This window comes from Archocentrus centrarchus, chromosome 2 (assembly GCF_007364275.1).
Source record: "Archocentrus centrarchus isolate MPI-CPG fArcCen1 chromosome 2, fArcCen1, whole genome shotgun sequence".
NCBI lineage: Eukaryota > Metazoa > Chordata > Actinopteri > Cichliformes > Cichlidae > Archocentrus > Archocentrus centrarchus.
Window position 1 is genome coordinate 29,154,113 of NC_044347.1, and position 60,948 is coordinate 29,215,060.

The 60,948-nt window shown below is 39.8% G+C and overlaps 2 protein-coding genes across 4 annotated transcripts; one reads left to right on the forward strand and one right to left on the reverse strand.

Moving 5' to 3' along the window:
• Positions 1-18,286: 18,286 nt before the first annotated feature.
• On the reverse strand, positions 18,287-32,292 carry LOC115793637 (uncharacterized). Its single transcript, XM_030748695.1, has 6 exons — positions 29,376-32,292; positions 22,275-22,384; positions 22,055-22,180; positions 21,752-21,858; positions 20,554-20,735; positions 18,287-20,470 (listed from the first exon to the last, which is right to left on the reverse strand). Exons 1-6 carry the CDS (start codon positions 31,827-31,829, stop codon positions 20,309-20,311), a joined length of 3,141 nt encoding a protein of 1,046 aa, XP_030604555.1. The 5' UTR covers positions 31,830-32,292; the 3' UTR covers positions 18,287-20,308.
• A 2,187-nt stretch (positions 32,293-34,479) lies between these two features.
• LOC115792585 (calcipressin-1) lies at positions 34,480-57,631 on the forward strand. 3 transcript variants are annotated; one of them, XM_030747187.1, is made up of 5 exons: positions 34,480-34,594; positions 34,955-35,113; positions 46,341-46,514; positions 47,929-48,088; positions 52,071-57,631. In XM_030747187.1, the coding sequence occupies exons 2-5, from the start codon at positions 34,988-34,990 to the stop codon at positions 52,253-52,255; spliced, it is 645 nt and encodes a 214-aa protein (XP_030603047.1). In that variant the 5' UTR covers positions 34,480-34,594; positions 34,955-34,987; the 3' UTR covers positions 52,256-57,631. The 3 variants fall into 3 exon arrangements, with proteins under 3 accessions (XP_030603047.1, XP_030603039.1, XP_030603056.1); XM_030747179.1 differs by having other exon boundaries at positions 34,490-34,605; XM_030747196.1 differs by lacking the exons at positions 34,480-34,594; positions 34,955-35,113 and adding an exon at positions 42,676-43,268.
• The last annotated feature ends 3,317 nt before the right edge of the window (positions 57,632-60,948 follow it).

A 60,948-nucleotide genomic window follows, 5' to 3' on the forward strand; every position in this document is an offset into this window, starting at 1 on the left:
ATGAGCAAGCACTTGGAAAATCTCCCTTTTAACAGGAAGAAACCTCCGGCAGTACCAGGCTCAGGGAGGAGCAGTCATCTGCTGTGACCGGTCGGGGCTGAGGGGGGAGAGACAGGACAAAAGACAAAGTGTGAGAGCCAGATCTTTAGAACTGAACCTAAAGAGAATCACTAAACAACTGTGATAAAGTGTAATAACTCAGTACTTCAACTTGCACAAAAGTTGGGCAAACTTGGCCAGAAACCAGTGAAGCAGTTGAGTCAGCTTAAAAGTTAAATTATAAAAATTTCTGCTTGCTTAAAATTTTGAACTGGCTCCATGTTGTATCAACTAAATAGCATTTTTCATTTATGTGCACGTATGTGTATTTATTTATGTATTTTTCTGTGTATGTATGCTTTACACTTCTTTTGTGTAGCTGAGAGTGATTATCAGTACTGCCCTATTAGCAGATGGATCTAGAGGCTGGAAAAGTAGTTAAGGCGTCTATGCCATAGACTCTATGGTAACCACAGTCTTCATGACCGCATTTGGAAAACCCTCACATGGCACAGATACAACAGAAAGTTCTAATTTTTAAAAGAATTATTTTGTTCAATTTCATTACAATCATCTTAAGGGAAAAAACATATAATTTATGAGTTTTAAATAATTACATCATTTACATCAGGACAAAAGGTGAGGTGGACCCTCCACATTATTGTGTTATATATCAATACATCCATAACAATTTAAAAATACTTAAAATATGTTTACTTTATCTTAAATCTGAGGATACAGAAAATATATATGTTAATATAAGAAAAAAGAAGAGATACTTATTTTGTTTTGTTTTTTTGATTCAATGTAATAATAAAAAATAAAAATCAATCATCACCAAGGTATGGGTGGAAAAATGTTTATCCCTAACAAATATAAATGAAGCAAGGTTTCTGATTACTGCTGATGTTAACTTTTTTTAAATTAAATAGAAACAAACCAGATTCACACTGTCTATACAACACATGATGGACAGGTTTGCTATGTGTGTTCATGTTTGTTTTTAGACTCGATGCTTTTATACTGTATCTTATTTTGAGTCTACACACACTGCAGCTCTTCTTTTTGTTGCTTCTGGATCTAGAACAGAATTTAGATCAGGAACCAGACACCACACAAGGGTTCATTTACAACATAATGTTTCATGGTTGTTGTGAACCTCAAAAATCACGACATAACAGTTGGAGACAATCCTGCCAAATTTAAATTAGAATGACGTAAAACCATTATTTTTACCACAGTGTTATAAGTAACCATACAAAGGGTGAGTGCCAATATCAAACTTACAATCAGTGTACAAACTAATTTCACTGTTTCACTGATACAGTGGGTAGATGTTACATAAAGCATAAAAAAAACAAACTTATCAAGTGACTTTCCTTTAATTATGTTCCAAACAAATGCATTTTTCTCTCACTCTTGTTCATTTGATGAGCAGGCAACAAAACGTCAGGCAACAAAACGTCAGGCAACAAAACGTCAGACAACAAAACGTCAGGCAACAAAACGTCAAGCAACAAAACATCAGACAACAAAACGTCAGGCAACAAAACATCAGGCAACAAAACACGTGAGGAAATTCAGCCATATTATAAGCTTTTAAAAGACATTTAAAGATATTTGAGCAGCACTAAATATTTTAATATTATTGTGTGAAGACAAAAAAGATCAAAAATGATGTTTTAAATATTAAATAATTAATATATTTTAATATTTAATTCAGGCATTAAATTATATTTTAAATTCATTTAAAATATAATTTATTTCAGGTTGTCAGCTGACTAAAGTGTGTAAATGTAACATTTTTATGCTGAAATAGTTTTTATATTTTTGGCATTACTCACCAAGCCTATTAATGTTTTTAGGGAACAGAATCTGAGAGTGTACAGATGCAAAGAAAGATCTTCACACATTGAAATCTTAGTTCAATATGTGTTCATAACATGGGCTCCACTTTTGTTGTTTTTAATTTAATCATTTTAAATGTAAATATCTCTACTGATAAAGTGTGAGAATTTAATTGAACATAATTTTATTTTATAGTAAAATTAATACATTATTATGTTAGTTTTTCCAGCAGAACATAAAGACTGTTCCTATAACTGATGGTGGAATTTGTTTCACCATAAAATCGTCAAACAGTGCCCTACATTATTTTACTGTATTTGGTTATTTTTATACAGGGGCAGTAGAGCCAAACATTGTCACACATGTGCAGCCGATGCTGTGTACTCCAGACCTCTGTCCCTGGTTATGCTTTTGAATCCAAGCAAACAAATTAATATAAGTTAATAATATAAAAAGTTAAAGACATTTAGTTTAAAACGAGTTGAAAGCACATAAAAACAAACACATACACACATAAAACCTGACCAGTCTACACCCACAGACAGCTAAGATGATGTTGTTCTTTCAGCCAGTGCTTAAGTTTTGCAGAGAAAAGTCTCATGTCTGATAGTGACTTATTATCCAGCCGTAAATTGTTCCATAACTGTGAACCTTTGACGGAGAATGATGACTGACCCAGGACCGTTCTGGATCGTTTTACTTTTTTTACAGTTCCCACTTCCTCCAGCTCTCCTCCTCACATCTTTATTATTACTTTTATCTGTTATAATTAATGCAGTAAGAGGAGGAATGAAGGTTTTGGAGGTGTAAATTAAACTGGAATCCTGTTAAAACTCCTGTTATCATACAGTACATGACATCTAAAATCATTTCACTCATCATTTCAATATCCAGAAATAAAGGATTAGTTATAAAGTTATTTTCTTACCGTTTGTGACCACGTCACCAAGAATTCATGTTCAACAATGAATGCATTGACTAAAATGCATCAATGTGCTTCATGATCAGGGGCCAACTCTGGATTCATGCAACTTTGAGCCCATATATAGAGGATGACAGCCCTCTAGAGGCGACCAATTGAATGTACTGTCTTCTCAAACATGGGACCAGAGGTAGGTATGGGATCGCATTAACAGCCACTAGAAAAGAAAACGTGGCTTCTTCCAAAGGAAACAAGTGCAACTATAGAAAACATGGAGTGGCTGATAAAATCTTGTGTTTATGAGTGAAAAGAAATGAACTGGGCAGCTACTTTCAACTCCTCTTAGAGCACAGGGAAAAAAAGGTAAGACCTTTTTTCTTTGAGAAGTGGATGGTGCTGTTAAATACTGGTTTAAGGCTAATACACCAGCACATCTGGGCTTGAACAAGTGCACTGATGAGCAAGCTATGTCATCAAAATCAACTTTAAAATTGGTGTTGATGTATAAGTCCCCTGCAGGACCATCTTTGTAATTGTCCCAGTGACAGAGAGAAAATAAATGAAAAGGGAAACACATGGTAGCCATGCTATTTATTTATTTTTTTTAATTTTTGGAGTTAATAAATAAAAGAAAAATTGTTAACAGGTATATTAAAGTTACTGCCCCATTGGTGTTATTATTTAACATCCTGTTGGTTCCCAGTTTGGTCATTATTGTTCATTCCTGTTCACCACATTTCTAAGCATCTTGAGTTTTGGTTCTTGGTTTCAGTTTCTGGTTATTTTCATGAATGTTCTGCTTTAGATTTATTTTGTATAGTTTTTTTCTAAGTTTTCTTTGTCCACACAGCTGATAGTGGTATTATTATATCATTTTCAGTTGGCTTGATATATTAAAATGTTTGCACCACATAGAGCTGTTTGGCAGTGCCCAAGCAGCATTTTCATTTGGGTACGTGGACTTAAGACATCTTATAATCCTCATCCGGGGTGGCTTTAACTCAGGAGGTAGAGCAGGTCACCTACTAATCAGAATGTTGGCGGTTTGATTCCTGGCTGCATGCCAAAGTATCCTTGAGCAACATACTGAACCCCAAGTTGTTCTGTGACATAAGCACTGGAGTGTGAATGTTAGACAATAAAAGCACTGGAAGTGCTTGTATGAATTGGTGAATGTAAATGTGTTGTATGAATGCTCAGATAGAGTAGAAAAGCGCTATATAAGAACTAGTCCAATTACCATCTGGTAATCATTGCATTCTTTTTTCTGGCAAAATCAACTTTTGTGCCTTTTTTTTGGGGGGGGGGTGGGGGTATCCATATGTATATTGGTTATGAATCAGAATCAGAATCAGAAGGTTTTTATTGCCATATGGGTGAACAGGTTCACAGCATTAGGAAATTGCTGCGGTACTTCGTGCTTACAGAAAAACAAAAAAAAACAAAAAACAAAAAAAAAACAAAAAAAACCAAAAAAACAAAAAAAACAAATAAGTATAAAAACTATAAGACAATATACAAGTATACAAATTGCAAATATACAGAGATATTAGAGCTTACAAAATATACAGTGCAGAGACTAATTAAAAGATAAAAGAATGTAAACTATATTCCACTAATATGTACATCAGTGCAATCAGACAGGTGCATAGACATAGGGTCATCAGTGTTTGTGGAGGGTGGTGGTAACAGTCTTAGGGTTATTGTTCATGAGTCCAACAGCAGAGGGGAAGAAACTGTTCTTATGGCGGGAGGTTCTGGTCCGTATGGACCGTAGCCTCCTGCCTGAGGGGAGAGGGTCAAAAAGTCTGTGCCCAGGGTGAGAGTGGTCGGCTGTGATCCGACCTGCACGCCCCAGTGTCCTGGAGGAGTACAGGTCCTGGAGAGATGGGAGGTTACAGCCAATCACCTTCTCAGCAGAGTGCACAACGCGCTGTAGTCTCTGTTTGTCCCTAGTGGTGGCTCCAGCGTACCACACAGTGATGGAGGAGGTGAGGATGGACTCAATGATGGCAGTATAGAACTGCACCATGGTCCTTACTGGCAAGTTGAATTTCTTCAACTGCCGCAGGAAGTACATCCTCTGCTGGGCCTTTTTGACGACAGAGGTGATGGTGGGCTCCCACTTGAGGTCCTGGGTGATGGTAGTTCCCAGGAAGCGAAAAGAGTCCACTGTGGTGATGGGGGTGTCAGTCAGGTCAAAAAGGAGTCAGTCAGTCAAGTCCTGAACATCAATAAGCTCCGACATGTGTGTGGTTCTGATGGAGGTTTCTTCCTGTTAAAAGGGAGTTTTTCCTTTCCACTGTCGCCAAGTGCTGCTCATAGGGGGTCGTTTTGACTGTTGGGTTTTCTCTGTATTATTGTAGGGTCTTTACCCACAATACAAAGCGCCTTGAGGCGACAGTTTGTTGTGATTTGGCGCTATATAAATAAAATTGAATTGAACTGAATTGAATACCTTTATGTTATAGCCAGCTCTTGCTGTTCAAGGTGCTTTACTGCATGTGAGATTGACTGACCACATGTTTTATTAGTCACATATTCTTTTCCCAGTTCTGAGACTGGAAGTACATTGCAAAGTTTAATCAGCCGTTCAGCAGTCAGTTGTCATAGTGTTCCTTTAATTTCCAGCTGTAGCTTCTCTAATTCAGATTCCTTGTTACAAGAGAAGATAGCCTAAGCAGTGAAATGACACTTAATCAAACTTAATTGGCTTTTTCTGTCCCCTGGTGGCCACTTTGCTCACTTCAGGATGCAAATACCAATGTCTGTCTAGTAAACCCGTTGATTTGCTGTGCTCCTTTCTGAGTCCTGGGTTGTCTAAGGGGATGATCAATGAGAGGATATCGCTTACAAGACAGGGATGGTCCTCAAGCCAAACATCCCAGAGGTGCCAAGAAATGTTGTGCCTTTTAACAGGGGAAATAGTGAGTGCAAATAGATGAAGAGGTCAACTCACAGCTCCAACCTTCACTTGTCTGTACTGAGTGAGGAAAGATGTGATTCTCCCTACTGGAGCCCTAGGGCCTCACCAAAAAGTTAACATAAAATCATCCCAGGTAAAACCTTGTATTAGGCATTTCTATTCTGTGCATATCACTTACAGCAACATAGTCAAAATAACAGTTGCAATAACAATTAAATCATGTCATGAGATATAAGCATGAGATATAAGCAAGGCTATTACAAGAAGAGAATTAAAGGAATTCAATTTCCTATCCACCACACACAGATCAGCACCTGCAAAGCAGGAGGATAAGGTGACTTTAGGCAGGCACAACAGGTAAAGTTGATCCTACAGTATAAACACTAAGCAAAAACTGCATACTTAGACTGAGTCTGCGCAACATACTACATGACTGGGTGGCTGTGGGTCGGGGGCTAGAGCGAGTTATCTACCACTCAGAAACTCTGCCACTCGATCCCTGGTTGCAACAGTCCATATCTCGAAGTATCCTCGGGCAAGATACAGAACCCCAAGTTGCCCCCAAGTGCTTCAATATAGTAAAAAAAAGCAATGTATGAATGTATATGTGATTGGGTGAAGGAGACTTCTAGCAGAAAGCACTTAGAGAGCTCAAAAGGGAATATAAAGGCACTACATAAGCACAGTCGATTTACAATGAGGTGAGACAACCAGTGGAAATCAGGACCGGATCTTTATACTGCAGGTGAGTGGTGATGAGAAACAGGTGTGCCAGCCGCAGAAATGCTTAACACTCTTATACAATCATTCATGACAGAAAGAGAGAAAGAAAGACAGACAAAATAAAAAGTTACTTCTATATCATGTTTTCACTTTCACTAAACTGAATGAAAACTGATTAGAAAATACTGCAGATCCCGATCTTCCTGTTTTTTTTCTTTTGTTGCTTTGTTTTGTTTTAAGAATTGAATGAATGAAAAAAGTGTCATGTCTAAAAACACACATGCTCTAAGTTTCTAGGAGAGCTGAAACAGCAGGTTTCTACAGGAACTGGAAGGAGGAGAAAACATTCCTTTTTTTATTTTCCTCAAACTTTCAAACTCATTCACTTTCTGTCTGTCACATGTGGACACACACACACACACACACACACACACATGCAAATACAAACACACACACAGCATGCTAATGTCAAAGCCACGCAGAAAGACTGAGACAATGATTGGATGTTCTTAAACTAAATTCTTTTCACCCAGCAACTCTCTCTCTCTCTCTCTCTGTCTCTCTCTCTCGCATACACACCACACACACACACACACACACACACACACACACACACACACACACACACCATTTGTTATCATTCTCACTCTTTGCAAAGTTCTGTTTTTCACCCATCACGTTCCTCATTCTAAATTCTTAAATTCATTTATTTTTATGTCATCCCACTACCAAGGATTGATGGCGTAGGAGGGTGTGTGTTTGAGACAGCTATTACTAAGGTATCCCACTGTCACTCTGTCAATATCCTGTCTGAAGGATTAATCATTACAATGAACAACAAACAAAAAGCCCTTTTGGGGTCTTTTGTTAGTAGGGCACGGATTCTCAGCCTTTATGTACACTTTGATGTGCATCCTACACTTGTTTTCACAGTGTGTGTGTGTGTGTGTGTGTGTGTGTGTGTGTGTGTGTGTGGTTTTCATCTTTCTTCCAGGTTCAAACTAAGCCCAGTACGAGCATAGTATGCTTATATGTACATGCATTCATATGTGTACATGAGTTTGCCGTGTGTGTGTGTGTGTGTGTGTGTGTGTGTGTGTGTGTGTGTGTGTGTGTGTGTGTGTGTGTGTGTGTGTGTGTGTGTGTGTGTGTGTGTGTGTGTGTGACGTGTGCAGTCTGTGAGGCTCCAGGCCCTCATGCGTCAGAATGCTTTTCTTTTTCTGTGGCCCCTGAGCAAACATATTAAGAACTACCTTATCACTGCTTATATAGCAATGTCTGCATACACAAGAGACACACATATTAAACACAAGCCTAAGCGTGCACATACACACACCAGATACACAAAACAATAGCACGGACACCAAACACACAAAACTTTCCAAATGTCACTGATCCACTGAGGAGGAAGGGATGGGGCTCGACAGTCTTTGCTCAGCATCAACCAATGACTGATCTGAATTGGTCTGTCACTCTGGGACAAACCCAGCATTATAAAGGCAAGATAGGTTGACTGTGTCAGACAAAGTAACACACTCTTGACAAGCCTTCTTTGAGAGGTGCATCCATGGATTATAAAGAGAAGTAGTTTGTTTTACAGATGAAAAGAAAGATTTCAAACTGTAGATTTTTTGAGAACTTACGGAGCTAAAATCAACAAATACCAATGTCTGGTTGGAGAACAAGGACAATTCAGGAACCTGATGTATCACAGCTGAAGATAACATTTATTATGTCTTTTGAGTAAATTGGAATCAACAGAATCTCGAAAAACAAGAATCTGAAAGAACTCTTTTGTTCAGAAACGTTTTTCATCTTAAGCAGCAGTTCTTCATCTGACAACCTGAAACTCTCCAGAGCTGATTTCTGCACACCAACAGAAAGCCTGAAGAATCAGATGGATAAGTTGAGCATCAGGGGAAACAACATAGGCTGAGAACTGGTGTATTTAAAAAACGCTCTAGAAAAAGAAATTCTAAATCCAAGTTTGAAACTTTAAGAAAGTCAGTTCGCTGTTACTGACTGTAGGCCTGCGCATCTTTATTTCAACTAAAGCCACAATGCTAACCAGAGTAGCAGTTTTGACAGGGATGAAGTTAATTCTGATCATTCTGATGAGTCTGTGGATGCAGGTGGAGGCAGCAGCTGATGAAAGAGGTAAAGAAAATGTTTAACTATCATCCAAGATCACACAATTCTCATACCTAGCATTTCTTAAATCTTAAAGGGTTAAGTTAAACGTTGAGTCTGTTATGTATATTTGTGTTTTAAAAAATATAAATAGTGCATTCATTCAGTAACATAGTGTATTCATTTAGCATTACAATGTCCAAAAGACATTCAGTCTTCTGGCAGGCCCGAGGAATGCCAGTTTTTAAATGGGCCATAGCCTCTGTGTAGGAAGACTTCAGTAACTTTGCTTCAATCACTTCAAAAGAAGTCCTGGATTCTGGAATGATGAAATCTGAAAACATCTCATGTTGAATTATGCTGTCCAACAATTTTGCAATTTCCTGAAGCCGGCACCCTCTAAATGCAGGGAGTGGCCACTGTGTGTACTTGTGAAAACATAAATCAACATAATCACGTTATTATTATTTGTTTTATAGGCTTTGTGAAACAACCACATTCCCTTCGTAGTCTTACTCATGTCTCAGCTGTTCCACAGAAGTCTTCAGCACTAAATCCAAGTGAACACCTGAAACACTGGCTCCTCGATAACAGAGCAGCTGGACCTGATGGGACAGCAAAAACCACTGACAAAACTGCTACAAGGACTATTGCTGGTGTCAAGTACAACCAACCACAGATCAACAGCAACACAGCCGGGCCAGGTAAAAAAGCCAAGCTGCAGAAGATGATCTCAGCCCTGGAGGAGTTTCACAGGGCATTTAACAGCACCCGGCGCTCACGGTTTACCATCATGCGAGGAAGTAATAACACTCTTCTTTTCACTTCACTTACTGTTGTATTATTACTCATTATTACTCATTAGGATAACTGAAATTGAAACCTATTCCAACATGAGGAGAAAAAAAAAACACCCAGGAAAGTTTTAAAAAAGAAAAACTCCCCCACATGAAGAGATTGTAGCTGGGGCTATTTTTCCATATATATATATATATATATATATATATATATATATATATATATTTTTTTTTTTTTTTTTTTTTTTTTTAATTTTATTTAACCTTTATTTATACAGTTAATCCCATTGAGACTCAGTGTCTCATTTGCAAGAGAGACCTGTAATTGACCATTCTTATAACATACAGCAAAAGACACTGCCACTAATGGAAATACCACATTTGGTTTAAGTGATAATATGTCTGAGTAGAGCCTGCAGGTGGCAGTACACATAATGCCCACTTGCTCACTGTGAATGGCAGTTACCTGCACTACTTTTATTCTGGTGCAGCTGAAGCCGCTACAGTTCAGTGAAATGTCTCCTAATCAGACTGTGAGTTAATCTGCTGCTCCTCTAGCCCTTTCTGTGTCCCTGGACTATATACTGAATCCCAGATTGCAGATGTTGCATCTACCAGCATGTTAGCATGTTTAAAGTGCATGGAATAAAATGATGTATGAATGTGTATGTGCGAATGTGTTTTGTAGTGTAAAAGTGTTTTGAGTGCTCAGTGAGAGTAGAGAAAAACTTTATAAATATTAGGCCGTTTACAAAGATTAGACTAGGGATACATAGGGCACATTAAAGACCATTTAGCATCACATCATAGATGTGAAGCTCCCTCAGGTAATGTCTAGAAAGATTTAAGGCTGCAGTAAATTTGCAAAAATGTCTTAGTGTAAAGCAGCCGGGAATGGCTTTTTAGGCATTTCATGTTTTGTTTTTCATTTCAGTGAGCAGCAGAAATTCAAGAAGAAAAAACAAAATGGTAAGTTCCTCTAAATATTTCTTATTAGAACTTTGAAGGAAAACCTTTCTGGCTCACTACGTAAGCTTTGCATGTCAGGGTTATTTATGTCATGTCACGTAGTATGGTGATACAGTTGCTAGCACTGTCTCCTCACAGCAAGAAAGTTCCTACTTTGAATCTACCGGTCAGTTTTATGTGCATTTCATCTAAGTAATCTGTCTTCCTCCCACAGTCTAAAGACATGTATTTGTTGGTGATCTAAGCTGGCCTTTGATCTGAGTTAGATAAAGTGCTGCATGAATGTATAGATAAATGTCTTTTGTAATCTAAAGTGGTTTAAGTGGTCAGTAAGATCTGAAAAGTGCAATATAACTGCCAGTACATTCATATTAGACATAACATAAACAGATACACAAATCTGTTGGTAAGGAATGAGATGTTTGGTACTTTTGCATTCCCAGCAGTGTTGACAGTTCATGCTTGAGTAGTCTTTGGTTGCATGCAGGTTCACAGTCTACCTGAAGAGAAAGGGGACTTTCAGCAATCTAGTGAATTGCTGATTGCATTTTGAACACGACTTCTTAAACCAAGTTCTTTGAAGAACTTTAGAATTTTAACCAAGGGATGGAATGAAAAGCTGGAGCAGAGAGAGGGTGAAGACCCAAGGAGAAGTGCTAAAATGATACTTTTAAAATCCAAGGAAGGCCACTATGTGACAATGTACTGATGTAGGAGTATAAATAAAACTAATGATCTTTCTATGTTTGCATTATTGAAATGTTTACAAGAAAAATATCTAGCTGAGAATGTGTGCTTTAATTCATGACTGCTAGTTTGTTCTTTTTTTGCTGCAATGGTGGCAGCTCACTGCTGCTGAGATAGGGGTAAATCCCACCACTTCTTGCCCAGTATTACTTGACAGCACCGCATCCAGAGCCAGTGCAGATGTCATCCCAAGCCTGACTGGTCGAAACTTCAGGAAGTCCTTCCCACCACAGGCCAAGAAGACCAACAAAAGAGGTGAAGAAGGTCCATATGTAGAGGTGGCAGGTTTGGTTGACAGCACCATAGTAATGGATAACCCAAACCTTCAACAAACATTCAACCTTGATTAATGCAGCATGTTTGCTTCTTAAGAGCATCAGTTAGTGAGAAATGAAGTGCACAATTCTGCTGTTTAAGCACGTCTTTGGTGACCATATCTGGATGGCCTCAGTGGTCCTTAAAAGAAAAAACACCCTTAACTGTGGCTCTTGGGAAGGCTGTGGTTCAAGGAGTAGAGCAGGTTGTCTACTGACTGTCAGGTTGGTGTTTTAATTCCTGACTTCTTCAGTGACATCTTAGTGTCCCTGGGCAAGACACTGAACCCCAAACTGACCTGATGCATCTATTGTATTATAGATAAAATGCACTTAATGTGTGCAGAATGAATTAATATGTATATATTACATATATTAATATGTGTGTGAATGCAAATTTTAGTGTAAAAGCACCAAATAAATGCATACAATTATCATTACTCTTTTTGGAGTTGTCACAGTAATACCGTTTTACCAACACTGATTTATAACCGTTTGTTTTTTCTTTGTTTCTTCCACAGTGTGTTTCTGGAAGTATTGCTCCCAGAACTGACAGTGTCCCAGCCATGGCTCACCTCTCCTGTCTTCCTGTCTTCCTTGTTTCCTTTTTTTTTTTTTTCCTTTTCCCTTCCATCCACCCACCCAACCATCTACTCTACATTTCCATTTTTATTCATCCTCCATCCTCTCCTCTATCTCCTCCCTGACATCTGAGTGCTAGGAAACTGTGGCTATGACAACAGAAAGACCTGCGTTTCCAACCAGGCCGGCGCCGGCCTTCACTTGGACCTTTTCATTCACGCATCAATTAACAAGACAGAACAGTCAAAGCAAACCTTGTGTGCCTGTGGTTAAGACACACGAACAAATACCCTTGTTAACCCTTTTGTTCCTGTAGAAGACAGACACATGTCAATTTGTACGTGTGCGCCATATTTTAAATAAAGTTTATCATTTGCATTGCAAATACCAACTGTGATAATAAAGGTTGACATTTTCTACAGTAACATTTGCTTGTTTATAAGTGAATTTCATCTTCAGCAAAAGAATTCAGAGACAGTACTTCCCTTAGTTTTTCTCTGATTACACATTTTGTATTTAAGGGCTAAAATGCAAATTAAGTTCTAAAGTAACTCATGTAGTCACTGTGCAGGAGCTGTGGCTCTGAGGTGTTTTAGAGTTAATAAACGGTGGCATGTTGACTGTGCTCTCATGAAAATAAATACTAAAATGTTACATTTTGCAACAACAGCATCAAAGAAGAGCGATTTTCGGAAATCACCATTGTCGCACAGAAACTTTAAAAAATTATATTTACATTTACATTAGGTATTTTGTATCTTTTTCTCTGTATATTTTGCAATAATTTTCTCTTTTGTTAAATTTGTTGCACTTTATGAGCTGTACTGTTTTTTTTCTTCTTCCTATGATTTGATTGTTGCTCTTGCAAAATGTTGCCACACAGGTTTCAAGGGTCTAATATGTGTATTTTCAGAGGATAATGAAGACTATGTTGTGTGTAGGGATGTCAGGTGACAAAATGCTTAAATGTTTAAGGCTTCTATTTGTACATAGACTGAAATTTATTCATGTATTTTCTATATTACTGATTGTTAATTTTAAATCAAATACACACTTCGGTCAAATGCAGAAACTGTAGTCTATAGCAGCAGTATGCTGCAATCCAACACTGAATAATGAACTTCAGGTAATTCATTTATCTCCCAAACTGTTGATGTAGCTCATTTCCAGCACTACAGTTCACATTATTTGATATGTGACGTTAGCTAGCCTCATTATTCTCACTGGACTATGAATAGTGGGAAATTCTTCCACTGGATGTTTCTTTGGAAACTGAGCTGTCAGTGTTTGCTGTCTGGGTGTGTAAATTCTGGCTCACTTCATTCAGAGGGTTTCTTCAGAGGTCAACATCATTGTCACCCAGGTGACAATTGTGTGTGAGTCTGTTTGTTAAATATGCTTGATCTCACAATCACAATAAGTTTGTATTCTTTGATTTACCAAAATAACTTAAATATACAGTTTTTTATAATACTGCATTCTATAGCTATATCTGTATGGTCTAAATTAATTAATTTTTAAATCTGCATAAGCTATCAAGTTTATAGAGACTCTGTTAATTATTATTTAAAATGATTCAGTGTGTAAAGATCTCTGTAATCCATAATTCAAATGAAATTGTTATTCTATCATATATATCATATATCACCTAAGTAGGTAATCTAATAATATAATCATCTAAGATATAATTGGATAGCTGAAGCGGTGATATCATCACGAGCTCATGGAGGAGTAGGACATTATCTGCAAAGTTAGAAATCAAGCACAATAGGCTAGTATATTAAATGTGAAATCACAACACAGCATTGGGTATTTACAGCACTTTTGAAGATTCCAGTGCCTAGTGATACTAACAACAAACTAAACCCAGTCATTTCCTAAAATCAAGCTCAAAATGTCACTCACCCTGGGTCCCAGTAGTACAGACTCAGTAGACTGATGAACATACACATTCCTTTATTCACTAGTAAGATTTAACAAGATGTTGGGGTTTCAGCCTGTTGAAAGCTGCCGTTAAAGTGTAAGAATTGATTATAGTAAAGTGTAGTGTACAATGAATGAGGAAATCATTGATTGACTCTGATGGCTAATCATATATATATATATATATATATATATATATATATATATATATATATATATATATATATATATATATAAAAGTTCTCTCAGAGATTTCAGCTGTCAGTTTCCACTGTGAGGAACATAGTGAGGGAATGGAAGACCACAGGAACAGTTCTAGTTTAGGCCTGAAGTGGCAGGCCAAGAAAAATCTAGTGAGAACAGTCATAGTCAACCCACAGAGCAGCTCCAAAGACCTACAACATCATCTTGCTGCAGATGGTGTCACTGTGCATTGTTTAAATATTCAGCACACTTTGCACAAGGAGAGGCTGTTTGGGAGAGTAATGCAGGAGAAGCTTTTTCTGCGCACACGCCACAAACAGAGTGGCTTGAACATTTGGACCAGCCAGCTTCATTTTGGAATAAGGTGCTGTGGACTGATGAAACTAAAACTGAGTTATTTGGACATAACAAGGGGCGGTATGCATGGAGGAAAAAGAACACAGCACTCCAAGACAAACACTTGGTGCCCACAGTAACATTTGGTGGTGGTTCCATCATGCTGTGGGCCTGTGGGGCCAGTGCAGGTACTGGGAATTTAGTTAAAGTTGAGGGTCACATGGATCCCAGTCAATATCAGCAGATTCTTGAGAACAATGTTCAAGAATCAGCGACAAAGTTGAAGTTGTGCCGGGGCTGGAAACTTCAACACTGCTCAGAATCTACTGAGGCATTCATGCAGAGGAACAAGTACAATGTTCTGGAACGGCCATCTCAGTCCCAGACCTGAATATTATTGAAAATCTGTGGTGTGATTTAAAGCAGGCTGTCCGTGCTCGGAAACCATGAAATCTGACTGAACTGGAGATGTTTTGGAAAGAAGAATGGTCCAAAATACCTTCAACCAGAATCCAGACTGTCATTGGAAGCTATAGGAAGCATTTAGAGGCTGTTATTTCTGCAAAAGGAGGATCTACTAAATATTGATGTCATTTTTCTGTTGGAGTGCCCAAACTTATGCTTTTGTTTAAATAATTATTGCACACTTTCTGTAGCCCCTTAACTGGCAAGGGCCCGGTGACGGGCCGTTTGTAGTCCCTTTTATATGGCAGGCTAGACCCTCCCATTTTTATTGACACGTCATTCGGCCAATCATGTAACTGGCTGCACCAAATCACCTGACAAAGCTACGTGACGCCCTCTGAGTATTATTGGCTCTGGGAAACCCATTTCTTAACATTATTGGCCGAATGAGGTGTCAGTCAAAATGGGCAGGTCTAGCCTGCCATATAAATGCACTTCATTCGGCACGCGGACCAGACGCAGCCGATTAATAGGCTATGAAATGGGTTTTTCAGAGCCAATAATAACCAGAAGGCGTTATGTAGTTTTTGTCAGGTGATTTTTTTGCTGCCAGTTAAGGGGTTAAATCCTATAAACTTAATTTCACTTCTCAAATATCACTGTGTTCATCTGCTATATGATATATTTAACTGAAATTGCTGATCCGAACAACCAATGATTTATAAAGCAAAATCAAGCATAGCAGAGGCAAAGGTATTATACAGAGGATTAACAGCATATAAGGGAGTGTTTGAAGTATAACCTGTCCCATATGATGCTACTGAGTGACATCAGGCAAATTTGAGACAGAAACAACATCCCAGTCTCAAGTTATGAGTAGCAATCAATTTTTGGTAGCCTGGAAAAGTCATGTTTTCAGTTGTAATGTCCCTTTAACTAATTCCAGCAGTTATAAGGGAGTATTTGAAATATAACCTGTCTCAGTTGAGCCTTATACGCTGTGATCGGTTTTTGGCAGCTGTTAAACTCTTTGTTCTCAGTTTTTGTTGTTCTCAAAAACAGTACAAAGTCATAAGTATAGTTGAGAAATAGGTCTTTATTTATTTACCTACAACAGCTACAGTCTATGAACCAAGGTAAACCTAGAAAGTAAACATACTATCATATCATAAATGATATTGTGTAATTCGTGAATTTGTGGCTGTACTATAAACTTCAAACCGTGTGATCTTTTGGTTTCAAGACACACTAAAGTTTCATACTTACATTCATACATACCTTTGCCTCATAAAAAGAGCATAAAATTGTAGTTATTTGCACTTTATGTCAGTTTAATCCCGAAATGAGCAGCTGGTTGTGTACGGTAGGTGCTTTAAGCGCTGTAGCTTTAAGGAGCTGCATGACCGCAATCAATTTCTGGCAGCCGATCACTTTTTGGTACAACACCGGCCCGATAAGAGGAAGAAAATGGATGGATGTTTGTCTTGTATTGTTTTGATGTGTGTCATGAATTGTAGAGCAATGGGCATCGTTCATAATGCGCAGCACAATGCGCCACACTTTTAAGTCGCAACTTGTTCGTTTTTCAGATGTTTCTTATTACAAAACAGAAAACATTCAAGTGGTTATCAAATGCAAACTTCAAAGAATTAAAAACATTAGACATTTATATCCCTGACACAGAGGCCAGATCAATGTGTCAGAAAACAGCCTACTGATGTCTGGGCTCCTGTACTACTTTCTGGACTGGTCCAAAGCTGTCATGAAAACCTAAACTCACTGACTGCCACAGCTCTGATTCTTATATTCCTTCAAAATCTTATTATTTTTATAACTAGGAATTGAATCCAGTATGTCTGAACATGTGTTGGAACCTCCAGAAATTTTTGTTTTCATTTTAATTTATTGATTCATTAATTTCCTGCAGTTCTACAAAATATGTGTCCCTTAGAAAGAAAGAAAGCTTTATTTGTCACATACATATACATGCAGTGAAATTCATTCTCTGCATTTAACCCATCACACACATGGAGTATGTAGTACACACAGCACAGCATGGAGCAGGGGGCAGCCAAAGGGCGCCCGGGGAGCAACCTGGGGGGGTGGGCTTGCTCAGGGACCCACAGTGATGCCAGCCCGAGGATTTGAACCAGGGTCCTCTCAGTGATGAACCCTCTTCTTTTCCCCTAGGCCACCACTCCAGACCTTTTTTTTTTTTTTTTTTTTTTTTTTTTTTTTTTTTTTTTTAGAAAGAAAGCTTTATTTGTCACATACATATACATGCAGTGAAATCAAAAGGACTGATGCAAAAGGACTGAAACACAGACAATGAAAGCACACCCAAATTTCCCCTCTGTGGGACAATAAAGGCTGTTTCTTCTTTCTTCTTCTTCTTCATTAAAGACAGTCCACACTGTGATAAAATCAGTTTAATAAAGATCGTCCTCAGAGAGGATGTAAGGCCAGAACACAGCAGGCTGGTGTCATGGCTTGTTTGAATGGTTAATCATAGTCAGGGGTTTTGTGCAAAAACAGCAAAAACACACTTCTGTTTAACAATTAAACATGTTTTATTTAAACTAGGACAAAAATGGCCTGAGCATCTCTGTTCTCTTCTTAAAGCAGTGTGAAAGGAGCTTCTTGCATACTGACATCTCCAAAATAGCCATGGGTGAGTACACGGATGAGGGAAAACATTATGAGCACTCACAGGTGAAATGAATAACACTGATTGATTGTCTCTTCATCATGGCGCCTGCTAGTGGGTAGGACATATAAGAGAGCAAGTGAGCATTTTGTCCTCAGAGTTAATGCGATAAATGATGCGATTTGTGTGAGTTTGACAAATTGCTATGGCATGTGTCCCTTACCTGGAGAACACCTGGCACCAGGATGCACTATGGGGAGAAGACAAACATGCCAAGGCAGTGTGATGCTTTGGGCAATGTTCTAATGGTAAATCTTGCCATCTATGTGGATGTTAATTTGACACATACCACCTACCTAAGCACTGCTACAGACCATGTACACTTTTAATGGAAACAGTATTCCCTGATGGCTGTGGCCTCTTTCACCAGGATAATGCAACCTGCCACAAAGCAAAAATGGTTCAGGAGTGGTTTGAGGAGCAAATTCCCCAAATTTCAATCCAGTTGGGCATCTGTGGGATGGGCTGAACAATCAAGTCCGATCCGTGGAGGCCCCACCTCATAACTTACAAGACTTAAAGGATCTGTTGCTAACATCTTGGTACCAGGTACCACAGCATACCGTCAGGGCTCTAGTGGAGTCCATGCCTCAACAGGTCAGGGCTGTTTTGGCAGCAAAAGGGGACCAATACAATATTAGGCAGGTGGTCATAATTTTATGCCTGATCAGTGTATATTGTAGATCAGTTTGCAATTAAGGATGAAGGTGAGTCTTGTATAACAAATCCACTTTATCTATGTTGAGCAGTAGATTGAAAGAGATAACACGGCATACTTTGGATATATTATACAGTATTAATTGTCTTTAAGTGAACTGTGATGTGTCCATCAAAAACTTATCTACATTACACAAATCCACCTGAATCAAGGCCTGCCCACACCCACCCAGTCAGATGCATCAAATACAAAATAAGTAGTTCAAAGATAATCACAATAAATGGTATCATTGCATCAGCACACATTAGTATAATTATTGAACTGATTTAATAAGACAGACTAACAGACAGATCCTTCATGTTTTCATTTACATTGAATTTATCGTTATCATTAAGTAATTCATGACCTCAGTAGAATCATTGTGTTTCATGTGCTTATACTTAAGGAATATTGCAGTGGAAAAATAAGTGTAAGCGCTTTGAGTGCTCAATTAGAGTAGAAAAGCACTATATAAGAACTCCATTTACCAAAAATAAGGCTCTTGCCATGTTTGGAAGCAATTTAAGAGTGTACTAAACTAGCAACATTAACAGTGTAACTTTAATTAAAATAAAGCTGAAAAGATCATTTTGATTTCTTACAAACTGTTTTTAATGATCACAGACTGCCTCTGTTTCTGTGTGTGTGTGTGTGTGTGTGTCTACAGTATATGTGACCCAAGCCCATGGTTGGGCATGCTGTTAGATATGGTCATGGAGGGTGGGGGTCTTCCGCACCACCATGGTTGTTGCTGTAGTATAATCTATATATTTACCCTAGGTGCACCTACTAAAAATCTCAGATGAGTTTGATTCTCGGTGACTTTGACCTGAAGGTCAAAGGTAAAGTTTTCTGAAAATCTTGTGAATGTGATAACTGGAGAAAGATGTCACCTAGGATGTTCAATTTAATGCCATAGATGTACCATAGAGCTGCTGAAAATCTCAGATGACTTAGCTCTTACTGTAATAATGCCAATCGCACTTATGTTTATTATAATTCTAGCGTTTCTTATTCCTGGTTCTTATTCAGCCATTTGCTTTTGAATTGATATGGTGAATAAAGTCACTGAGGTTCATATGACCTCATTAAGAGCTACTGAGACCTGGTTATTATGTGTTCTAGGACTTTGACTTTCAGGGGATTCGTGATACCTAAAGATTTTACTGCTAGGAAGGGATAGCTATGAAGGAGTATTAGGGCCACACTGAGGGAAAAATATTGAATAGTGCATTCTGACAAAGTCAAAATTTCGAAAAAAAAGTCAAAATAGTATTTTGAGATTACAGTCGTCATTTCAAGTCACTGCCTTGTGTAGATGAAACAACTTGATCAGCTGTCTCATTGTGTTTTGTGATTCAACATATCCCCTCTGTACTGCACGATGGTTCAGTTGCATCTGTCCAGTTTGTGTGTTCTTCAGCTTTCTGCACCATCTCTTTAACGTCCTCATACTTACACTACATCATGTTAATGTACTAAAAGAGAAATTATTTTCTCGTTACTAAAACTGACTCTAAAGTATAATTTCACTAACTCATGACACCGGAAATTCTGGAGAGTATAGCAGATGTGGCATGGCAGTTGTTGGACTTGAAAGGACAACTTTAATCTCCGCATTTCAAGGTTTTTCTCAAAATTTTGACTTTATTCTCAAAATGCACCATTGAATGTTTTTTTTCTTAATGTGGCCCTAAAACGCTGTAGATCTGACTGCTGACAGTCAAGATGCAGTCCAACCCATGAGTGCACAGACACGCCTACACAGAGATACAATCAGATCATAAATGTTTTGCTATCAGTTGAGTCTAGACTATTTCCTGGAACTCTCTTTAGACTTTAGTCACCACCCTTTCACTCTTCATCTGTTGTTTTTGTTCTACAGTACTTTTATATAGATTTTTTAGACAAACTGTGGTGTCTGTCCTTTTTATTAGTTTTCCTTATTGATTGTTTCTTAAATCTTTACACATTTTCTTTTGCCTATTTGTCAAACACCTGTTGGTTGATTATTTATTCACCCCTATTACTTTTTTTTTTTATTTAATTTGCTTTGCAACATTCATATAGGCAAACTCAATCTCCCTCTCAGCAGGGCAGGTCCTGGTGAACTCCTCTCTCTGGAAGGCGCAGTTCAAATACCGCCACACCCCTGTCATCTCTTCAGGAATCTCAAAGCCTCTATATTTCTTAGCTACAACCTGAGGGGAAAAGGGGGGAAAAACAGTGGGTACTTCTGATAAGGCCCATGTAAAAGTTCTAGCAATCTAATTAGGCTCCAAACCTTTAGGATGTGTAGTTTAGGCAACAGGTTGCAGTCAGCCAGGGTGAGCTCAGACCCATCTAGGAAGCTCCTAGTAGACTCTGGCACATCTCCTAAGACATCAGCATCAATCTCTTCAGACAGGGGAGTCCTTAGGAAGTCATCCAGACGCTGAAGGGACTTCAACAAAGCTTTTTGTAAGGCTTCAATGGCAAAGATACAGGGAGAAAAATCTGCTGAATGACTGACAGTCATAGGTTGAAAGAGATAACACATGAAACTTCAGATATGCTATCTCAACAGTAAAGCTGCAACAACTGATATTTCCCACCAGTAAGAGCAAGAACAACAAGTTTCTTCTTTATACATCCACCAGTATTTACTTTCTCTTTACAAGTATACTTCCAAAAGACTTTGTGTATTGTATAAAATGCAAATAATTACAGTATAAATATTTGGCAAATCCTTTAAACCCTGTATTTTAAACATATCAAATAAGTGATCATTTTTCAAAAAACCACATTGTGCACATGTTCCAAAAGCATGGATCTGTAGTCAAAGAGTTTGGGTGATAAACTAGCCTTCCTGCAGCTCAGATCCGTCACCAGTGTAAAACTTTTGGAGCATTGTGAAACCAAAAATACAACAAAGGAGGCCTTAAACTTGTGATTAGTTGAAATCTGATACCAAGCAAGAATTGAAAGCATTTGTCAAAACAATTATAGCAACTGTTTACCTCATCGATACAGGAGAAAACATTATAAAACAACTGTTTAATAACTGTTTAATAGGTCTCTCTTGAAAATGAGACCATCTGTCTCAGTGAGATAACCTGTATAAATAAAGGTTAAAAAAACTTTATTAGAACATGTTGCTGCCTCACAAAAAGAATTTATCCATTCATCCATCTGCCGCTTAAGCAGTTCAGTCGTGGTGGGGCTGGAGCCTAAGAATAAAATGCTAACACACGTCCTGCTTTCTTCACCTGCTACACTAGATTCAGTGTTAGAATGCTTTATAAAGCACTCCCACTTAGTGCTGATTAGTTTGGCATGGCAGATGCAGTGGACCCTCAATACAAACACTTTCATAGAGTCACTGTGGGCCACTGTGGGTGAGATGATATAGGGTTATTACTTCAAGCAATATTTTTCACTTGATGCACAGTTAATGAGGAATTGAACTTTGTTGTTTCCAGTGCAACTGTGTCCCTTCTTACCGTCATTTGTGTCTTTTCTTGGGTTTTTTATGTAAGATGAGAATTTGGCAAAGATGTCGATGCCGGCTGTGTTAGCTTCGGGGTGTTTGGGAGCCAGTCTGGGGTATCTGGTCAAGACAAATTAGAGAAATCAGCTGAATATCCTCAATCTAGTTTTTTTAGAAATGGTGCTCGTGTACTTTGACATTTCATACTATAGTAACAGTTTAAATAGATTGTACAGCGTGAAATAAAATGTTTCTCCACAAAGCTCAACATGGCCTGCCCTCGCAAACTTATCCCTTTCAATGTGTGTTTGCATACCGAGGTGGAGTTAGTTTCTCCTCCAAAAACTCTTCTATCTTGTTGACATCGACCTTGACTTCCCCATTAAAGGTCATGAAAGGAGGGTTGATTCCTGGAGCAAGTTTCTGGAGGTCAGCTGGTTTCCTGATAACCCAAAATTCAGTCACATGTTGTTATTCCTGTAAAGTATGCATTCGGGTCATAGTATGAATATGTGTATGTGTTTGCGCTGTGTTACCGCTTGAGGTCGACTGTGGTGACATTAAAAATGACTCCTTTTAGCCACAGGATCATAAAGAGTCTCTGAGAGAAAGGACAGTTTCCGATGCTCTCGCCGTCACTTCCTGCCTACACACACAAACACGTGTGAATGTGAGCATGCATAGTTGTGTCTCTGTTTGAGGGCTGTGATGGACTGGTGCCCTATCCAGGGTCCACACTGCCTTTTGGCCAATAATAGCTAGGACAAGCTACTGCCATGATATTCTGTTGCCTTCAACTCCCCAGAAGAACCAGCAGACATCACAACGGCAGACATTCAATAGTTAACTTCAGGCATGAAGAGCTGCACAGCATCCACACCTACTTCTGAAGAAGCTAACAGTACCGAAGGACCCTCACAAGGGTGCAGCGCCTTTGAACTACTGGGCGATTACCTGCCTCTCCACACCGTGGAAGCTCCATCCAGTGGTCAGTTTGAGTTGGCACATGAGTCAACACATGAGAATAAGGCCAAAGCACCAGCCACTAGTTGATACAGCAATACATCAAAGGACCAGATTTACTTTCTACAGGTGATCAGCTGATAACATACAAATTTATGAACGAATAAGCACTTAAGAAATTTAGATAATGATGAGCAGAACAAATTGGTTAAAAATAAGCAGACAGGTTAAAATAAAAAAATAAATAAATAAGCAGACCCATTAAGGGAATAAATAAAGTACTAAAAAACACAAAATATTATTTATTATCTGCATGATAATGAAGTTACTGTTACTGTGCCAAAGAGTAAATGAGCAGATCACTCTTGAGTTTTCTGCATGCGGTGTCAGGCTAAAGCTATATAAACTCAGACCAAAAACTAAGAACATTTGTGTTTAGTTGATTGTCGTTGTTGAAACAATCCTTCTTGGCATTAAATCTTCTGCTGCTGGAAAGCCTGCTTATTTGCTCTTAAATGGTGTAAGGAAAATGCATTTGTGGGATGAGCAGCAGTTGAATTGAGTATGTGAGCTATGCCCACATACCCTATGTCAGGCTTGTTGTCATTGGAGGCAATCACAAAGCAGAGTGCTACTGAGATGAGATTATGCAACCAGTGGCAATCCCATATCCAGGGATGAAAGTAGTTTTAAATTCTTGCAGGTACTATGACAAGCACACACACACACACACATACAGATTTTATATATATATATATATATATATATATATATATATATATATATATATGCCTTATCCTGCCTGGATAAGGCAGAAATTACAAGTTGACAATGTGGAATATATTTTTGTTGTTAAGGAACTGAGATGTTTGCACACAATGCACACTTAACACAACTGATGACCACCTCCATGCATTCTGGCTCTGTCCACCAATACAAAACTTCTGGACAGAAATAACCACCAAACTTTCTCAAAGCTCAATCCTCTTGGCAACCACTGTGTTTTGGAGCTGAATGCGCTCTCATGTAACGTAAATGAAATCTCTGGTCATAAGCAGTGTTTTTGAACTGTGCTGTGTTGTGTAAATTGAGCAGAATAACATGAAGCACAAATAGTTAATCTCTTCTTGCTTTTAATTGAGATAGTTTGTAACAAGAAGACCGACATTAAACGTAGAGGTGAACGTTTTAACCTGTTAACTAGCCGAACCAAAATCACCTGAAAAAACTACGCCCACTGGTTATTGTTGGCTCTGGAAAACCCAAGTCGTTAACCGGCCGTGTCCTGTCCTCCGGGGTGTAGTGCATTTTATATGAAAGGCTAGACACTCCCATTTTGATTGACACCTTATTCGGTCAATTACATTAAGAAATGGGTTTTCCATGGCCAATAATAACCAGGGGGTGTCACGTAGCGTTTCGATTGATTTTGGTGCAGCCAATTACATGATTGACCGAACGAGTTGTCAATCAAAATAGGAGGGTCTAGCCTGCCCTATAAAATGCACTACATCCGTCCTATAAGCGGAACGGATGCAGTGCATTTTATGTGGCTGTCCTCGAGCTCTGAGGACAGAGAAGCTAGAGATTTGAGGCGCCAGCATAGCACAAACAGTTCAGAAACAATTTGAAATGAGAAAAAAAAGAAATTTATTAACTGATTACGTCATGTTTTAGACTGCTTATTGCTAGCAGATTTATTCTGACCCAAAGTGCAGCCGTGACCGGTTCTAAATGACGGCTTTACAGCAGACAGCCGCTCCAACTTTTGCTGGTACTGCGTACCGGCGCAGAATCTTTTAGTGGTACGCAGTACTGGACCTTACTGGCTCACTTTCACCCCTGCCCATATCTCCACAGTCTGGGGCATAACGCTATCAACCAAGATGACAATGCTCGCCCCCCACAGAGTGCAGTTTATCAGATGCTACCTCCAAAATTTGGGAGTGGATGGGGTGATATGGCCCGTCTGCAGTCCTGACCTCAAGCCCACTGACCTCTTATGGGATCAGCTTGGGCCTGCTGTTTGTGTCGGCGTGACCAACACAACGGTTGGTTAAAGAATGGGATGCCATCCCACAACAGTGTGTGATGAAGCTGGTGAAGCACCAGGCTGCTGTTGTTTCTTCAGACTTCAGCGATCCAATCCAATAAACGACACCAAACAAGAGTCAACAACAGAATAAGCTGTTTGGCATTGGCAGAGATTTGGCAAGGTTTTCACGGGTGGAACCCACAAACCCAACTCTGCTGCTCAAACCACATTTTCCTTACAAACGTGGCACAATTTAAGGGCAAATAAACAGGCTTTCCAACAGTACAAGATTTACTGCCAAGAAGCATTTCTTAAAATATTGCCTAGATTCAGATATGAATCTTACACACCTCAGATCTGGCCGAGTCTTATTATCTGCTCCATTTTAATAGATAATGTGGTACATGAGAAATCTGATATTAACAAGAAGTTCTAAAAATTACTGTAATAAAAATCCAGATGGGTTGTAGAAGAATGCAAAAGTAATGCAAATGTAATGTAACTAATTAAAGTAACGCTTTATTTTTCTAAGCAATGTGCTTATTTTTTTAGTCTATGAGGGTTGTGTAATACAGTAATGAACCCATACCGGAGGTGAGTACGTGTTGTTTGCAGCAGCACTGTTCTCAAAGCTCTTAGCAACAAACAGAAGGCTAATCAGCTTACACAGTGAGAAGGTTGAGATTAACCCTGCAAGCTACTGGTGGCAGCATAGCACAGTAACACTATTCAGATATGAGTGACCTCAACCTAATTTTTACTGTTACCTTTTACTGTACCAAGGAAGAACAAAAGCACACATAGTATACTCTGTTTATAGGTTGAAAATAAATGCTTCTTTTGACATAATTGTGATCATACTGTTATAAAAGAAATACTCAAAACTGCTCACATATCTATTGACAGGTTGGCTCATTTTCTCAGTGGTGGTAAATAAAGTCAGTCTAAGCCTTTTCAACCTTTCTAGAGGCAGAGTTTCCAGTGACACAGAACTTGAACTTTTACATAATATTTTTATCTACCTCCAGCTATGCTGCCCATAGGGCCCATGACAAAGAAAGGCATTGTTTGAAAGTGAGCACAAATGAAGAACAAGCGTGTTATGTGTGTGTGAGGCAACACTCAGATATTTGTGCTTTTTTTTCTTGGCACTAATAAACCTCTCTGGTAATCCCTCTTTTATTCTCACCTCGGTAAGGAATATGCTGCTCAATCAGAGAGCAGAAGTGACCTCTCTGTTTGTGTGAGATACACAAAGGTCTGTTTGTCCACAGTATTTAAAATTGCATGCATGAAGCGATGTAGGCTACCATCCTGATGGATTAGAACATCAGTGTCTTAATGGGATAAGATAAGCAGATCAAGATTAGCTTCACAATACCGTCACAATACCAGTAGGTTTTCATTCAGAAGTCTTACTAGAAATCTACATATTACACAACATTATGCATTTATACATTAAAACTCATTTGTCCATAGGTGCATATGTGTGAGTTTGCCTAACGTGAAAGCATTTATTTGTGCAATGTTCATGTTATGGTGAAAACTGTTGGAACAACTGGATAAGTCGACTCAGTTGCAGATTGCAGTGATTTTGTCTTCCGTGCCACAGGACAGCTTGCCTGGGCTTATTTCCAGAACACAGGAGGCAAAATGGTTTTGCTAAATCCAACAAACATGTTTGCCAGAGTCATTCCTCCTTCTAATTCCACTGTGATCCATCTTTTAAATGTCTTGTGTTACACAGGCCAAGGCCCTTTGAGCCAGCTGTAATTCATCGAGCTCAGCTGGCTATATCAACAACAACAACAACAACAACAACAGCAACAACAGCAACAACAACAACAATAGTTTTAAGAGCAGGACTATAGACATACCTATATGAAGCAACCACAGCCTGCACTGAATGTTTCAGGCACACCACCAACATCTCCACACACTACTTTGACATGAGCATGCATCAGCTTGGCTACTGTTATAATATTACCTGTGCAACCTGAATTGTACCTTGTACCATCTCATGTTAACTGTAACTTAACATAATTTTTTCCTATTAATTTTACTGAATTTTCCTGTTACAACACTAAAAATATGCAAATATTTTCATAATTATTTAATTTTAATAATATAAAATTCTCAGTAAGAAGTTAAAAGGTTAATTCAGGAACAATTCTGCAGCTAATCAGAGTTTATATCATACCAGTGAACTTTGAAATCTGACTTTATGTATAAAGACCATTGTGGATTCTGGGACACTTACAAAAAAGCAGTGTGGAATTTTCAATGTTTTGGAAGAGAAGGTGAAGACTTCTAGCCAGTGTGGTTTATTGATACTGATGCCATGATGTTGTGTTTGAAGGAATTCTTGGTCAACACAGTCAGACACTACACCGGCTACAGTGGTGAGTGGACTGGTTCTTATATAGACTCTACATGAGCAGTCAAAGCGCTTTATACAGCACACACACATTCATACAAGCACTTTCTAGTCTAAGTGCTTTCTATTCATGCAATCACACTCCAATGAACGCAACAGGAACAACTCGGGGTTCAGTATCTGGCCCAAGCATACTTTGGCATTCAGACTGGAGCAGTCAGTGCTCGAACGACCGACCATCTGATTAGTAGGTGACCCGCTCTACCTCTTGACCCACGGCCACCCTTCAATGGAAACATTTATTATCTATTCAAGTGTTCCCTGCACTCATAAACTTGTTTGTTCTGTCAGCAGATTCCTTAAATGACTTGTTAGGGTCCAGAGGTACTGTGAAAAGGTGAGTTTGCACCATAAGTGTGTTAATAATGTTCAAAGATTGCACTTTTCATAGCTGTGGTGTTTCTGTGGTGGTCCCTCAGTGCTCTCTCTTGGTGATGCTTCAGTGTTATTCATTCTTTAAAGTTCCAGTCTCTGCATCTCCCTGTTTCAAAATATTGGTTCTCACTTCCTGTTTTATTTTGGTAGGCATTTTTCTCCTGTGTCTAATTTGCTTGCGTGTATTTATATTTTATTTGTTTATTTTCAGATCATCTGTTAACCTCCACTGTCGCCCTCTGAAGAAGTTTGGATTTTGCTGTTTATTTTCTCCTCGGTGGACTACTGCTTTAGTGTATCATGGACTTCTCTGTGCAGCCTAATTAAAGGTTAGTTTTCAATTTAACCTGCTGTTTTCTGCATACTGCATTTGCATTCCTCTCATTCCACACTTCATGAGAGATCACAAATGCATATCCAAATGCAAAAAGCTGTTACACAATAAAATGCACAATACTGCATTATAAATTGGGTATTAATGAGTAATAATAAAAATTGTTCTGTTCCTCCTTGCACAAAGAAGCAGACACTGGTGATGTGGCTCTATATCCCTGTCCTGCTCTGCATATGTAACAGCCTATATCCTGGTATCGTTGCCACACTTTAGAGATTGTGCTGGGAGATAAAGCAAGCCTCCTTGCAGATTCACCTGTGGATATGCCATTCTAGTGGAGCTGGACCACCTGTTTAACCTGAATTGTACCTTGTACCATCTCATGCTACATCTCATGTAGTGACGAGGATACTAGCAAAAAGCAAAACTCAAAACTCAGGAGTCAGTCAGGAGGGATAAGGAGAGAGTGATGGTCTTTGGCCACCTTCTCTTGGGGGAATTTTAACTATTGTCAACTGCACCTGGATTGAAACATAACTTCGCTGTCTAAAAGTATCCAAATATCTTCAGGTGTCTTTAAGTTTAAGGTACCCTTAGTTTAATTGTTAAATGTTTTGGATTTTTGCTCTGTTTTGTTTGTATGGCTCACTAAAGGTCATTTGGCACAGATGGCTTTCATTTTTATAACAGACTGTCAGAATTTTTGTGATCAAGAGTTTTAAAAGCAGGGCAGTTGTGGTCTATTTGTTAACAGAAGTAAAAGACAAAGAAAGTAAATGTGTCCTAACTGTAAGGGTTGTGACTGTGAAACAAAATTTTGTAATTCTGTCATTTATATAATTCAATCACAGTGTAGTTCTAAGTAACTAAATTTTATATTAGGTGATGAAGTGCTCTTACAGCAGCAGTGTTCTGACAGTTGTATATGATTGGAATATCTTTTTATCACATTGAATATGGATTAAAGGCATAAGATCTTTCACATAAAATCACACAATAAAGCCCAATTAATGTTTTTACTCTGATTTTAAGCCTAATTAAATTTATTACAGCAGTGTTTGACCATGTTATTAGTTATTTTCATGATTTTTACCCATGTCAATATCTTTTGTTTAACATAAAAACATCATAAAAATATTTTAAAATAAATTTCATGTAAATTTAAAGCTACGGAAATTTTCTGTATTTTAATTATGGAAAATTCCTGTATTTTTACAGTACATGATGGTAATTTGCTATTTTGTGGCGTTTTTCTGGGGAACTGATTTTTTTTTCTTTTTTTCATTTCATTTTTTTTTCATTTTTTCATTTTTGCACATTAAAGTTTTTTTTTTACTAAAATTTAAAAAACAAAAAGCACTGTACAGCTCTGAACTATTATCAGTCTGACATTCATGACTAAATTTTCAAAGGAACCGTCACTTTTCTCAGAGCATGTGAGGACTTATTGACATCCAGTGCTGGAAGGACTGTGTGTGCATGTGGTTCATTACCTTAACATAGAGGGAAATTTCATAGTCCTGGTTCTCAAGTGTTTTACTGTTCCTGCGCACAGGAGCCAGGGGGCTCTCTGCTCTCCTGTTGGAGGTCAATTTGACTTCCTCTCTCATCTCTCCAGTCATCACCTCACGCTGAGGGATGTATGAGTGGCCGTGTTCCAGCAGTACCACTCTCTTTTTCTTTACCTGTTCATCTCTCTTTTTGGGCTGGGATTCAACTTTGATAACTGACTTCAGCTCCTTCATCCAGTCCTCCTTCCTAGGTGGACTCATCTCTGCTGCCGGAGCTTCTTTGTTTGCCCATTCTTTCCTTCCCCTCTCATTTTCCCCAAATTCTTTTTTGACATGCCTCAGTTCTTTCCTCCAGTCCTTCACTTCTAGTTCAGTCTTCTCTTCTGGTTGATCTACTTTAATCCAGTCATTATCTTTTCTCCTGGGTGACAAGACTTTTACTTTCCCCAATCCATCCTTCCTAAGAGCTTGTGGCTCAGGACACAAGAACCCATTCTCCATGGTTTGCTTCAGTCTTTTAATGGTTCCATTTATTTCTAATTCTACATCTTTGTTGTTTGTTTTTAGCTTCACATCTTTTTTTACCTCTTCTTTTTTATCCTTCTGTTTCTCCTTGTTCTCCAGTTCAAATTTCTCTCCTTGGCGCCTTTGATATTCTTCATCTTCTGTCTTGTTGATGGCATCATCAGAACAGCTTGTAATGGTGGAAGAATTTTTTTCATCTAAGTTTGTCTCCTCTGCCATTTCAGTCTCGTCGTCGAGAACCGTCACTGGCTCTTCTCCCATCTCCACCTCTCCTTCCATTGATTCTTCCGCTGCACTTTCTCCCTTCTCATCTTCTACAAAGGTCTCTATTTGTGGGTGTTCTTTCATGTTGTTTTCCGAAATTGTTTCTGCTTTTATTAGGAGCTGCAAAGGATGATCTTGCAAATCACTTTCCCCATCTAATTCATTCTCCTCTGATTTGCCATCTCCCCCTTCCTTGTCAAGTTTAACCTCTTCCCCTTTCTCCAGTAAAGAAGCTTCTTCTGCCTGGTTCAAATCCACATAGTGCTGCGTGTCTGTGCACGTCTCTATTACAAGCTGCCCTGTTGGTTCTGGAGGAACTGCTACAGCTTGGATTTCAAGCTTATCAACTTTTTCTGCTTGCATTTCTAGATCATTTCTGCTTCTGGGCTTTTCTTGACCCATTAACTCTCCAGCAACATTAATACATATCCTCCCCTTCATTTCTAAACTATTTCCTCCCCCCTCCATCCCTGTACAGGTACCAACTTGCTCTTCTGCTTGCTCTTTCTGGTTGATTTCTTTCATCCTTGTATCTTTAATGTCATCATCTAACTGTTCTTCAGAAGTTAGGGTCACCAGCTCTGGTTCTTGTGATATTTGATTTGTTCCACCTCCTATGGGGAAGTCATCACCAGAAGAACATGTTGCATTATTTAAACTCTCCTGGACTTCCTCATTTTGCCACATAAGATTATCATTAATGGCCTCCTGTTTCATGGATTGTGAGTGCTCGTTTCCATCATTATTTTTTATTTCATTTTGACTCTCATTAACCAGCTGGCTGGTTTGACTGGCCACCTCTTCAGCTGTGGTAACTCTATCATCTGGTTTGCCATGAGTGCCAAGCGTTGAAGTTTGGCATAGATCGCCTTGGATGCTGACCTGTTCATTTATCCCAGTAGAAACAGGGGCCACATCTATGTTGAGATGAAACTCTGTTATGCTTGCAGTAGGGAGCAAATTAGCAGTTTCTGTTTTTTCTGGATGACCGGTACATGACTGTGCACCCACTCCTAACTCCCATACAGAAGTGCTTCCAAGCTGAACACAGAGTGCTTGATCGTTGGTGCTTTCATCCGTATTTTCCTGCCTTATGTCGATTTCTGCGCTTGCCGTTATTTCCTCTTGTTTGTTTTCGTCAGTTTCTCTCTCTTCTCTGTGATCTCCACTGCTGTTTAAGATCTGCTGGTTCCCTCTTTCATTCACTGCCAATACTGGAGAATGATGTAGATTCTCAGTCATCAGCTTTCTATCTTCACATTCTTCCTCTGCTGTATGATTGTCTATTTCCTGATCAACATCTCCCTCTCCCTCTCCCTCTCCCATTCCTTCATTCCCCTCGTCCTCCGGTCTTTCAACTTCAGCCTCTCCCTCTCTTATTTCTCCATTTGGTAATAGGATCTCTTGTATAACTTCTCCTTTCTCCCATTCGTTCAATTCTTTACTTTCATCTTCAGCTTGTCCTGCTTCAGCAATCATCAAAACATCTTCCGCAACCTCCTCTGCTAGTTCCACCTCATCTTCATCCTCTACCTCTGCATCCTCACTTCTTCTGTGGGTATCCAGGTCTGAACAAACACCTTCTGGGCTGTGTACAAGGGCTCCATTTGACAGATCTGGGTTTGGGTTAGAGCTCGATTGAGCCATTAGTAAAATTGGGGGTAAAAAAGAAACAACAAAATGTGTTAATAAAGAAATGGTGTCCAAGTTTCCGAGATAAATGTGTAGATTCACAATATGTTAAATTTGTGAAAATGAGCCAATGTTCTGAAAAAAAAAAGGTCAAGGATGGCTTATGAGTGTTAAGACTAATATTTAAATACAGTCTTGGTTTTCAGATGAGATCCCAGAAGAAATCACAGTGCCTTCACAGAATAAAAGCCAGTATTCCAAAAAATCAAAATTAAAATTAAAAAAACAATCTCACAGTGTTTCTGATGATGAGGGGGGATTTTCAAATGAGTCCAGGTTCCAGAGAGCAAAGATGAATGTTTACCAGAATATGACATCTGTAAAATCCTGTAGGTGTTACGGGACGTTCCAAATTTCCAAACAAAGCGGGAAGAAAAATCCAGATTCTGAGATTTCCACTCCAAAGGTGGCTATGGGGTTCTCAAATCAGTACTGTGCCTTAAGAACAGTTCAACATCAATAAGTACCTCCTGTTTCTCCCTCTCTCCTTCCTCTCTCTCTCTCTCTCTCTCCTCTCTCTAAGGGATTAAATGAAGGCTGATCCCACATGACCACAGGCTTAAACTCTGCCACCCAGAGACCAGCACCGTTTGATTTGGACTTTCTTTACACATTCAAAATCACACATTATAATTATTATAAAATCACACATTAAAATTATTATAAAATCACACATTATAATTACATATATAATTACATATATGGCACATACCTCTAACAGATTGATTTTATATATATATATATATATATATATATATATATATATAGTTTGCCTGTGACACAGAGAGTCTTGTTTTCATGTAGCTGCTTAAAGCAAAAGTGTTTCCCTGTATGGTAACACTTTGAGCTGATCTGTCCCAATAAGGTATTGCCTGTAAATAATGAATTGTGTTACTATTATAACATTCACCAGTACCATGTAAAGGGGTTTTCTCCAAAGCCAGAGAGGTTATTTCCAAAAACAAAACTGACTGAGTCTAAGCACAGTGGAAAAAATATTATACCTTAATGAAAAGGAATAAAGTCACCATCACCCCAGTGTTCATAAAGGCAATCACTGTCCCATTTTTTTGAAAACACTGCTGCTGTTTTAACAGAAACCTCTCATGTATTATTGAATATATTTAAACACTGACTGAAATCATACTGACAGGTTCTGGTCATTGATAGACCTCCATTACTATCACCCACACATTAATCAAAAAGAGACAAATGAATGAACAAATGAATGAATGAACAAATGGCACAAAATCAAATGAAGGTGTTTTTGTATCTTGGCAGTTATATTTCCCATGCTGACACTGTTGAGACCATCACAAATAGCTGAAATTACAATAAACGCCAGCAGGGGAGGGGGGGGGGGGGGGGGGGGGGGGGGGGGGGGGTTGTGTGCACATGAAGCCTCAAGAAATGAACGTTGTTTTTTTTTTTAACTAATTAGATGGAAAGCTTCAAGGCTTCATCTGCCCATCACTACAAACTAGGACAACAGCTTAGACAGATAGGAGAGCACACAGCAGGCAGGGAGTCAAAGACAATGATAGGTCAAAGACAAGGGAAAATACAGACAATATATTCTCACGAGATAACAAGAGGAGAGTGGAGACATCTGGGTAGATCAGGTAACACACACAGAACAGGAGACTGGCAACAAAAAACAAAAAAACATGAAGTGAATATACGAGGACACAGAATCACAGACTTGACGCCACACGGGGAGACAGACACACAGAGGAAAACAGACACGACAGACTCCACACAGCCAGGAAGGAAGACCAGGGGACCAAAGTATATGATATGCTCTGCAGAGAGGGATTAATGATTAAGCTACTTCAAATTGGAGTCACAGTTAATAAAATGAAGGAAGGAATTAACGCATCAGCAGACATTAAGGTCATAAGGTGTCCAGCAGAAATAGAGTGGGGAGCTGATATGACCTCACTGAACCAAGTATGTGCTGCCTTCATTCAGTCAAGATTAGATTCTGGGTTTTTTTGTGTGTGACTCAGCAGCTAAATCTGTATGGTGAGAGGTGGATATTATTCAATCAGACAGCAACGGTGTGAGCTCTCCAAGTAGAGCCTGGGCAATGTTTTGAAGGATGCACCTCACAGCAAATTATTAGCTCAGTCTCCGGGGGTACACCTCCAACAATACAGGTCTTTGAGACTGGTTGAGAGAGAGAAGGGAAGAAAAGTTGCTTTTGGATGGATAGATAAGGACATGGCGCAGCAAATAAAAGTCTGTGATACTGACTGTTGTTGTTCTGTGTTGTGGCCTGTAATTCAGTCAAGTAATTACAAAGTGTGTGTGTTGACATGGAGTTGTTACATAATACGAACTGAAATAAGACAGTAGATCTTGTACAGGAATATTTTCAGGCATGTTTACAGGTTTTTACGGGTCTAAGGACAAATAGACTCAGAGTAAACGGGGGCAGTTGCATTTATTCCCAGGCATCAGATTCATTGTACCTCCTGCATAATATGAAGCAAGAAGATTACTGTATGACAAATGACAATGTTAGCAATATGCAGTTACTGTTCCTGAAAAACATAAAACACATGCGGGACTGCTGATAAGAATATGACTGGATGATGTGACAGGGGGCAGTACTGAAACTTGAACGGATGCAAACTGCAGTTAAAGCTCCGGTGAAAAAGAAGAACCCGGAAACGTATCAGCTGTTCCGTTTACCCTTTGCGTCTGTTAATAAAATTGTGAGAGATTTGTAAGTATAGTTGGTAATAGAGAATATTATATGTTTTGGTCTGTGACCGCAGTGAGTAGCAAGCGGCCGCTCTGAGCTACACATTGACGGAATATCGTGTGTATTTTAGCATCTCACATTGCTACTACAGGCTGCTAGCCAGTTTAGTTCTGCCCTGTGCTTTTGTCGCAGACTGTACCTTTATTATTATTTTATTTTTAACCACTAAAGAATGTCCCCAGCTGGTTTTGATAGGAACTCTATTAAAGTATGCATGGGTGAAGCGTCACAGCTAGTAACTCGTGGATGTGAGCACTAGCCATGTGCTATTATTGATGAAAGTGTATCGATTTTTGTGTTCTGTTTGCAGGGGGAATAGCAGAACGTGCAAATAATTTTTGGGATGCAGCAGGCGGATAATGGCGGCGAGGAGGAGGAGGCCACGGTAGATGTTCAGTTCACTGATTTACCGAACGCCCTGATAGCCTGCAAAGTAGCGGAGGATTTGTTCAGCGAGGACAGGCTTAAGGTAAGCTCGCACACGCTGCTCCTTCCTGTGTGTAGGGCTTGTTGAGCTTATCTTGTGTGCGGTTTGTGCGCCGACTCTTTAAATTGGTAAAAAAATAATAATATTAACGTGAAAAATGAGCCTAAGCCTTTGAGCGGTGTCACGGTGTTTCAGCAGACTTCTTAAATACAGTTTGGTGCTTTTCAGTGCAGGTGCACACAGCTCTCTGGTTTAAACCACTAGAAAGAGGTATGAAAATTAATACCTGTGGCTGAACTAAAGAAAAGGCACTCATACACTGCCTTAGTCATTCTCAAATTACAGTTAAACTTGAATCATTAATTTTATCTGAATGGATGACGCACAGAAATGACCTCAAACAACATCACTGAAGTCTAAAATTAAAATTAGACAGAAAACGTCTTTATGAAGTTCTCACCAAATCAAGAAAAACTTACCACAGGATCTGCTAATGTAAGTGCTGGATACAGGCAGGTAATCCTTGAAATGTCCAGAGTTAGCTTCTCATACCTGTTAAATTGTCTCCTCCAGACATACAGTAACATCCTGGATATGCCAGGCCTCCCCGCGAGTGATTCGAACAGCACCCCCAGGATAAAAAGCTGTTCACAATGTATTTCTGTAGATTTACTGCAGATTTGTTGCTGTGTGAAACAAACAGTGGTGGATGGAGCAGTTACAAAGTTCTTGTTTCTTCACATTGACAGCTGCTGATCAGCTGGTTGATGAAGGGCTCCTCCAGCTGTTTTCCAGTAAAGGTTTTAATGGTGGTTACAGGAAAACGTTGATTTTAGCTCCACCTGAGCTCACCTCTGGATTACGGCTCTGACTCTTTGCGCGTGCCGCGTGTGTGCAGACAGATTGCACGTAAAAAACAACTGCTGCTGTTGTATTATCAGTAATTTTGTTGAAAAGCTGGAGTTTAATGCTGTAATGCTTTGTATTCACACAAGCCCTCCTAAATATGTTCCTATTGCAGGTCTATTTTTAGTCAGTCGGGGATTAGAGCACAAAAAATATTTTGATGAAGCAAATCTGTACTGTGTGTGTGTGTGGGGGGGGTCGCGGGGCTCATTACTGGACAATTGCTAGTGCTAATGGCAGGGCCTGCTAGCAAACTGTGGTAGCTAACAGCTGAAATTCTCAGCCCAACCCAGCAAACAATGAACATTCAGACAACGTTCACTGAATGTAAATTTGCAACACCGTATGTTCACAGGAGACTGTGAACATATGTCCTCCATTTTTGTTTTTTGTTTTTTTGCATGGAGTTGGTGGTCAGAGCTTGTGGACATATTATATGACCTACAGGTGTAGATGGGGCAAGGACTGGGACTGCTGGCATCATCTGAGAACTTGTTGCAGGTGGTGAAGGTAGCCATGCTTTGATGGTGCGTAGCACTGCTGGTTTAGGGGGAGGTGGTGGTTTTGGAAGATTTTTCCTGGATATACATCTTTCCTCATCCTCTGAACCTTTTTGAACCATTGTGTCAGAAATTGGTTTGCTACTCAGTGTGCCATTCAGTACTCTTGGGTGGCATCTACTGGCAGCAGAGGCTGTTGCACAGCCAAATGAAGCCCAGCAAATGTGACGCACCTTTCACGTGTATAATAAGACTTCTTAACAGATGTTATGACAATTCCTCAAATGACTTGGCAATCCAGCTGTGTTTTATGTATTTTTTTTGTATTATCATACAAATTATCTGCCTAAATAATTCCATCTATGAAATAAAAAAAAAATGGAAATGGGTTTGGTTTGTTATTGATTCTAAATTACATCCTGGACAGGGAGGAGGTGCAATAAGTCAGATTCAAATGGTCCATGGAATTTTATCCGACTTGTAAAATATCCGTCTTATGTGTAAGGTGGGTAAAATCTGATTCTTCTAAATATCAGACAGTTTGGGGTCTAATATCGAATTTTGTGGCAATGGCTTTCTGCTTCATCCCTGGATTTGCATCTGCAACTTTTATAATCTCATATTTTTGCTTGTAAGTGTGAGGTTGTAGCTTACGCTTGACTCCTGCACGTGCAATGATTTTTTTCTGGTGAAATGAACTGATTCTGAAACCAGAAGACATCATGTGACTGTCTAGAAACTCAAGCGATCTCCAGGTGTTAGTGTGTGTAGTTGTCCATGAATGAGCTGATGTATGGAAGGGGGCGTGGCGGGAGCTGAGGAGGGCTTTAGCGCTACTTATCCGACTTATGCAATCATATTTGTATTACAATGGGCCAGCGCTGCTCGATGGCAGCAAGGCCACAGACACTTATCTCTTGGATGGCTGTTTTGGAACACCATATCGTTGTATGTCTGACATATAATGACAATAAAAGATTCTGATTCTGATATTTCATCCAAGGTAGGCGAAAATCCAACTTGTAGGATCTGATTTAGGTGATGATTTTATTGGAATTAACATTAGGAAAAATCAGGATTTTTATGGAATCTTAAATAGAAAAAATAAACTGGCCAGTCACTACACAACAGTGCAACATTGGGCCTAGCAATATTAGAATGCTATAATTGTTCTCTCACATTGTAAATAGGGCTCTGGAAATATGGAAAAACAGTCTTATAACAGTTTTTTCAGTCAATATTGATATGCATCACAACAGAAATCAACTATTTGTTAGTGATATGTGAAGATGTAAGGTTAATTCAAAATATTTATTTTCTGTCAGATGTTGAACATGAGAAATGTTTTGTAGAAGATTATGCAACTCAGAAGCTCAGGATTGTGATGTCACCAACACAGTGCATTATGGGACAGTTGTTCACACAAGTCTGAGTTGTATAAGTGGGAGACAGAGGTTGCTTTGGGGTTTGAAAGTTAAATTGTGGACATTAGAAACTCCATGACCTGCTGTGTTAGAAAATGACATGCCTATATATGACCGGAATGGAAGCTCTTTATCGAGCGGACTAAGACTTTTGCACTTCAACGTTTGGAAATGGCAACAAGGAGCTGAGGTCACAGAGCTTGGGTAGCAGTTGGAAGAAGGAAAAACCTCACCATAATCAACATTTTGGGAAAAAAAACTACATATGTTCATGTGGTCACGGCTTTGTCATACTGGTAAGTTATAATGATAATATATTTGACTGTTGTAGTTACATGTTGTAGGGCTGTTTCTACATTACACACCTCAGATGGTGCAGGTATCTTGGCTGCAGTTAGATGGCAGCATAGCTAGAATTTCAGAAAATCGTCATGCTTTTGTTTTTTGAAAAAACAGCTTTGAAACGCTACAGCGTGATCCTGACTGGGTGTTACTGTTACACTTCAGGCATACATCAGTTTCATGTTTACAGGTTGCAGGGCTGCTGCAGAATAACTAACAAATAAAATGTGCCTTTTTTTTTTTTTTTTTTTGTAGGCAAACCAGTTTCTGAAAAGTCAGTGTGGTCCTAAATGGGTACAATGATTACATCTTGACACACAGAAGTCATTGTGGCTGTCTCTATGGAGAAGTAAGACTGCAAGCTCCTGAAGCTGCTGCACTAGAGCATGAAGTGTTGTAATGAAATTTTGTATTATAATAAATGAAACAAAACAAGTAGAACATGTAAATATATTACAGTGCAGTATTAAATGTCAAGTAAAGCAGCATGCTTTAATAAGTATGAAGATGTATGATTATAGTGCTTAACTTGTTTGATGTTTAAGTGCTTACACAAATGTTTTTTGAGGAAATGTCGGCAAACATCAGTAACTCCTAAAAATGAAGGGACCAGTTTTAAATGAATAATCTGTTATGCTCACTGTGAGGAAGAGACTGGGAATTATTTTGTGTAAGAGCATCAGGCTTGATGTAAACAGCCTTCCTAACATTATAAAATGTAAAAAATCAAATACATCCAATGATATAAATTTACTGAGTTGTTTGTATTTATTAATGTGCAAATATAATAAAATACAATCTCTTTTTTGGTGTTATTCATGTAATTTATTTGTACTAGTTTAGTTTTGGTTCAGACTGAATCATAGCTACAACATACTGCTGTCAGTCACTAGGTTCTCCTTTTCCCTTCACACACATTACATGCCAAACTGCCAAAGAGCTGCTGTGAAATATTATAACAAGTATAACAAAAGCTTCCCAACAAGTGTTAAACTTTTGTTTAAATTATTGTATATGAAGCCTGTTTGCCAGTACGTATGGAGAGTGAAAGTGAGCAAGCGAGAACAAGAGAAGGGTTTCTTGGATCTTTTCAGTATTTTGACCACAGTTTGCACTTACATTAAAAACTCTTTCCAAACACACAAACAGAAGCTGTTGCTGTAGCAACGCCTGATTCCAGGAAGCAGGTTTAGCTCAAAAACTCTGGGTAAAATGAGGAAACTGTTCCAGAAAGAGAGCTAACTCCAATTCTGAGTCAGTTATCATGGTAACACACTCTGTGAGCCTAACCTGCTCTCTGGCAGGTTTTATCTCTCTGACTCCTCCCCTCCTGCTTCACCTGCTGAACCACCTGTCTGACACTGATGATTCATTTCCTCAGTCATAAAGTCGCTGCAGAGCGATTAGAGGAGCGAATTCATCTGCAGACGTTTATGTTTCTACAAGCACTGAAATCCCAGTTAGACGTTTTTACAGTCGTTCACTCGTCAACAGGCTGTAAAGACAGAGACAGTGATGATACGCATTTATAATGAGGCAGCTGCAGCTGTCAGACTGTCAGTCAGTTCCTCTGAAACATTTACTGTAGTTACTGTAGCATCACTGTTACATCACACTGATCTGGATGAAGCTTTAGACACAGAACACACTGATCAGTGATCAATGATTGATCACTGGTTGTGTTGGAAAAGCTCACTGATGGAAAAATATCTGGATCCTGGAGATGATGGGAATTTTTGAGTGAAGATGAGGCTGAAATGATTCGAAGAATTCAAAACAGAACTACATGCATTTAAAGTGACTTAAATGTTGTCAGCATTTTGAAAGTTATGGTGTCTGAAATTCAGAGTATGAATCTCCACATATTTCCAATGAAAATCACCTAAATTGGTGATCATAGGCTCTATAATGGCTCAACAAACTGTCAGAGTCCACACAGTCTGCATACTCTCGCCACATGAGACCAGGCATTTTTGTGCACCAGTGCCAGGACCCACTGTACCAGCATAGGGTCTGACAATGGGTCAAAAGAACTTATCCTGATACCCAATGATAGTCAGGGTGCCATATCCTAGCCTGTCCTTGCTTCCCTCCATGGATATGGCTCCCCAGACCATCACTGAGACACCACCAAACAGGTCATGCTGAATGTTTTATCAGGCAGCATAACGTTCTCCACGGCTTCTGCAGACCCTGCAGAACCCTGGGCCTTCAGGTTACTCTCATAAAATCTGTTTGTCAGAGATGTAATCACTCCAGCGAGTCCTCAGTTTGCTGCAGGGTCTCCTGGTAGGACATACCCGACACACTTCACCTAGGAGGCGTCCTAGTCAGATGCCCAAACCACCTCAGCTGCCTTGTTTTGATGTGGAGGACCAACAGCTTTACTCTCAGTCCCTCTCAAATGACCAAGCTCCAGACCGGGATCCAGTGTAGGACCTCAGTAACCCTGTCCCAGGCAGGATACACTGGACCTTTGCTTTTTAATAATTTTTTATTTTTATTTATTTATTTTACTTGACATAGGGGTTATCTGAATTTTTTGGTCTGGCCCATCACCCAGAACCAGTTTGCCTTGGGAAACCCTACCAGGGGAAATATCCCCCAACAGCATAGCTCCTGAGGGTCACTGGAATGCACAAGCCCCTCCACTGCAATAAGGTGGCGATTCATTATAAATAGCCATATTTACATAAATAGCTGTATTTTTTGCTCTTTGCATTTTCAAAACAGGCTTGTTACTTTAGGTTTAACATTTTTAAAGGAAGTTATTTTACATCACTGCATGCCTTCAAACATCAATCTAATTTGAGCCTGAATAGAGAGAACAATAAGAAAAACCAATCCCAGTGGGACTGCATACAAAGAGCATGAACGAGCTAAAACCATATAATTTATGCATCAGTTATAGTGCTATAGCTCCAGGGTTAAACAGGGCTGGGACAATCCAGAACGGTGTTTGTGGTACAGATGTCCCTAAGCTGTGGTAGTGCTACTTCAGTATCTAGTGCTACAGAGTGATTATAAGGTGAATAATGTGTTGTGGCAGGTCATTAAAAATGGCACAGTTCTAACGGCTCAGTAAATACACTATAATGCCTAAAGTATTTGTCTGCCTTCGCGTGCATATGAAGTTGGGTGGCATCCCCAGGGTTCTAGCTAGCACCCGCATGCCCTGAGAATTTGCACCGTTTTTAATGGGTTATGACGCGACATGATTGATTGTGTATAGTACCTGTGGCAGTACTATTCGGGGGTGGGGAAAGCTCTGGCAGGCCGGATGTGGCCCACAGTGAGCAAACAACAGTGAAATGACCATACGTGTGTGTGTGTGTGTATGTGGGGGTAGTTTGTGTGTGTATGTGGGGTGGGGGCAGGATACAAAAGACTGGGAGGTAGAAGAGATCCAGTTAAACAATTGGCTCATGTCAACTTGGGTGACATCCCCAGGGTTCTAGCTTGCGCCTGCATCTGAGAATTTGCAGTTTGTCCCTGTTAGCGAGTGGCGTGGCTTCAGCATTAGCACAAAAAAAGAGCTTGATGTGATTATTGACTGTATCATACTCGTGCTCTAAATCCGACACGTGTTGTCTGTCACTGTGTGAATTTGCAGAGGCAACAAAGAAAGACTGTGTTGCTCTACACACATGTGCACACACACACAGGTGCTGCACAATCTGCTCTTATTTTTCCAACTGCTGGCTGGACACCCACATGCACATTTCCCCTCCACTTCAAGCTATGTGCTATTAATACCTCATAAAAACATTTTATCAAACTGCATACTTTCCATGAGCACCACCGCCCACCCCTTGTTTTGTATCCCTTCATGCTCCAGCCTGCATTCTTCCAACTAGTCATGTCTTTCCATTCTTTCTTTTTTTTTTTTGGTTTGGTTTGGTGTCAGTTTTCCCACCCTGTCTGCCAGTTTCATTTCTCTTTTCTTCATCCACATGTACAAAGAAAGACTTAAGTAACCCGACTGAGTGTACAAGGACAAGGAAATAAAGACATTATTGTTTTTGTTACGTGTGTGGAATCCAAAGGTGAGGCTCAGTGTCATAGTTTCTATTAACAAAGCAGCAGAAAGCAGATTCAGTGTTATTTGCTCTGCGCTGATGTCACTGTTTTCCAGTATATCTCTCTCCCACTCGTTCTCACATACAGTCATTACCCTTCATTCTGTATGATTAGTCAGCGTTGGGCTGTATCTGTCAGTAGAGGAATAAGAAGAGAGAAAAAATAGATTTCCCTCCTCCTCCCACCGATGATTGGCCTGCAGTGAATGAACAAATGAATGAGACCAGGAAGACGAGAGGGAGGGGATTGTGGGTAATGCGTCATAGGCTGGCAGGGGCTCATTTAAGTGGCTGTGGAGTTGAACAAGAGCGTGCAAGAGAGAGAGAGGGAGAGCTTAGAGTCTGAGTGACATTTTCAGCCCTCCACACCCAAATCTCTGGAAAATTCCTTGAGTTTGCAGTCTGCTTCTGAGCTGAGAACAGCTGAGCAAGACAGGAACAGGCTGAAGCAGCAGAAGGAAAGGCAAAGCAGCAAATGTAATATTTGATTTCTAAGTGTAGATTCTTATTTGATAACCTTGGAATATGGGTTGGAGGTGTGTGTAATTGGGAGGTGACTTCAGTGTAGCATAGTGCATAGTGTCTCTATCGTTGTGGACTGATCAGCTGTGAGGACTGAAGGAGAGAAACTGCTGCTTTTCTCGACAAAAAGAGATTCTCACGTGAAGCCAGTGCCGGGGAAAAAAGCTTGTCTTGTATTTCCTGCTCGTCAGTCACCCTGGGGAAAGCAACGATCCTCCGACCCCCCCGACTCCCCCCTTCCTCTTCACCATCAACTTCATTGACGGTTACAGCGTTGCATCGCACCCTGAACTCAGTTATCAGGTGGAAGAGGTTGCGGATCCCCGGGTCGCCTATCATGCACATCAAGGCGACCAAGTGGAACCGCTTCTGCCTGGTAGCATCAGTGACCAACCAGGAAGTTTTTCACCACCCTGAGGTGCAGGTAACAGTACAATCTGACTGAAGGGCTTCTTGGAATTTGACTGCTGCGGTTATAACTGACTCTGTATTAATGCTTTTGCTATGTACTTTCTAAGAGTTACAGTTTTGTATTGAAGCTGCCAATATTTACTGACTTCCAGGAAAAACAAATTCATTAGACATTATATACAGATTTAATGCACTAAAGATATTAGGATTCCACAGTCCATTGTGTATTATAAACGGTGAGATATCTGATTGGAACAGACCCCTTTTTGCAGCAATATAAGCCCAAGCATCCAGCCCCACTATCTTCTAATCCAAGAGCACCAATGTCAAACATAATGTACTTCAATAATTACTTTATCTCAGTGATCTTGTTTTCAAAACTGTTATAAGCTGAAATTGTGGTCATGTCACCAACAAAGCAGTCTACAATTAAGAACTTTACATATTTTTAATGGTGAGCTTAATCTAATGCCAATGTTCCCAGAGAATTCTGTAAAAGTAAACTGTTTAAATGTGCCAGGGTGTTGGGCTTCATTGCATTGTCTGTCATTGTTTCATGTGATAACAAGCAGTTTAAAGCCCACTTTAGGGGGGCACAGACTGATTTACACTCTGTCCTTCTTTGACTTCTACATGACCAATCCCACACTCAGTGATTGCTCTTATGCTGCAGTGCAGTCCGGTGGGTACAACACTGATTGGTGCAGTAGGTGGCAATGGCTGGTGAAATGCTTTTTTTAAAATCCAGATGTTTAAAATGTCATGAGAGCAACAGCTGATTTCCATTAATCTATAATGCCAGGTCTCCATAGCTAATCAACAACTGGTCATGCAATACATTTATATTTTAGTTTGGTTTTTCTTATTTTATTGACATTGTAATATATTTTTTTAAGAACTTAGATCCTGTACTGTCATTAATATGCACAAAGATGTATAAACTATTGACCCTCAACTGTAAATGAGGTGGATAGATGAGGAAAAAAAAGGGTTTGTATGGGTTCTGGAAATCCTTGAAAATGTTTGGATGTTAATATTGTCCATTCAAGGTTTGAAAAGAGCTTGAATTTTGAACATAGTGCTTGAAACTGCTTGAAATTGTAACCACTTTTTAAAAAATAAAAAAAATAACTATCTTATTGACTAGTTTGCTAATGAGATGGACAAAGAAAATGACTCGGAAAGTCTAAAATGAGAATTTCTCTGCCTGGGTCTGGCCTGCACATCTGCATGTGACCTGTCAGTCTTTTGTGACCCTGCCCCTCCCTCCAAAGACAGAGCGCCACCGTTTTAATGAGTGTTGGCTAGAAAACTGCAAATTCCAATTATGGATAAGACAAGTATGGAATTATACTTAGGTCAAAAGTCGTGTGTGATTAAAAAACATAATCCGTGCAAATACTGTCATTCCACGAGTGCAGGTATTCATTCCTTGTGAGTAAATTCAATAACTCGTGTGTGTAGAACTCAGCAGCCATGGGCACAAGGAAACACTGCACACACAAGTGTTTGCTGTGCCCACGCTGCTGCAGGTTCACACTCTCATGAGGAAACTTTATATGCGGAGCTAAATTCTCCCATATATATATATATATATATATATATATATATATATATATATATCAGTTATACTGTCCTGAAGAAACTGACTTTTGACTGTTTGGGCGGAGCCTATGGAGTCTAATGTGACTGGTTACTTTGATGGATAGTTCAGGTTACTGCGTTAGACCGAGTTACACCATGACAGCAACATAAGAGCTGTTTTAAACCAGATTTGCTCTCAGTCTGGAGAATAAAGTTTCCAGAATTAACTATCAGTAGTTATTGTTTTCTGTCAAGTGACTTATGGGATAATACCATGTGATTAAAAATGTAAAATCATTTTGAATATATATGTATGTATTTGTATAAATATGTATCCCAGTGTTAATGTGCTGGAAAATCTTGAAAATGGACCTTGAAAGTGCTTAAAACGTGCTGGAATTTGACCCTGGAAAAGGTGTGTGAACCCTGAAAAAAGTTATCAGTAAAAAATGTATATTCATGTATTTACCATGCATAAATGGACAGATATGAAACAACTTGAGATGGAAAAAAACCAGTAAAGGACACAGCAACAACATGTGAAAACTCAAAGAAATCTGAACACAAGGTGTGTACGGCAGACCGAGCACTTACCAAGTCTTAGATGCAGTAAAATCAATTCTATTTTCTATTATCAGGTCAACATTTCAGTTCTACTGAAATGTGAAGGCCAACGTGTGTGTAGTTGTGCCGTAGAGCTTAAATAAAGAGAGAAGAGTCTCTGGAGCTTGAAAAAAAAGGGGCGACTGGACTTATTTCAGAGGTTTCTTCAGAACTGAAGAAGCCCTTCAGTTGAGAAGTGAAACGGCTTCAAGAAACAAAAACAAGTCCAGTTGCCCTTTTTCAAGCTCCAGAGACTACTATGGCCTGGATGACTGAGAACCTACACAGACTAAAGAGTAAAGAACAGTTCAGTGAGGCGGGGAGTCATTTCTACAGTCAAGCTATGCAGACATGATCAGTATGTAGGGACCTGCCACTCCAGCATCTTTATGGCTATCTCCTGTCCTCTGCAGGAGCTCAGCCTTTTGGTTTGTTGTGTACATACACTGACCTAACAAGCTCAGACTGAGAAAACTATGTGAGCTTTTGAGTGACAGTGTCTGCACTAATGTGTGTTTGAATTGCTACTGTGCCAACATATGCTAGATCCAACATTTCATCTGAAGGGTGTCTGCGTTATGAGATTTCTGTCTGAGAGGATGTGCCCCCCCTACTGAATAAAAATCAAGTCATTTTTCATTTAGGGATCACCTGTCTGCCCGTTATGCTTTTTCAGTAATCTCTGTAATCGTGCAGGCAACACATGTTCTTTGGAACACTCTTATAAATTATATTCACAGCATCTTCAAGTAGCTTTATTTCTAGCTGGCTCAGTATGTTTAGCAAAGAAGTGAAGGAAGAGCTAAACAGACTGAACTGAGTTGAAGTCAGTGAGGCTTTTCAGAGATTTCAGTTATCACTTCAGTCTCCTTCTACTTTCTGCTTTCTTTGTTTCCAGGCTGGTTTTGAGGCTCTGTTCCGTTCATTTGACCCAGAGGTGCAGTTCCAGTACTTCAAGTCCTTCCGGCGGATCAGGATCAGTTTCAGGAATGCTTTGGCTGCAGCTGAGGCAAGACTCCAACTGCATAAGACAGACTTCAATGGCAAAGAGATAAGACTCTACTTTGCTCAGGTAATGTCTCTGATAGTCTTCCTTTTCCAAATGCTGAGCTACGTTCAGTCAGTTACATAACCTTTTCAACTTTTGCCAACTTTAATGTAAGGAGCTAAATTGACAGCTCCCTTTACAGTTGACTGGAACTTGATATATTTTCTGAATGGCATCTCTATCACATTTAGTATTGAAACTTGGAATTTTCAATAATGAATGAATATATAATGAAATGTGAACATGGAGAAAAACATTAACTTGTATGTTGTTATTGTGTTCTTTTTTCCTTTTATTGTAGACATGTTCATAATCTGATGGCATTTTCCCCAATTATAGATTATCATTTTTTTTCATATTTTCACTTATTGTGACAATGATGTCATCAATCATGGTCCCCTGTTTTCTATCACAAGCTATAAACATCTGTTTGCAAACACTACCACAGCTGCCAAATTTGGCACATTAACTTCAGTTTCCAAGTAATCCTGCTGCTATAAATGAACCTCTCCTCTTTGGTTTAACAGAGCAGTACATTCTGTCTACCTAAATATTTATTTTTTTTAGCTTGGCGCATATTAGCTAGGTGGTAAATTAATTCATTCTAATGTTATAAAGTGATCAAAACCCACCCGAACTGGATGGAACAATGGTGTAGTGGTTACCATTGTCACCTTCTTTTCTTTTCCTTGGCATTTGGCTGCAGTGTTACCTCCTTTTAGATGATTGCTTTTTATGGTATTTTTATGGTATTTGTTTTAAATGTTTTTATTTATTTTATGTTATTTATTGTCTTTTAATGTTTTTATTTATTTATTTTATTTTTATTTGAGTGTAGTCCTTGGGGTTATAGATCTTGTACAGCACTTTGGTCAATGTCGTTGTTTTAAATGTGCTATACTGTATAAATAAACTTGACTTGACCTCATAGCAAGAAGGTTCTTGGTTCAAAACTGTGCCTGTGTTGGTTTCCTCCAGGTGCACTTTGCAGTCCAAATACATGCATGTTGGGTTAATTGGCCATGGATGTGAGGTAGATAAAGTGCTTAAAGGGTATAGAATAAATCACTATGAATCTATGGTTTAATGTGGCTTGTAGTCTAACCCGCTTTCAGTGATAATAGAATCCCTTTATTGTCATTATACAGAATGTACAATGAGATTGGAGGACCACTCCTGGTCAGTGCCACGCAATAGAAAGTCAAACTTTCTAAAATATAAACTAGAACTTCTAAAAATATACAGAAAATAAAATGTATAAAAAATACAGAAAATAAGAGAATGTATAAAAATATATACGTTGTAAAAATAAAATAAGTGTATACATATAATAATGAAGACTAGAGAAGTGCTATATAAATGCTAGTGTATTAATAATAACTAAGTTTAATAATTAATACTAGCTAACAAGTACTTCCCCTGCCTTTGCATTGTGTAGTCTGTCCACATAGGAAGTCCTCGTTTGGAGCCTCCGAAACCAGATAAGCAGTTCCTGATCTCACCTCCTGCCTCTCCTCCAGTCGGCTGGGAACAGTCTCAGGACGCCACACCAGTCATCAACTATGACCTGCTGTGTGCCATCTCTAAGCTGGGACCAGGTACACAGCACAATATGATCACAAAACATGTGTGACAAGTTTGCAAAGCACACAATTCTGCTTGATGCAGCTGCTGTTACAAACTAAAGGCTTGAATGGTGCATGATCAAAAAGAGTATTCCACTTATTTTCAAATTATCGTCATTCATTTATTTCTAGGAACTATTCATCAGAACCTATTACAAGTGCAAAGTGTGCAAGATTGTCTTCACACTTACACTGACATTCAAAATCTATAACTTAGTCAAATTCAGGGGCCAGTTGGTACCGGCTATTAACAAAACTGCAGACAGGAGACAGATTAAAAAGAGAAAAAAAAAACAACGTTAAGCGTCAGAGAATCAGTGCCAAGAAGAGATAAAGCTTGTCTGACAGTGGCCCAAAACCTCACCAAGTCTCTATACTCTACTGGAGGGATGAACAGTAGAGTGTCTCCCATAGGTGTTCAGCTGGGTCTAAATGTGGTGATTGTGAAGGTTATAGCACATGATAACACATCCTTATCAAACCATTCAGTGTGCCCTGTGTCCATCATTTAGAATGAAGAGACCTCTTTCCATCCATCCATTTTCTTCAGCTTATCCGGGGCCAGGACGCGGGGACAGCAACCTAAGCAGAGAAGCCCAGACCCCTCTCTCCCCAGCCACCTCCTCCAGCTAATCTGGGGGGCCACTGAGGCATTCCCAGGCCAGCCGAGAGGTATAATCTCTCCAGCATGTCCTGGGTCTACCCCAGGGCCTTCTCCTTGTACGACATACCCAGAACACCTCATCCGAGAGTTGTCCAGGAGGTATCCTAGTCAGATGCCTGAACCACCCCAACTGGCTCCTTTCGATGTGGAGAAGTAGCAGCTCTACTCTGAGCCCCTCCCAAATGGCTGCACACCTCACCCTATCTCTAAGGGAGAGGTCAGCCACCCTTTGGAGGAAGGTCATTTCTGCCGCTTGTATCCACAGTCTCATTCTTTTGGTCAGTACCCAGAGCTCGTGAAAATGGTTGAGGGTAGTGACTTGGATTGACAGGTAAATCAACAGCTTCAGTTTCACACTCGGCTTTCTCTTTACTACAACGGGCTGGTGCAGCCTCCACATCACTGCAGACGCAGCCCCGATCCATCTGTCAGTCTCCCGCTTCCCTTTCCCCACACTCGTGAACATGACCCTGAGATACCTAAATTCTTACACTTGGGGCAGCAACCCATCCCTGAGCTGGAGTGGGCACTCCACCCTTTTCCAGTTGAGGATCGTGGCCTCAGATTTAGAGGTGCTTATTCTCATACCAGACACTTCACACTTGGCTGTGAACTGTTCCAGTGTGACCTAAGGGCCACCAACTGATGAAGCTAAAAGGAGCACATCATCTGCAAAAAGCTGAGATGAGATTCTGAGACCACTAAGGTGGAAGTCCATAAAAATTATGTCACAGAATTGGTGACAAAGGGCAGCTCTCGCAGAGTCCAACACCCACAGGAAATTTGTCCGACTTATTGCTGCCAACGATGACCAAGCTCTCTCTGCGGTTGTTCAGGGACTGAATGGCCCGCAACAGGCCAGAGACCCCATACTCTGGTAGCACACCCCACAGGATACCTCGAGAGACACAGCCGAATGCCTTCTCCAAGTCCACAAAACTCTTGTGGACTGGATGGACAAAGATCTCCACGCAGCGTTTCAGAGGCATGTCAACCAAGACGGCCCTACAACATCCAGAGCCTTCAGGAATGCAGGGTGAATCTCATTCACTATAGGGGCCCTTCCCTGTTTAACTGCCTAAGTGACCTCACCCCCAGTGATGGGCGAGTTGTCTCCCTCGTCCCCAGACTCTGCTTCTGCTACCGAAGGCGTATCAGTGGGATTAAGAAGGTCCTTGTATTCCTTTCACCATCTGACTATAGTCAGACAGTGGAAGGAATCCATCAATAGCTATTGATGGATTCCTTTACCTCTGGTGTCCACCATCTGATTCAGGGATTACCACCATGACAGGCACCTTGCAGCAGCCTCAACAGTGGAGGTGCATAACGTGGTGTGTAACACGATCCATTCGGACTCAATGCCCTCAGCCTCCCTCGGAATGCTGTTGAAGTTCTGCCAGAGGTGGGAGTTCTCACGGACTTGGGCCTCTGCCAGATGTTCCCAGTGCAGCCTCACTATAACTTTAGTTGTGACAGGTCTGTCCATGATTCTCTCTCACCACCTGATCCTACTCACCACCAGGTGGAGATCAGTTGACAGCTCAGCTCCTCTCTTCACCAGAGTGTCCAGAACATATGGCTGCAGATCTGATGATACGATTACAAAATCGATCATCAACCTGTGACCTAGGGTGTCCTGGTTTCATGTGCACTTATGGACATCTTTCCATTCAAACATGGTGTTTGTTATGAACAAGCTGTGGTTTGCACGGAAGTCCAAAAACAAAACACCACTCAAGTTCAGATCGGGCAGGACATTCCTCCAGGTCTCACTGTCATTGGTCACATGACCGCTGAAGTCTCCCAGCAGGATGATGGAGTCACCGGATGGAGCACCCTCAAGCATTCCGCCCAGTGACTCCAAGAAGGCTGAGTACTCTGAACTGTCATATAAGCACAGACAACAGTCAGCACCCATTCCCTGGCCTGAAGGCGTAGGGAAGCAACCCTCTCGTCCACCAGTGAAAACTCCAATGTACAGACAGCAAGCTGAGGGGATACAAAGATACCCACCCGTGCTTGGCGCTTCTCACCAAGGGCAATTCCAAACTGGAACAGAGTCCAGCCCCTTTCCAGGAGACTGGTTCCACAGCCCAGGTCTTGCGTTGAGGAGAGCCCGACTATATTTAGCTGGTATCTCTCAACCTCACCCTATAGCTCTGGCTGCTTCAGAGAGGTGACATTCCATGTCCCAGTAGCCAGCCTTGATAGGCCCAGGATTGGTCCACCAGGACTTCCGTCCACCGCCTGACACACACTGCACCTGACCCATACGACGTCTCCTGTAGGTGGTGGGCCTATAGGAGGGCAGGCCCATGTCTACTCTTTGGGCTGCACTCAGCTAGGCACCACAGGCTAAGGCCTGGCCACCAGATGCCCTCTCTCAAGATCCCTCCCCAAGCCTGGCTCCTGGTTGAGGCTCCGGTACTCACCTGACCTAAATCCAATAGACGACATTTTATTTATAATGGACATTATATTTCAGTCCATTCAATGCGGCCAGGTTGCACCTCAGACTGTCCAGGAATTCACTGATGCCCTGGTCCAGATCGGGGAGGAGATCCCCCAGGACACAATGCACCGTCTCATTAGGAGCATGCCCCGTCATTGTCAGGCGTGCATACCACCACATGGGGGCCATACAAACTACTGTGCACCATTTTGAGTTGCTACAATGAAATATGGGACAAAACTGTTTAGCCTAGCCTGCTGCATCATTTTTTATCACTTTGATTTTCTGGTTGTCTTTGAATTTAGTCTTCTGTAGCTTGATCATTTTTATTATCACTTCAGCTGAAGGGAAGAGCTGGTATTCTGTCATTCCAAACACATAACTCAGTCCATATCTGTATTGATATACAGCATGATTTTTTTTTCCACATTGAGATCTGATGTTTTCAAAGCTCCAGAGATGTTTTCAAAGTGTTCCTTTAATTTTTTTGAGCAGTGTATTTAACAGTTAATCTTATTGATGGGCTGGGAAAAGGAATTAAGACTGTATTAGCTGTATAATGGCACACACTGGCATGTCATTCTTCCATCCTGAACTTAATGACACCTGTCTGCATTGTATTTTTGGTGGGTAACTGTATCCTCTTTCACACATATGAATCTGCATATCTGCAAACTTAGAACCTGGCCTAAGAAAGAGCCAGAAAGCAATTAATTTTGCCTGCTCACTTCAGCTGAAGAGTGAAGCAACATCATTGTACAGTGATTTGGTACATTGTTGCCCCTGTTTGAAATCTCCTGCATTGTAACTGTTCTCGTGCCTTTTGTTATTCTTAGGGGAAAAGTATGAGCTTCACACTGCAACACCCACCACTCCCAGCGTGGTTGTCCATGTCTGCGACGATGATCGCGGTGACAGCTCGGCCCCTGATGACAGCGACCAGGATGACAAGCCCCGCCCCCCACGACCAAAGATCATCCAGACTCGACGGCCTGACTATACACCTAGAGTTGAGCAGTGAGCGATGGTTGAAGGGGAAGTGTACTGTGACAGCATGTGTCATGAGCTGAGCATGCTTGCAGAGATTTGGATAAGGCTGGGGGACTTTGAGAAGATGCCTGTGGGCGCTGCACCGTCCAGCTGAAAAAAAAAATATATATAAGAAATTGAGAGAAAACCTAGCATTGCATGCTGCATTTGTGTCTTGTGAGAAAGATGGGATTTATGAAGTTCCTAGTATAAGGAAGTTTCGTCATCAGATTGACATATATCTCTGAAATTGATATTTAGAAGTGGTCAGGTAAAAAAATCATAAGGCATCAATGCAGCATTGCTTGCGTTTACCTCTTCTACAGGCGGAAGAGGGAAATGGTTTCAGTTGAGTTACTATGCGACTGTTGATATCTGCTCTGGTGCTCCATTTGTCTGTTATTAAGGTGTGAAGCTACCTGCTTCGGCTTTTTCACATTTCATTGACCTGTATGCTTATTAACATGAAGTCATGATGGTATCCATCACTCTTCACTGTTGTCTGATGTGTCTCCTTGGCCTTCAAGACTGCTTTGTACTAAACAAAGCTGGCCTTCCCCTCAGCTTACAATATCTGCTGCGACTCAAACACTGCTCCATAATAAGCAGTTTGTACCCACTGGATTATTCCTGGAATCCTCTCTAAAGTGTTATTTGGAGATTAGTTCACTTTTGCTATAGTCTGTGTGTCTTTTTGGTTGTGCTGTAGCAAACAGCTGTTAAGGGCATCCACATAGGAAATGATTTGTAACGGCATGCCAACCCTGAATTGGATAAAGGGAAGAGGGTGGATGGAGGGATGGATGGATGGCAACCAGAGACCATAGAACGTCACTGACATTCCAGAACTTCAAGCAATGACTGGCAAGATAGCTGCTGGTGACATGAAGTGTGCCAGTCTCAAGTTAACCTTTGAGGCAAGTGAATGAAGTGGCTACCATTGAGAGTAAAGAATACTGTTGATTGACATATGATAGGGTGGTAAATTCAATTAAGTTCAGTTCAGTTTTTTTGCATAGCGCCAACTCTCAAGAACAGTCGCGTCAAGATGCTTTATATTGTAAGGTACAGACCCTACAATAATACAGAGAAAACCCTAGCAAACGGACCACCACCTAGGAGCAAGCACTTGGCAACAGTGGTAAGGAAACACTCCTTTTACTAGGAAGAAACCTCTGGCAGAACCAGGATCAGGGAGGGGCAGCTATCTGTTGTGATCGGTAGGGGGTGATTGGAGGGAGACAGGACAAAAGACGCGCTAGAGAAGATGATTAAATGCTCCCTCTTTCTAGTCCCGGTTAGTACTCTCACTGCAGTGTTCTGGTTCAATTAAAGGCTTTTCAGGGAGGTTTTAGGGCACCTGATAATAATGATTTACAGTAGTCCAGCCAAGGAGTAATAAATGCATGAATTCGTTTTTCAGCATCACTTTGAGATGGGATGTCTCTAATTTTAGAGATATATCGCACAAATGAATGAAGGCAGTCCTACTTGCTTAATATGTATTTCTGAACAAAAATGATTCCAAGTATCTAAACAGTGTTACTGGAGGCCAAGGAAATGCCATCCAGTGCCAGTATCTGGTTAGACCCCATGTTTTCAAGATTTTTAGGACCTAGTACAATATGTCTGTAAGACATAAAGGCCTAGTTTAACTAGTTGATTTGTATCACCTGGCTTCATGAATAAACAAAATTAAATCTAAAAAAAACTCTGTGTCATAGCAGTGAAAATGTTTGCAGTGTTTTCTAACAATAATGTCTAAGGGAAGCATGCATATTGTAAAAAGTATTGGTTCCAGCATAGAATCCTGTGGAACTCTATGAGTAACTTATGTGTGAGGAAGACTCCCCATTTATGCAATAAAGCAGTCTTAAATACTACTTCTTAAATACTTGTGCATTGAAGAACATATCCTGATCAAAAATAACTCCAAAATTCCTCACAGTGTTGCTGGAGACCACGGTACTGTCATCCAGACTGACTAGTTAGAGCCCATGTTTCTAAGATTTGTAAGGCTGAGTACAATAACCTCAGTTTTGTCTACTGCACGCTCTAATCTCTGCAAGAAAATAGAATCAACAGTATTGAACACTGCACTGAAGTCCAACAGGACAAGCACAAAGATGAGTCCCCTGTCAGAGGCCACAGGAGGATCATTTGGAACCTTCACTAATGATGTTTCTGTAGTTGTTTTGCTACTCTTTGAAGAATTTTTGAGCTAAATGGAAGGTTGGACATTGGCCTGTAATAAGCTAAGACAGCTGGGTCAAGGGATGGCTTTTTTAGTAATGGTTTAATTACTGCCACCTCAAAGGCCTGTGGTATGTCGCCCTTTATTAGAGATAGATTGATCATGTTTAAGATTGAAGCATTAATTAATGGTAGGACTTCATTGAGCAGTCTTGTAGGAATGGGGTTTAATAGACATATTGATGGATTGGAGGAAGTAACTACTGAAGTTAGCTTAGAAAGATAAATTGGAGAGAGTCTAAATATCAGTATTATTTATTTTAAATTATTTATAAATAATTAAATGAAGATCTTCCCGATTAGTGAGACACCATTTCCTCTCCAGCTTACAGGCTATCTGCTGTAAACCGCGTGTTTGTGAGTTATACCACGTTCCAGCACTTCTGATTTGAGGCTTTCTCTTGCAGAGGAGCCACAGTATCCAGAGCCATATGCAGTGAGGATGTTAACGCTATTAGCAAGATAATCGACCTTTGTGGCAGTAGAGCTCTGAACTCGGCACTGAAGATAACAGTGGAGGAATTATATCCTTGAACTTAGTTACAGCACTTTCAGACAGACATCAACTATAATAAAATCTATTCCCCACTGTTGTTTAATTCATTATTGTAAATTCAAATGTTGTTAAGATTGATCAAATGATCAGACAAAAGAGTTTTTTTTTCTTTTTCAAAAGAGGGTTTTTAAATGTACACCATGCCATATATCAGAACAAGATCCAGAGTATGATTAAAGAGGTGGGTGGGCTCATTTAAAGTTTTAGAGATGCCAATTGAGTCTAATAATAGATTAAATGCAGTGTTGATGCTGACATTTTTAGCATCGTCATGGATGTTAAAATCACCCACTATAATTACTTTATCCTTTGACTTCAAGGATGCTGACTCCTGCTGTAACCAGGCAGAATAAATCAATATGTTCCCAGTTATTTAAATCATTTATTAACAGGGACTTAGAGGAGAGAAACCTAATGTCATACACATTTAGCTGCATTACTTTTTGGTTCAATTGAGGATGCTATATTGTTCTTTGTGAATTTTATGCTTAAATAGTTTTTTTCTGATTTTGTGTTTGTTTTTTGGTGGACTGGGAGCAGGCACCGTCTCTTTGGAGATGGGGTTTTTGGGGCGATGACAGGAGGGTCAGGTTACCTTGATAAATGCGCTAGGTTACCTTGGCAGCTGAAGCCTGCAACGTCTGCTAGCCACCAACTGTCAACGACAAGTGATACGTGACAAGAGAATCACTTCCTGTGTGGATGCCCCTTTGCTCTTTTATTTGAGCTAAAATACATTAAATATTTGTGTGTGAATGTCAAATGCACACACTCACCTGTTAATGACACAGAATATGATATGCTGTTGTTTAAAGAAAAGAAAGAAGCAGGGTTGACCCTCTTTGTCACGTGGGGGTTAAATTGTATTCTGAAAGAAAAGTCCTTCTGCCAATTTGTGTGGGAGTGCTGTTGTTCAACCAGTGGCTCAGGGCTCAAACAAACTGCCCGTTCTTTTGGGCCCATTTTGAAGAGTGTTTGTACCTGTGGTGCCTCCAGCTCATGCCCTGAGGCCTGTGCTACGAAGCAGGATTCTGTCTAATCTAGGTGACTTCAGGGTTAACCCTGGGTTTTCTTTACAGCTAAGGTGGTTCACTTCTTACCAATTCCATTCTTGCCATTTCTTGTTGTAACTTATGCTGCAAACCTAACCTGCTCTGGAGTAGGCTTTGGTTGAGATTAGATATCAGCAGGTATGAAATCACCGCCTGTTTACCAATCTTTTCTCCAGCAACTAGCATCATTATTCCTGGAAGATCCCTCTGACCTCTGTTCTTGGATAGTAGGAGGGTCTAATTTTTTTTTTTTACTATATAGATTTTTAGACAGAACTCTATTTACTAGATTTTTTTTTTTTCCTGTTGGCTGCAAACAGTTCACAGCAGTTTTATTGATCTATAAGCATTAATATATGATCCTAAAGCAGCACCTATTGGTACTTGCAAACCTTATATCAAATTAATTTTTAGACTAAGCCTGCATTTGAATTGTTTTAATATTTTAATCTATATTCTTCAGATTTTTCTAATATTTTGCTTTTATCTTCTTTTGTAAAATCAGCTGCTCTCCTGGCACTTATCCATGTTTGTGACTGGGCAGATGCTGCCAGCACACAGGGGAAACCTGGGTTAACTTAGCAAACTGATAACCAGCTTTGTGTGAACTCTTATCCTGATTGCCAATGTTACAGGAAGTAAATCCAGATAATGGAAGGATACCTGGGTCTGTTGAACTTGCTTGGTAGTGCAGGGGCCCTGTTGTGTGCATGTTTGACTATGTTTTCACAGATGTGTTAACTGCTGCTTTACTATTCACTGTGGACTGCTGCACACAATCTTGCTGTTGCTCTTCAGTGTTACATCAGTTGGGTTACATCAAGCTCCAATCCACTCTTTTTTTGTTTAATTTAGGATTTGTAAAAACATTTAAAATGTTGCTTTTTTTTAATGCTTCAGCATTTCTGAAGTTGCTGAAAGACTAGCTTAGTTTTTTCTTCTATATTGCCCTGAGTTGCAGATAATAAAATGGCAACCGTGTAGCTCATTCATAACACAGGACTGTCACTTCAACATAAAAGAAGTGTAAAATGAAAACTGGACTGATTCTGTATATCCTAGTTTGACTTTGTGTATAATAGGAATCTGAACATACTTGTTAGCTTCAACCTATAAATGTAACTTTTGAGAGTTCGACTTCCTGATACTGGGTGAGAGGATCTGAAAATGAAAATGCCACTTCACTGTGGTTGAACATGCATCTGTAAAAGTAGCTGTCTTTGCCAATACAGCATCTTTACACTGTTTGATATCTGTAACTGCTCCTTAGAAAAACCTCCCCCATTAGTCTTGTTAATCCCACCCGCAGTGATTTTATTCCAGGTGACGGGATAATGTTAGCCATGGTTGGAGGTTTCATAAGACTGTGGTAATCTTTTTTTTTTTTTAAACTAGAAGTTCATTCATTTTGACGAAAGCAAATAAATGAGTTACCATGAAATAAATATTGGACCATCTAACTCCATGTGTGTCTTTGTGCTTATGTAATAAATTTATATATCAGCAATATAGTGTCAGTATATTTATGAAATGTTGAAAGACTCAATGAACTTTGTGTTTTTACTATATGTGAAGTTTGGCATATTTCAGTCACTAGGCAGGATGTTTAGAGACAGTTGACAGTGAACAGTTCAGAGGTTAGGATCAGAAACATGTCTCCTCTGTCTTCAATGGTTCTTTTAACTTTCTCTAAAGCAGTGATACCCAAAGTACTGGCTGGTGGGCCGCAGTAAAAACAAATTCAGATTAAATCACATACATGTACAGTTACATGTTTCTATGAATTTATTTATGTTAAAAGTAAATTAAAACCAATGATAGAAGGTGGTTAGTTTGTGATGTTACTCATTCCTCTTGATCAAAATTTACAGATCTTGTATTAAAGTGTCCCAGTCATAGGTGGGTCACACATTGGGCTTAACAGTTTACATATGGTGGGTAGCATTAGCAATTCATAGCCAAAGCTTGACTTCTTTATGTTTTTAAATACAGTTTTCAAGGAAATACATCACTTTGTCTGGTATTTTGATTAGAGTGAAGATTTAAGATTGGGTGGGCCCAGTGAGATTTTCTGTTTTAAGTGGGGCGCAGCACTCTTGACTGCTTTAAACCATCAATGTGCCTTTTAGACCCCATTCCTACAATAGTGCTCAAAGAAGTTTTGCCATCAATTAATGCTTCAATTTTAAATATGATTAATCTATCTTAACAAGCTATGTACCACAGACTTTTTAAGGCGGCATTAATTTCTCTTGGCATGACTTCAAGAAATGAAGATTTATGAAGGGGGGCGTCCATGTCGGCTGCAGGCACACTGGCATTAATTTAACATTACTTAAAAGCTCTTACTTGATTTTAGCTAATTATAGACCAATTTCTAACCTTCCTTTTATTTCAAAAATTCTTGAAAGTAGTTTTCAAACAGTTAACTGGTTGTTTAGAGGAATGGTTTACTGATTTTTTTTTTTTTTTTAATAATGAACGTAGTCGTACATAGTGAGGATGTAAAACTGCTGAAAAAAATAATCAACCTCTGTGGGAGAAATATTAGCTCTGTCAGGGATGATTATCTTACTAGTTAAGTTAAATGATTAATTGCAGCCATATCCTGATTAGCTTCGATGCATCTATATTGTGTCCATCTGCTGCATGGGCTGGGGTGCATCATCAGTGATGTAACCTGGGGTCATCGGGTGTTTCGGGTCTTTCAGCATCAGACACCCTGACCCAGGTGACCCAGCCAGGGTTGATCAGACCCCACTTGTGCCCTTGCAGTGACCGCTCTCTTTATCCAGGTCACACTAATTCACATACCTACATACACTTTCTCCTATATATACTCATACATGCGTACAATCACACAAACATGTAAATGTCAACTCTCTCCCTTTTCGCTAACTCATGTACTCTTCTTCTCATTCCTGTTTGTATCCAGTTGTCATCATTCACATGCATGTTACATCTCTGATTTATTGATTGATTGACTGCTTTTGGTATGTTTATATGTTTTATATGTTTTATATTTATGTGTATTTATCTGTAGTGGACCTAATTCGATTGGGGCCTCTTGGCCAGGTCATGTTTGTAAATGAGAACTAGTTCTCAAGCATTTTTACCTGGTAAAATAAAGGTTTAAAAAAGAAAATCCACAGCCACCTTCCAGCTTTCTCTGTGGCATCACTCATGGATTTAATGGCCATCTTAACCATTCCTGTTAGGCTCAGTTGTTTGAGAACTTTGCAGAGTGAGTGTCTTGCAAAGCCTCTACAGCCCACCTCTGTGGTAGGATGGTATTTGCTGGAGCAGATGGCACTGGCTATGCTTTCTGCAACCTTCTTGAGCATTTGGTCATGGTGCTATCGATAGCGACCTTCCTAAGGGCCTTAGGGCAGCTACTTAATAGGTGTTCTAATGGTCTTCTTCCAGGGCATATTAGGCAGTCAGGAGTCTCACTCTTGCCCCACACATGGAGGTTGGCTGGACTTGGTAGGATATCATAGATAGCCTGGAAAACCCACTGTCCCTCTGCTGCCTAAGCCTTACCACCCTGCACACTCGCCCTTCCTCAAGGCCTGCTCGGGCTTCTTCCTGGATCAGATGGTATCTCTCCTTCCCCTGGGCTTTGCTTACGCTCATATTCACTATCTGATAGTTCCAGTGCTTTATTTAGCTTTATCATATTGACCCAGGGTTATGGTCAATGTAAAATACAATTCTACCTTCCTTACAGTAACTTTTACATCTTACAAAAGGCTGCCAAACTGTGGGAAATACTGTGAGTCAGCAGCGACTTAGGTTAACTATAAATATTTGCTGTCCTCAGCTTTAAACAGCTGAAAAACAAACCCAAAGTCTAATTTTGTGTGTGTGTCTGTGCTGAACCATTTATAATCAGGTTCTGGCTCAGGCTGCATTGAGTTGGGACCCTTTCGCAACTATTTGTTTTACATTTTTGCAAATATGTTTTACATTGTTTGCTGTTGTTTTTCAGTAGAGAGAACATAGATTTCAGAGGAGCAAAGAGAAGCAAAAATCTTTTTTTTTTTAAGGAGTAATGACATGTTTGTTCATCCTCAAAACTTGCATCAGTTACCAGTTTGGAAACTGTGTTTAGTGCTGCGTGAACAATCAGCATGTCCAGTTAATACATCATTGTCATTTTTGCTTTTGATCTTCAGAACTAGATTGCAAATCAGAATGATCCTTGAAAGCTTTTTCTCCACCGAAACCCTCAAAGCCAAAAAACAAGTAAGACTAAAACATCAACTGACTGGATTGGTATTGATAAGACAGTAAAAAAATAAATAAATCGGTACATTCCAAACCAAATGAAAACAGCAAAAGTAACAACTTAAACAAAACAGGTGACAGACACCATTTTACAAATCACAGGCCTGTTTCTGCAGACAGATGCGATGATTTCATTGAAAAAACACAATGTGATCAGTGACAGCCCATGAACATCCAACAGGTGAAACGAAGACACAGATACCAAAATCAATCATATGAGGAAATTAATACAGGCCACAGTTAGTAAATGGACTAGTTCTTATATAGCGCTTTTCTACTAAGTCAGAGCACTCAAAGCGCTTATACAACATGTTTACATTCACCCATGCACTCCCATTCATACAAGCACTTCCATGTTTACTAAGCTAAGTGCTTTTAATTAGCTAACATTCACACACATTCATACTCCGACAGGACGGTCGGAGAGCAACTTGGGGTTAAGTATCTTTCCCAAGGATTACATTGGCATGTAACCTGGAGTAGCCAGGAATTGAACCGCTGACCTTCCGATCAATAGGTGACCTGCTCTACCTA

Coding starts and splice junctions, on each gene's coding strand:
- LOC115793637 (XM_030748695.1), bottom strand. CDS start 31,829: ATGGCTCAATCGAGCTCTAACCCAAACCCAGATCTGTCAAATGGAGCC. Junction 22,385..29,375: donor AAATTTCCCTCTATGTTAAG/GTAATGAACCAC, acceptor TTGTGTGTGTAG/GCAGGAAGTGACGGCGAGAG. Junction 20,471..20,553: donor CTAAACTACACATCCTAAAG/GTTTGGAGCCTA, acceptor TTTTCCCCTCAG/GTTGTAGCTAAGAAATATAG.
- LOC115792585 (XM_030747187.1), top strand. CDS start 34,988: ATGCAGCAGGCGGATAATGGCGGCGAGGAGGAGGAGGCCACGGTAGAT. Junction 35,114..46,340: donor TCAGCGAGGACAGGCTTAAG/GTAAGCTCGCAC, acceptor CTTTGTTTCCAG/GCTGGTTTTGAGGCTCTGTT. Junction 48,089..52,070: donor CATCTCTAAGCTGGGACCAG/GTACACAGCACA, acceptor TGTTATTCTTAG/GGGAAAAGTATGAGCTTCAC.